We start from the raw sequence: 70206 nt of genomic DNA, 5'->3' as shown, positions 1-70206 counted from the left end.
TTTGAGCCCAGGCAAGACGGGAACCAAGGGGGGTTTTGCACAGAGCTTCTTCAGCTCCGACAGGATTGGGGGGAACGGGAGGATTTCGATGCCTTGCGGACAGCTGGGCATTTGCACCCCCCCCTTCCTCCCTCCTCACCGTTGCAGCCCTTGTTGGTCCAAGACGGTTTCCCTCCCCTGGGATGGGGGCTCCTCTCGTCCACCCAACTCCCAGCCGCCCCCTTCCTGGTCTTTGCCCGCTTCCCTCTTGTTGCCTCCTTCGCAGGGCTGCTCGGTCCTCCGGAGCACAGAGTTCTCTCCTCTGCTCCGCCCCAAGGCTCCCCTGGAAGGCGTCTCACAAAAGCCACTGGGCGGCGCGCACCTTACAGGGAACAGTGGTGGGGGGTGATCCCCTCCTGGGATCCGCTTCTTTCCCCCTGGTTCCCGATCCCCCCTTGGGATCCCTGGCATTCCAGTGGATTCCCCCGTCCCTCCTTGTCTCCCTTGTCTCCCAATGGCCTCCCGGGATCCCCTCGGGCTGAGCTCCATCCCTTCCCGGGATCCCTTCGGCTGCTTGGCTCCTGGCCCGGCGGTTCTCCTCCTGGGGGTGGAAGGGCCTTTTCCCCGGGGTCGCCTGGCAGGAGAAGCCGGGGAAGGGAGGACGCGGGCCTTCCCTTCGGAGCCTCCCCTTCAGCTCCCCGGGCGAAGCTCCGCCGCCCCCGCCAGGAGCCTCCCGCGCCCAAAGGAGCCGCCCGAAGGGAAGGGGCGGCGGGAGGGGCGGGGCCACCGCGGCTCCTCCCACCGAATCCCCGCCCTCCCTCCGCCTGTCCGTGTGGCTGGCTGGGGGCGGGGCGAAAGGAGGGGCCGGAGTGGGGACAGACGCGCAAGCGCAGAGGACGCTGGGAAAGCAGCTCCCTCCCAGCGAAGGAGGTTGGTGGGCGGAGCTACGGAGGCCAAGAGGGACCGTTGCTGAGGCGGAGAACCAGGCGCGGAGAATGAAGTAAAAGAAGGGAACGTGGCGGCGAAGGGAAGGCTGGAGCCCAATTTGGCGCTTGGGGGTCACCGCCGCAGGAGGAACGGTGTCGAACGACATCAGGAAGGCTGAGAACCGAACTGTTCTAGCGGGTCCCTTTCTCTCCTTTGGGGGAACATCAAGGAGGCGGTGCCTGGAGAGGAGAAGGCGGGGCTTCGCAGGAAGGAGGGGCTGGTATATGGAGCGCCTTCCCTTTCGGAACCAGAGAGCTGACGGAGGGAGCGGTTCGCTTCGGAGGCGGAGAAACCGGAAGTAAGTAGAGTCTGCTGGGACGGAGTGGCAGCCTGGGAGGGTCTCCTTCGGGTCCTCGGGAGGGGAGGCCTCGGCCTGGGCCTCTCCTGCGGTGAGGGGGACGCCGCCGTGACCCGCCTCTCTTTCTCCCCTGCAGGAGGACGGAGGAGCCCCGGGAGACGGCGGGGAAAGGCCGGGGGCGGGGGCTCCGGAGCTGCAGGAGGGATGAGCCCAGCGGGAGTCCGGGAAAGGCGGCTGCCTGGAGGGCGATGCGGGGAGGAGGAAACGGGCGGAGACGCCGAGACGGGCCTGGAGGGCGGAGGGTCCTTCGGAAGACCCCGGAATCCCCAAAGGATCCAGGAGGAAGAAGAGAGACATCAGTGCCCGGAATGTGAAAAATTCTTCAAGAGAAATCAGTATCTTCGAAAGCATCTAAAGGTCCATTCAGGAAAAAATCCTCATAAATGTCTGGAGTGTGGCAAGAGCTTCAGTGAGAGGAGCAGCCTTTATAGACATCAAAGGATCCACACAGGAGAAAAACCTCATAAATGTCTGGAGTGTGGAAAGAGCTTCAGTCGGAGGAGCAGCCTTTATACACATCAAAGGATCCACACAGGAGAAAAACCTCATAAATGTCTGGAGTGTGGCAAGAGCTTCAGTGAGAGGAGCAACCTTTATAGACATCAAAGGATCCACACAGAAAAAAAACCTCATAAATGTCTGGAGTGTGGAAAGAGCTTCAGTGAGAGGAGCAACCTTTATGCACATCAAAGGATCCACACAGGAGAAAAACCTCATAAATGTCTGGAGTGTGGCAAGAGCTTCAGTGAGAGGAGCAACCTTTATAGACATCAAAGGATCCACACAGAAAAAAAACCTCATAAATGTCTGGAGTGTGGCAAGAGCTTCAGTCAGAGGAGCAGCCTTTATGCACATCAAAGGATCCACACAGGAGAAAAGCCTCATAAATGTCTGGAGTGTGGCAAGAGCTTCAGTGAGAGGAGCAGCCTTTATGCACATCAAAGGATCCACACAGGAAAAAAACCTCATAAATGTCTGGAGTGTGGCAAGAGCTTCAGTGAGAGGAGCAGCCTTTATGCACATCAAAGGATCCACACAGGAGAAAAGCCTCATAAATGTCTGGAGTGTGGCAAGAGCTTCAGTCAGAGGAGCCACCTTTATAGACATCAAAGGATCCACACAGGAAAAAAACCTCATAAATGTCTGGAGTGTGGCAAGAGCTTCAGTGAGAGGAGCAACCTTTATAGACATCAAAGGATCCACACAGGAAAAAAACCTCATAAATGTCTGGAGTGTGGCAAGAGCTTCAGTGAGAGGAGCAGTCTTTATGCACATCAAAGGATCCACACAGGAGAAAAACCTCATAAATGTCTGGAGTGTGGCAAGAGCTTCAGTGAGAGGAGCAGCCTTTATACACATCAAAGGATCCACACAGGAGAAAAACCTCATAAATGTCTGGAGTGTGGCAAGAGCTTCAGTGAGAGGAGCAGCCTTTATGCACATCAAAGGATCCACACAGGAGAAAAACCTCATAAATGTCTGGAGTGTGGAAAGAGCTTCAGTCAGAGGAGCCACCTTTATAGACATCAAAGGATTCACACAGGAAAAAAACCTCATAAATGTCTGGAGTGTGGAAAGAGCTTCACTGAGAGGAGCACCCTTTATAGACATCAAAGGATGCACACAGGGGAGAAACCTCATAAATGTCTGGGGTGTGGAAAGAGCTTCAGTCAGAGGAGCCACCTTTATAGACATCAAAGGATTCACACAGGAAAAAAACCTCATAAATGTCTGGGGTGTGGAAAGAGCTTCAGTCAGAGGAGCAGCCTTTATGAACATAAAAGGATCCATTCAGGAGAAAAGCCTCATAAATGTCTGGAGTGTGGCAAGAGCTTCAGTCAGAGGAGCAGCCTTTATGCACATCAAAGGATCCACACAGGAGAAAAACCTCACAAATGTCTGGAGTGTGGAAAGAGCTTCAGTCAGAGGAGCAACCTTTATAGACATCAAAGGATGCACACAGGGGAGAAACCTCATAAATGTCTGGAGTGTGGAAAGAGCTTCACTGAGAGGAGCACCCTTTATAGACATCAAAGGATGCACACAGGGGAGAAACCTCATAAATGTCTGGAGTGTGGGAAGAGCTTCATTCAGAGGAGCAGCCTTTATGCACATCAAAGGATCCATTCAGGAGAAAAGCCTCATAAATGTCTGGAGTGTGGCAAGAGCTTCAGTGAGAGGAGCAGCCTTTATGCACATCAAAAGATCCACACAGGAGAAAAGCCTCATAAATGTCTGGAGTGTGGAAAGAGCTTCAGTCAGAGGAGCAACCTTTATAGACATCAAAGGATGCATTGTGGAGAGAAAGGGATGAAATGCCTGGAGAGTGGAGAGCACTGTTCCCTCTAAGGTGCGGCTGCGCCGCCGTGCACATTACAAGAAAACACCACGCGGCCGTTTTTAACTGCGCGCAGTGATTTCTGCCACAGGTTCCGGAAGATGAGGGGAATAGCTGCTGCCGCCTCTTCCTCCAACAGCGCTGCCAGATTTGCCGCCAACGCTGCAGCCGAGGTGAAGCCTCCAAAGCTCCCGCAGGCGCCCCCACCCATGGCAGCGGCGGCGGTGCCTCCCCCTCCGCTCGGAGCACCTCAGCTGGGCTCTGGGTTACCCCTGCCGCTGCCTCCACCTCCGCGGTTTTTCAGAAGCCATGAGGCCTTTTTCCCTGCTCCCCCCCCCCTCCGCTGCCTTCCTACTATCTCCCGCTGCCAAATGGCTCCTCAAAAGTGTGGCGGAAGGGAGAGGGATAACACGGGGGCCAGCTCAGGTGCTCTGCGTGGAGCCTCCACACACAACCGGTGTGCTCCACAAACGTTCTTGCTCACTAGCTCAAAAGGGCCCTCGCTGTTTCTCCAGGCAGCCCTCGCCCCTCCGTCCAGCCGAAGGTCGCTCCTGGCAAGGCAGGCTCCCCGCAGCTGCTCGGAGGCTCTCCTCCTCCTTGTAGCGCCGTGAAATCCTTGGGTGGCTCCCAGCTCCTCTGCAATACAGCCAGTCCTTGACTTAGCCTCCACGCAGAGCACCTGAGCTGGCCCCCGCGTTGTCCCTCTCCCTTCCTCCTCCGCCGTGCTTTTGAGGAGCCATTTGGCAGCGGGAGATAGTAGGAAGGCGGCGGGGGGGGGGGTCAGGGAAAAAGGCCTCATGGCTTCTGAAAAACCGCGGAGGTGGAGGCTGCGGCAGGGGTAACCCAGAGCCCAGCTGAGGTGCTCCGAGCGGAGGGGGAGGCACCGCCGCCGCTGCCATGGGCGGGGGCGCCTGCGGGAGCTTTGGAGGCTTCACCTCGGCTGCAGCGCTGGGCAGCAAATAGGTTGGTGCTTTTGGAGGAGGAGGAGGAGGAGGAGGCGGTAGCAGCAGCTATTTAGTGGCAGCGGGGGGTTCGTTGGCATCTTCAGTGGCAGCCCTGCCTCCTGTAAAAAAAACCGAAGATGGAGCAGATCCACGCAGATGACGTTGCTGCAACATGACTGGAGGAGGAATTCTGGGAGTTGAAGTCCACAAGGCTTAAAGCTGTCAGGTTTGAAGACCCCTGGGGGTTTTTTCCCTAAAGGGCTAGGGGTGCAAAGGTCTTGTAACTTGACAGCTTTAAGACTTGCGTGCTTCAATGCCAGAGTTTCTGAGCCAACATTTTGGTTGCTAAGCAGGACCGTTGTTAAGTGATACTGATATTATATAACACTTTTAATTAAGCGGGTACCTTGAATAAACATAATTTGAGTTTCAAATAATACTGATTTCATTGTAGTCTTAGGTGACACCTGTGAAAAAAATTCAGGTGCTCAGGCATGAAAATATGCCGCTCAATCACAATACTTTTCTGCTCACACTGAAAAAAAATTAGAGGGAATATTGCCTTGGGGAGGGGGTGGCAGCCCCCCTTGGCCAAGTTGTTATTCCAGCAGAAGGCTTTAAGGATTTATGAGCCAGGAAAACTCCCTGGTTTGGTTCCTTTATCTATGGGGCCTGATATTCCCCTGTAACAATTCCTTCTATGTTTTCAAGAATGTGCCTAGCTTTGAAGCCCAGAGATAGAAGCGAAATGCAGCAGTGAGAGAACATTTGCAGTAATGTCATCCAGTATATTAAGGTTACAATTTGCTGGGCTGGAAAACAAGTAATTTCTGACCGTATGCAATAATATAAGCAGAAGCCAACAGCAAAGCTCAATTCTTAATAAATGATTTCTAGCAGTATCTCATATCAAGCAAACGGCAAATATTGGTTTAATCAGTAACAATTGTATTGTAACATAAGCAATTCATAATAAAAGCAAATAGCCAATATCGATTCATATACTTCTTCATTACTATTCAGGAAACACAAAGTTTATTGCTATAGAAATGTCCAGTAAGCATCATTGTGCAAAAGGAAACAATCAGGTCTGTATGTTATTACCTTATTCTACTGTATTCATACCGTTTTTTCATCTTTACCCTATCCTTCTTCCTCTTTCCTTTCCCCTTCCTAACTTTCCCATTATTTGCATTTTTCTTTATCTTTTACACTTCGATAAAGTAACAAAAAGAAAAACCAGTTATCTAGTTATTAAGAAAATAACTGAAGAAGAGGGTGGGAGGAGACCTTGGAAGACTTCTAGTCCAACCACCTGATTTAATTTGTCAATAAAAAAAAAAGATAGGAATATAGGGAAATATCCATGAAATCACCCAGAATGCAGGTCAACTTAATGGAGCGTCTTTTTCGTTTGTTTTAGAACGGAGGTTGGGGACTATGGGCCTTTAATAGAGCCAAGGTGGCGCAGTGGTTAAATGCAGCACTGCAGGCTACTGCTAGATCAGCAGTTCAGCGGTTCAGGGTTGACTCAGCTTTCCATCCTTCCGAGGTGGGTAAAATGAGGACCCGGATTGTTGTTGGGGGCGATATGCTGACTCTCTGTAAACCGCTTAGAGAGGGCTGAAAGCCCTATGAAGCGGTATATAAGTCTAACTGCTATTGCTTTAATGACTTGGGCACTTCAAAGCCAGCATGGTTGGCTCAGGAATTTCTGTGTCACGGCTGCCTCCGATCAACCCCCAGGGAAGAAAAACCTTGGCTCCATAGATTCAAAGAAAAGGGACTTTTACTGTGAAAGAACAAAGGAAAAAGACAAATTGAAACTAACCCCAGTAGCCAGGCAACCACAGTCCAATCATTGGCCAGGAATATGTTTTGGGAATGTCTCTGGTTCAGGTGCTCCGTGCCGCCCTCCTGCATGGCATTTCCAGGACGGTTGGCCTTGAAGCTGTTAAACAACCCAAGCTGCCCTCCCTGATTCCAAGCCTCCCTATGGCTTCAGTTCAGTTCAGTTTCAGTTTATTGTATTTATATGCCGCCCTTTTCCCCCGAAGGGGACTCAGGGCGGCTCACAACTCGAACCGGGGAAGGGGGGTACAGACAAAAAATTAAAAAATGAAACATAACAATGCATAGTTTAAAAACACACAACAGTCATACCAATTCGAGACGGGGGCAACAGCTCTTTAGCCCCAGGCCTGTCGGAACAGCCATGTTTTGAGGGCTTTGCAGAAGGCCTGGAGGGTGGTGAGGGTTCGAATCTCCACGGGGAGCTCGTTCCAGAGGGTCGGAGCAGCCACAGAGAAGGCTCTCCTCCGGGTAGTCGCCAGTCGGCATTTGCCAGCGGATGGAATTAGGAGGAGGCCTAATCTGTGGGATCTAATCGGTCTGGTGGAGGTAATTGGCAGCAGGCGGTCTCTCAAGTACCCAGGTCCAATACCATGAAGGGCTTTATAAGTGACGACTAGCGCCTTGAAGCGTATCCAAAGACCAATAGGCAGCCAGTGCAGCTCGCGGAGGATAGGTGTGACGTGGGTGAACCGAGGTGCACCCACGATCGCTCGCGCGGCTGCATTCTGGACAAGCTGAAGTCTCCGAATGCTCTTCAAGGGCTTCTCAGCAATTCCACTCTCACACCACCTGCACAATTCCCTTCCCAAATGCCCATCGCTCCCTCCCTCCCTGTTTCCAAGGCAGCCGGCAGCAAGCTTGAAGGAAAGCAATGTTGCTGACTAGGCTGACATTCTGGGAGTTGAAGTCCACAAGTCATACAAGGGCAACCGTTTCCCTGTTGCCCCCTGTTTTAGGGGGCAACGCAACCTATGTCAGCACAACTGGCTGATTATGGTGGATCCCGAAGAAGCTAAGAAGGGTTAGGTTCAGTTGGCAATGAGATGGGAGACCACTATGGAGCCCCCAGGCCGCAGGCTGGACTGGGACCCAGAAACCCTTCCCTTTTAAGGGGAGGGGTCTCTGCCATCTGCTTTGGAGCAGACCCTGCCCATACCAGCCAGGGCTTCCTTTGCTGCATTTCCCAGCAGCTGCTCTCGGAGAGGCAGAAGGAAGCTTGGCGAGAGAAAAGCAACAGCTTCAAGAGGCCCTTCAGCAGGTGGTCCTCCATCTCTCAGGGGGGTCTCCCTGGGCACTTTAGCCCGTCGTCTGCTCTCCAGCGTCAAGGCGGAGAGAAGCTCCGAGAGGCACATTCGGAGCCCTGGGCTGTTCAGTCTGCTGATGCATGGCTTGAACGAGAGGTAGGGAAGTAGGACAGGCTCCAGTGGAGACGAAGAGGAGGTCACTAAACAATCTGTTGTAAGTCGAGGACTGAATATTCCACACCATCTTAAGTTGTGAGTGAAGGGGGGGGAGCAGAGATGTGGCCTGGAGTGGCAGAAAGAGTGGTGGGGGGCAACTTGGGTGAAGCCGGCTGGTGGCCTGAAAAACTTTGGACGTCTCCATCTGACCTCCCTGCCAAGTGCGGAAACTCTCCTGAAATGGGAGGGTGGAGTTTGGGAGGTGGAGGCGGAGCCAGTGATGACATTTCTGTGTTGATGTCCTCCTCCCAGGAGTCCCGAAGGGCTCAGATACGATCAGGGGCCAAGGGAGGCGGGAAGCAGATCGCTGGAAAGCCTGTTGATCTTGGACGGGTCCATGCCTGTCCCTTCATCCTTTGGGTCAGCAGGGTTGGGCTCCGCTTGGAGACCCCAGCTTTTGCCTCAGGTCTCTGGCCTTCTGGGCCTCCAGCCACAGCCTGTCAGGCTTCCAAGTAGCACCCAAAAGTAAATCGGAGTCCGAGGCAAAGGATTCCTCAAAGCTCCAATTGATGAAGAGAGCCATGTTGGCCCATCTGGGAAAACCCGAATCTGAAAGCTTCCCGGTTTCCCCCACCCAGTTGAAAGTTCAAGATCTTGCCCCCCCCCCACACCCACAAGTCCATCCCATGGTCCCATCTCCCACTGTCATGCTGCCATTCCACCCATCCAGTTCCGGTCAGGTGCGGAGGTGCAGAGACAAAGGATGACCTTGGCTTTCTAGAAAGGATTTTGTTATGGCTACATAGCATCTAACTCCGTACAATCCCCAACTCCCATTTTCCCACCATAGAAAAAGGCATAGTAGAATAATAGAAAGTGTGGCAGGCCAAAGATCCAAAGGAAAAGAGGGCTGCGGGCCTGACATGGCCTTTGCCTTGCATAAATATAAATAATAATACAAAAATAATATAAATAATATAAATAATATAAATAATATAAATAATATAAATAATATAAATAATATAAATAATATAAATAATATAAATAATATAAATAATATAAATAATATAAATAATATAAATAATATAAATATAAATAATATAAATAATATAAATAATATAAATAATATAAATAATATAAATAATATAAATAATATAAATTAATATAAATAATATAAATAATATAAATAATATAAATAATATAAATAATATAAATAATATAAATATAAATAATATAAATATAAATATAAATAAATATAAATATAAATATAAATAATATAAATAATATAAATAATATAAATAATATAAATAATATAAATAATATAAATAATATAAATAATATAAATATAAATAAATATAAATATAAATATAAATAATATAAATAATATAAATAATATAAATAATATAAATAATATAAATAATATAAATAATATAAATAATATAAATAATATAAATATAAATATAAATAATATAAATATAAATATAAATAATATAAATAATATAAATAATATAAATAATATAAATAATATAAATATAAATAATATAAATATAAATATAAATATAAATAATATAAATAATATAAATAATATAAATAATATAAATAATATAAATAATATAAATAATATAAATAATATAAATAATATAAATAATATAAATATAAATAATATAAACATAAACATAATAATAAAAAATAAAATAATAAAAAAATGGTATGGAATGGAATGGAACAATACACAGCCTTTCTCTGCACCCTGTTCAAGCAGCAACTCAGGTGGTGGAAGCCGTGAGAATTCAGCACTTTTGACAGTGGCAGATAAATCACCATCCACCTCTTGCCAATTAATTAGCCGCCGGTCAGCCGAGCCAGCCAAGCTGCAGCTCCTCATCACAGTGGCCTGGAGGGCTGCTGAGGGCAGCCTAGAGATCAGGGCACTTGGGGTCCATCCAAGGCAGGGAAGACACCCCCCCCCAGCTGTTCAGCAGAGGCTCTGGAGCAGCGGTTCTCAACCTCTGGGTCGGGACCCCTTTGGGGGGTCGAAGGACCCTTTCACAGGGGTCGCCTAAGACCATCGGAAAAGACATGTTTTCAAAGTAATACGGAAAACATAACATAATTTTATGGTTGGGGGTCACCACAACACGAGGAACTGTATTAAAGGGTCGCGGCATTAGGAAGGATGAGACCCTCTGCTCTGGAGCTTCATCCCCAGCACATCTGGGGGCAAATCTGGTGACCTGGAGGTTGGCAGGGCCATCCTCGGGGGGGGGGGATTGTGTCTTTGGCCTGACTTTACTCAGAGAGTCACCTGGCTGGGTGGCCTTTAGCAGCTGAGGAGTTACAATCAGCAGGAGAGATTTAACCCACCCTGGACCAGGCGGGAGGCTCTGGATGAGGACCTCAGAGCCACGAGAGACTCCCTTCCTTTTCCCTTGGGCTTCATCGGTCTTTCCGTGTCCCTCCACGGCCCTTTGAAGACGGCTGGGCTGCCACTCTCAGAAGGTGGCGCAGTGGTTAGGGTGCAGCACTGCAGGCCACTTCAGCAAGCCCTATGAAGCGGTATATAAGTCTAACTGCTGTTGCTATTGCTATAATAGCAACTGCTGTTGCTATTGATCTATCTATCTATCTATCTATCTATCTATCTATCTATCTATCTATCTATCTATCTATCTATCTATCTATCTATCTATCTATCTATCTATCTATCTATCTATCTATCTATCTGAGGTGGCACAGTGGTTAGGGTGCAGTACTGCAGGCCACTTCAGCTGACAGTTATCTGCAGTTTGGCTGTTCAAATCTCACCGGCTCAAGGTCGACTCAGCCTTCCATCCTTCCGAGGTGGGTAAAATGAGGACCCGGATTGTTGTTGGGGGCAATATGCTGACTCTGTAAACCGCTTAGAGAGGGCTGAAAGCCCTATGAAGTGGTATATGTCTGCTATTGCTATTGCTATAATTCCTCAGCAGGCTGAGCCCATGGAGTTGAATCTCCCCCCCCAAATCTTAAAAGGACGAAGGTTTCAGAGCCTTGTTTCAAGGCATCGCAATAGTGGCTACAGGTAATCCTCGAGTTACGACCACAATTGAGCCCAAAATGTATGTTGCTAAGTGAGAAATTTGTTAAGTGAGTTTTGTCCCGTTTTACGACTTTCCTTGCTGCGGTTGTTAAGTGAATGTGGCTTCCCCAGGGCCTTTTCTGGTCAGAAGATTTCAAAAAGTGACCACATGTCCCTGGGATACGGCAACCATCATAGATATGAGTGGGTTGCCAAACATTTCAATTTTGGTCACTTGACCATGGGGTTGCTGCAATGGTCATAAGTGTGGAAAATGGCCATAAGTCACTTTTTTCAGGGCTGTTGTAAATTTGAAGTCACTAAATGGAGTATTGTAAGTTAAGGACTACCTGTATTTCATATTCAGATCCTTCCTTCCTTCCTTCCTTCCTTCCTTCCTTCCTTCCTTCCTTCCTTCCTTCCTTCCTTCCTTCCTTCCTTCCTTCCTTCCTTCCTTCCCTCCCTCCCTCCCTTCCTCCCTCCCTCCCTCCCTCCCTTCTCCCTTCCTTCCCTCCCTCCCTTCTCCCTTTTTCCTTCATTCCTTCAATCTTTCCTTCCCAGAGTCACAGACTTGGAAGGGACCTTGGAGGTCTTCTAGTCCAACCTGTTGCTCAAGCAGAAAACTCTATATTATTTCAGGTTGTCCAATCTCTTCTTAAAGAACATTGGACAATTTCTTCTTAAACAGATCTCCAGATCTCTCCTCCCTCCCTCCCTCCCTCCCTCCCTCCCTCTCCCCAATGTTAAAGCTGAGTTCCCATTGCTGGAAAGGCCCGTTAATAGATCTCAGCTGGAGCTGGCATGAACCCCACTTGTCCGGCCTCTCCCTCGTCCTCTCTGTCTGGCCCTGGAGTGAGTCTGCTCTGCGCCACTGACCATCTCCCTCCAGCAAGCGTGAGAGCGGAAGCCACGGCTGCTGGTTGCCTTCTGATCTTGGCTGATGCCCAGCCTCTTGGGTGAGGCCCTCGCCAACCAGCAAGCCGGCAGATTTCTCAATCTCGAGGTGATTCATTTGGACAAGCTCTCTCTGCGGAGTTGACCGGCTAAGCTGTCAATACTTGGAAAGGAAGTATGGCTAAGCAAATTAAATACCCAAACAACATGATGTTTATTAAGCATTAAGAAATGCAATTAATAGAAAAATTAATAGAAATACTTGGAAAGGAAGCAATGGCAGGGCTGGAGGCAGAGGAGGACAGCAGGGTGCTTCTGTGGGTGTGGGCGCATGGGCTGGGGGATTGATGCCTCTGGAAGGGAAGTTGGTGGTGTGGGAAGTTATCACCCAGCCCTCTCCCAGAAAAATGAAATATCCTAGGAAATATTGAAAAGGTAGAATATTTCTCTGGATGTGAAAAGAAACATGTCTTAAAAGACAGAATAGTTGCCTGTAGCTTCCTGCCCATCCCCAGCTAATGGGCCATTAAGATGGCCAGGCCAGCCCACTTTACATAATAAAGACTTCTCCTCACTGCAGCTGTAGGGGGGAAGGGATATTACTCAACTGACCACAAGGCAACTGAGGACTCATCACAGCCTAGAGAGTAGCCCCCTGCATGGCACCATGGGAGTCTGACAACCAATCAAAATACATTTCTTACACAGGAAGAGGAAACAGAGAGGTGGGACTAAACAGGGTATAAAAAGCCTAGCAAGCCCCTCCCTCAGCCCTTCTCTTCTTCTCCACCAACATTGAAGCATGTGATCCACCTTTTCTGTTCAGGACTCAAGCCATGTGGTCCCGTCCACCATTAAAACCATCTTTCCAAGCAGCCTCCATGTCTCCAGTGTCTTTTTCCCCACTTGGAGCTGAACCCAGAAGGACATTTCTTTCAACAGTGGAATGCCGGGCGGGGGCAGAGCAGAGCCCCAAAGGAGGACTTCTGGGGAGAAGTGAGAAGATGGAGGCAGCTCAGGACGGCTTTGGCTTTTTTCTCAGCACAGGGGCCCCCACATAAGGGGTGGGACCCCAAGAACCAGGCGAGGAAGAAGAGAGCTAAATGAATAAGAGTAACAATACTTTATTGTCATTGTACTTATATACACAGTGTGCCCATACAACAACATTCACATAACACCAGAGACCAGGCCCAACACACACAACAATCCCCACGCACACCCCCACCCACCCGAAACCCCCTGCCCCTAAACCACCCAAGCACCCACGCAACGGACCACAAAGGAAGGAGCACCAGCACTCCTTCTGGGCCACGCTCAGAGGGAGCTGCCCACCAAGGCATGAGGGGGGGCCAGGCTGACCCGGATTCTGTCTCCCCCGCCCCGGCAATTTTTCCTGCAGATTGACCACAGAAAGAGAAGGGAGGGGGAGGAATTCTCGGGGTGGGAGTTGGGAAGGACGGGGGAGCTGAATGACTGAGCCTGAGAAAATTCCCTGCAATTCAAGGTCATATGAGAACTTTCCCTACGTCCCGGGCTGTTTCTCAAAACACAAAGGATGCCTTGGAATGGTGGGCAATGGACTGGAGAGGAGGGGCCAATGGGGAAAAGGGGAATCCACCTAGCTGCTTCCCGGGGGGATCTTTAGAATTGTCTTTGCTGCTTCTGTGCCTCTATCAGTGAAGTGATACGCTTGGTAAAATTCTGCCCCAGGAGTGCTTTTTCAAGAGGCAATTGGATATTTTGGGTTTTTTTTTAAAAGACATTTTGCTTCTCATTCAAGAAGCTTCTTCAGTTCTGAGACCTGAGAGACCGAAGAAGCTTCTTGGATGAGAAGCGAAACCCCTTCAGAGAAAATCCAAAATGTCTTCCAGTTGCCTCTTGAAAAAGCACCTTGGGGGACAACGGTGGCCTGGATGATGGCTGAGACATCTCCACAGACGTCTGTCCCGGGAGTTTCTTTTTCTGCCCTCTGCTAGGAGTGTCCAAACTTGGGGACTTTAAGACTTGTGGACTTCAACTCCCAGAATTCCCCAGCCAGGCATCCCTGGCCTATGCCAATGGGATGGTTGTCAGCCTCCCTCCCTCTGTCTTGAGGCTCTCAAGGAAGGTGGGAGTGGAGTCTTTGGGGATGAAGGGTCTGGCTTATTTGCTTCCAGTTTTGTTTTTAAAGAGTCCTAAATTGGGGCTTCTTCCACCACCATCCAACACGAGCCTCTGGGCGGGGCCCGGCTTATGCTACGGCTTCTGTAAGCCCCCTTCTGGCTGGTTGGCTTATTGATTTAGGCACAACGTGTTATGGGAACCCTGCTTCACTCAACGGGATTTAATCTTTTGTGTGTCGTGCAATCTCTCCCAACTGTGAGACAACAGGAGGACAAATTCCCATCTAAAGCGATCAGCGAAGCAGCAAAACCCTGGAGGGGAGCAGCGAGAAACGGATTCTCCTGCAGAAGGTTGCGCTGAAAGGGAGGACCTGGGATTTGTGAGCGTTCGCTGAGAAAGGAAGGAGGAAGGTCACATCCACTACGGGCACTGAGCACCAAGACAAACAGAACAACAGAGTCGGAAGGGACCTTGCAGGTCATCTAGTCCAACCCCCTGCCAAAGCAGGAGACCCTACACCATTTCTGACAGAGGGCAGTCCAGTCTCTCCTTGAAAGCCTCCAGTGATGAAGCTCCCACAACATCCGAAGGCAACTTCTGTTCCATCAATTGATTGTTCTAACTGCCAGGAGATTCCTCCTTAATTCCAGGTTGAATCTCTCTCTCCTTGGTCAGTTTCCATCCATTATTCCCTGTCTGGCACACCATAAGAAAAAGGTTTTCCACCACTGGTATAGGGTCTCCTGCTTGAGCGTGGGGCTGGACTAGAAGACCTCCAAGCTCCCTTCCAGCTCTATTCTGATTGACTGATGTTCTAAGGTTCTAAACTCCGGATGATAAAAACCTAAAGACGTGTGTGGAGCACCGTGAATTCTAGCAAGGGGATAATGCCATGTTCTAGGTGCAAATGATAGAAAAGCCCTGGCAATGTCCAGGAAGAGGGTCATCAGAGACCTTTGTGAGATGGGTTTGGCATGGTGCTCCAGGAGGCCTTTATGATGCGCTCAGAAGACATCATATTAAAGCCCTGTTCATGTTTGAAACCAGCCTGAGCTATTCGGGTTTTCTCCCAAGATGGAGCTGTCAGCTCCTTGTCTTGGGTTTTTGGCTCTTGAGAAGTATTTTCTACTTCTCAGCAAAAATTCCCCCTTGATCTTAGTCTTCTTTATTATCTGGAAGATCCTGAAAACATTCACAGTATTGCAGGTGACTTTCGGATGGCTACAAAGAAGCTTGAGTTACCTCTTCAACCCCTTTAAATGGTTCTCCAAGACAGAACCGGTAAGTTTTTGAGACTCCTATCCCAGAGGGAACAAATCATAGGGAGGAAAAATGTGGCTTTTCTTTCTTTCTTTTTTTTAAAAAAAAGGTTTTTATTAGGTAGACATTAAAAACGTTGGACATAGTGCAACATTTCTGGCATAGTTCGTTTCCATAGAGTTTTTTGATCTTACAACAATAACAAGATATATCCGATACATAGGTCTGTGTAATCAGTCAAATTACCTACCCATTAATCCCTTTCATGATATAGTTACTACCAGTACATATAGATATCCAATTCCTACCTATCCTACAATATTAATACCGTATTTTCCAGTTCTTAACTTATCCGTGTTTTTCTGTCCCAAACTTCTTCCCTCCTCTTTACCCATCGGTATCATTTTGTCATGGCATTCCGATGTGACTTTTCTTAATAATGTGAATTATTAATAATGTGTATTCAAGAGCTGAGCTTTGGGACATTAATTCAGTCTGATGAAGAAACTTGGTGTTTAGCAGAAGAATAGAGTTGGAAGGGGCCTTGGAGGTCTTCTAGTCTGAAGAAAAACCATTCTACTAGTTACTTAGCAGAGAAATGGAATGACAGAGTTAGAAAGGGCCTTGGAAGTCTTCTAGGCTCAGGAGACCCTATACCAATTCAGACAAATGGTTATCCAATGTCTTCTTTAAAACTTCCAATGTTGGAGCATTCACGGTTTCTGGAGGCAATTTCTGTTCCACTGATTAATGGTTCTCACTGTCAGGAAATTCCTCCTCCGTTGTAAGTTGCTTCTCTCCTTGATTAGTTTCCACCCATTGCTTCTTGTTCTACCCTCAGGTGTTTTGGAGAATAGCTTGACTCCCTCTTCTCTGGGGCAACCCCTGAGATATTGGAAGACTGCTATCCTGTCTCCCCTGGTCCTTCTTTCCATTCAACTAGCCATGCCTAATTCCTGCAACTGTTCTTTTTGTCTCACTTAGCAAAAGAAATTTTGGGCTCATTTGTGGCTGGAAGTGGAGGACTCCCTCTATTTGACATAGATGCCTGGCAAGAAAGATCTTAGAAAATGATTGTGGAGTTTGGAGGCCAGATTGTCCATGAATGACATTGGTGGCCATAGGCATCTATTTAAGTCATTCAAAATAAAAAGGGAGTTTGCTCAGAAGCTGAAATACACCAAGGGAATTAGAGGAAGAGTGGGAAGCAGAGGAGAGAAGAAAGATAGGAAGAGAGGGACAGGAGAGAGGGTGAGGGGGGAAGAGGAGGTGTATAAGGAGGAGTGGTAAGGGGAGAGAGGAGAAGGAGAAAGGAAGGGGAAGTAGAGTAGAAAAGGATGATGGAGGGAAGAAAGGAGGTAGAAGAGTGGGAAGCAGAGGAGAGAAGAAAGATAGGAAGAGAGGGACAGGAGAGAGGGTGAGGGGGGGGAAGAGGAGGTGTATAAGGAGGAGTGGTAAGGGGAGAGAGGAGAAGGAGAAAGGAAGGGGAAGTAGAGTAGAAAAGGATGATGGAGGGAAGAAAGGAGGTAGAAGAGTGGGAAGCAGAGGAGAGAAGAAAGATAGGAAGAGAGGGACAGGAGAGAGGGTGAGGGGGGGAAGAGGAGGTGTATAAGGAGGAGTGGAAAGGGGAGAGAGGAGAAGGAGAAAGGAAGGGGAGGTAGAAAAGTAGAAAAGGATGATGGAGGGAAGAAAGGAGGTAGAAAGGGGGAGGATAGAGGGGGAAGAAAGGGTTGGATAAATATGGTGTAGGGAGAGCAGAAGAGCCAATAACTGGTTTTTCTTTTCCTTTGGTAGTTGATGGTAAGATGAATTGATGTAATTACTTAATAATACAACATGATATTGACTATGTAATAGGATACATGTGATTATATGCTATGAAAATGGAAAATAAAAAAAAATTATATGGGGGGGGGGAAATAAATAAATAAAAGATATAATACCATCTGATCAGAACAATACTGGACAGCTGGACTGTATTGATGTAGAGGGCAGAAACTTGGCCAATCTTGTGGAATGGTGGAAATGGTGGAAACTTGGGACATTCCCTTAGCTTTGTGGTCCAGTCTATTGTCTGTATGAGCTTGGTAACCTTCTCCGGGATGGAGGCAACCACAGAGGCCTTTGGTGTGTGGCTGTTGTGAGAGGCAAGTCAAAGAGTATCAAATCATCATCACCTCTTGGACAAAAAAACTCCCTTTTCTTTTTCCTGTCTCTGCAGGTCCAGCAGAAAAGTCAGATCGGCTCACAGGAAAGGAAAACCTTTGGGAAAGGGGAAAAGTCTTTGCAAACATGTAATCCACCAATTTGTACATTTTCTGTCATCTACCTACCTATCTAATCTACCTATCTACCTACCTACCTACCTTGCTTATCTACCGTATCTACCGTATATCTATCTATCTATCTATCTATCTATCTATCTATCTATCTATCTATCTATCTATCTATCTATCTATCATCTATCTATCTTTCTATCAATCATCTGTCTGTCTGTCTATCTATCTATCTATCTATCTATCTATCTATCTATCTATCTATCATCTATCTATCTTTCTATCAATCATCTGTCTGTCTGTCTGTCTGTCTGTCTATCTATCTATCTATCTATCTATCTATCTATCTATCTATATCTATCTTTCTATCTCTAATATATCTATCTACCTAATCTATCTAATCTATCTGTCTGGCTACCTCTTTAATCTACCTACCTACACCCACCCACCCACCCACCTAATCTATATCATTCTAATCTAACATCTATTTCTATCTATCTATCTATCTATCTATCTATCTATCTATCTATCTATCTATCTATCTATCTATCTATCATCTATCTATCTATCTATCTATCTATCTATCTATCTATCATCTATCTATCTATCTATCTATCTATCTATCTATCTATCTATCTATCATCTATCTATCTATCTATCTATCTATCTATCTATCTATCTATCATCTATCTATCTATCTATCTATCTATCTATCTATATCTATCTTTCTATCTCTAATATATCTATCTACCTAATCTATCTAATCTATCTGTCTGTCTACCTCTCTAATCTACCTACCTACACCCACCCACCCACCCACCTAATCTATATCATTCTAATCTAACATCTATTTCTATCTATCTATCTATCTATCTATCTATCTATCTATCTATCTATCTATCTATCTATCTATCTATCATCTATTGTATCTGTCATTTATCGCTATCTATCAACAGTATATCACAGAAGTGAGTACACCCCCTCACATTTTGTAAATATTTAAGGATATCTTTTCATGTGACAACACTGAAGAAATGATCCTTGGTTACACTGTAAAGTAGTGAGTATACAGCTTGTATAACAGTGTAAAAGTGCTCTCCCCTCAAAATAATGCAACCCACAGCCATTAATGCCAAAACTACTGGCAACAAAAGTGAGTACACCCCTAAATGATAATGTTATGTTTCACCCTACAGAGCTTCCCTGACAAATAAGCTAGATGATATGAAATGACAGACAGACCAAGAAAGGCAATAATTCAATTGTGTTTTCCCAATGCAGATCATGGTGATTTCCATGGTTCAGATTTGCTGCTCTCCATTCATTCATTCATTCATTCATTCATTCATTCATTCATTCATTCATTCATTCATTCATTCATTCATTCATTCAACTTCTATAGTCAATGACTCTGGGCAGCTTACAATTTTTGATGATCTCTGAGGTGTTTTTTTTCTTACAGAGATTTCATGACCCAACTAGCTAATGTCATCAGTGCTAGAAGGGAGTGGGCTGGGTGGTGAGGAGGAGGACTGTGGGGCTCTTGGTCCTCTTTGAGCTTAGATGTTTTCTTTTTTTTAAATAGATTTTTATTGTTTATTTTCCATCTATAACAACTTTCAATCATCATATTAACATTGTTGCATCATCATCATACATACATACATACATACATACATACATACATACATACATATATATATATATATATATATATATATATATAGAGAGAGAGAGAGAGAGAGATCTTATATCGCTTCTATATTTATATACATTCATTTACAGTTCTATAAATTTCACTATTGCTTCTTGGCTAAATTAACTTCATTTCTGTTACACAACCATTTATACCAATTATCCCAAATTTCATAGTATTCGGACTCTTTTTTTGTCCTTTAATCTTTATTTAATAAATAAATTTATTTATTTTACTTAATAAATTTATAGGCTGCCCAATCCCGAAGGACTCCCAAGTGCGCCAAATCTTAATGTTAATTTATCAATTTCTGTGCAATCTAGAATTTTCCGAATCACTAATTCATCGGGGGGAATATTACCCTGTTTCCAACATTGGGCAAACGTTATTCTGGCTGTAGTCAACAAGTGTATTAATATATATTTAGTTTTCTTTCTATGTTTCCCCTTGGTTATGCCCAGCAGAAAAAGTTCCCGTTTATATTCTATTTGTTCTTCTATAATTGGTTGAATCCATTTCCAAATTTTAATCCAATACTTTGGCTTGGTTGTTTTCTCGCACACATTTCGTGACCCATCTAGGTAACATCACCAATGCTAGGAGGAGGAGGAGGAGGAGGAGGTCTAATGTTAGAACGATTCTTCTCCTCTGCAGGGACCACAGAAGTCGCTGCCCGCCGGACGCACTACCAGCGCCTTCGTCAAGTGCTCTGCAGAGGGCAGTCCTGCCAGGCGTGCAGGCGGGTCGCTCAGGAAGCCCGGCAGCTGGCTTATTGGCAGTGCGCAGACGGCGTTCGCTACGCCAAGCCCGGGTCCCTGCTTTCCTCACGGTCCTGCCAGGAAACCAAAGTCTCCACCATCACATCAATCGAAGAAGAAGAGGAGTCCTCCCTCTGGAGCTCCAGTGTGACTTCGGCCAGCGTGGGATCCCTTTGCTTCAGCCCAGAGGGCACCGCGTCCACCTTTACCAGCCAGTATGGGGCGAGTGTCTCTGTGGGGCAGAAGGCATCGAAACGCACCCCCCAGGACCGAAAGACACGGGACAGTTTCTCTGGGGATCTGGATGATTATATGGAGGACATCTCAAGTTGGTCATCCAGCATGTACGAGACCTCTTTCATCAGTTCCTGGACGGACTCTTCTGGCCACTCCACCTTCACCTTCAGGAGCTTGAAGAGCCACCGGTCCAGGACATACCACAAAAGTGTCCATCAGGAGCAGAAGAGCAGCAGAGGCTCATCCGAGCGAGCTTCTCCTCGGCCTGCCAAGGTAGAGGAGAAGCGCTTTCTGCCTGTGCCCGTCCCCTTCATGGAAGAAGCCATGATTCAGGGTTTAGAGTCTCACTGGGTAGCCAAGAGGCTCCAGCATCTTCTGGGGATGTCCAGTGTTCTTCTCAGGTCCCTCAGGAGCTTCATGCCCTCTGCTCCCGCTTCCTCCTCGGAGAAGCCCCAGGAGGTCACGGTTGTGGTGAGGAGGCCTCGGGTCCTTGCCTTTGTGGACGCCGAGACCAAAAAGAAGCTGGAGCTTCACCTGAAGAAGAGAGTCCATCTGAAGCATTGGCAGCTGCCTGGGAAGGTCCAAGAAGCTCTCAGACAGATGAAGCCTCCCCCTCCTCCTCCCCCTCCTCCTCCTCCTCCTCCTCCTCTGCCCAAGATTGAAACTTCTCTAGTGCAGAAACCGGGAAAGGAGGCCAAAAGTTCAGTGGTCACAGGTCCACCGTTGCTCCAGAGGTGGATGGATGTCATCCGGATGAAGCTGAAGCTTCACCTGGCAAAGAAGTGTCTCGAAATACAAGCAGGGGCGTTTCCAGAGGTGGTCCTCCGCTCCTGGAGGTGCTCGGTCTGGTTGGCCAAGCAGCCTCTGCCCAAGCTGGCATCTTGTGTGGACAAACTTTCCCAAATTCGCCTGGCCTTCCTCCCCTTCGTGCTCCCCCAGGACACTAAGAAGATGGAGCTGGCGGTGCAGAGACGGCGCCTGAGTTCCTGTTGGGACCTGGGAAAGCGGTACGTAGAGTCCCTGGCTGGAATGGCCCCTCCTCCAGTTTCCACCAAGGCCCTCCCGGACAGGAAGGCAGATTCCGAATTCTCAGGGGCGCAGACCCCGTTTCTCCAGCAAGGGGGGCGAGAAACCTTGGAAGCCCACATGAGAAGAAAGAGGATGGAGCATGAGTGGGGCCTCCCCAGTGTGGTCAGGAGATCTCTGAAGGCTTTCCTGCCGAGTGTGGCCCCACGGGGTTCCGTAATCCGGCAGACTAAGAGCCGCATCGAAACTCTGCCGCGGAAACTTGGCTTTCTCCCTGAGGACACCTGCCTTCTCCTGGAATTCCACCTTCAGAGGATGAAGCTCCAGCAGAGGTGGGGCTTGCCCAGGAGAGTCCTCGAGACCTACCGACGGCTGTTTCCAGAACTTCCTTATAAGGGGAAGAGAGGGGCAGTGAAGGGGATGAGACCACTGTTGGGGCGGCCAAAGCAGGAAGAGGAGAAGGCTAGAGAAATCCAGGGCCTTCCGTTATGTCCAGCTCAACCACCCCTGGTGTTAAAAACGAAGGTCCTGAAGACGGTGCAGACCCACCTGACTAAGAAACATCTGGAGGTGTCCTTGCAAAGCTTTCCTGCTGCTGCCCCAGAAACTTCCTGGAGATCTTCTCGGTGGTCTCAGAGGAGACCTCTCCCCAAGCTCATCCTCGCGGGCCTGAAGACCCCCCAAATCCGCGTCTCCTGCTCCATGTGCGGCTCGGCAGCCATGGGCCGGATCGAATTGTCATTGCAACGGGGCCACCTGTCCTCCCTCTGGGGGCTCGGTCTCAAGTACATGGAAACTGTTACTGGGATGACAGCCGCCATCGTCCAGCAGGATGTGGAAAAGCCACGTTCACCTGACGGGACCAAAGAATTGGGCTTCCGATTTGCAGAGGGGAAGACCCTGTTCTTGCAGCCATCGGCCAGGGAGGTCCTGGAGGTGCATCTCAGGAAGAAAAGGGTACAGCACCAGTGGGGTCTTCCTTCTCTGGTGCAGAGTTCCTTACGGAGCTTCCTTGGCCACACATCCCCATTGCGTCCTTCGAAGGCCGTCACTCAAGCCTCCGTCCTCCCTCAAGAGCTACCTTTCCTTCCTTGGAAAGTCACCAACTTCCTGGAGTTCCACCTTCAGAGGATGAAGCTCCAGCAGAGGTGGGGTTTGCCTCGGAGGGTCCTTGAATCCTGCAGACGCCTGTTCCCGGGGATTTTCTACAAGGAGAAGACCATGCTGTTGGGGAAACACAACTCTTGGAAGCCCAGTCTGGGGATAAAAACACAGGCGGGGGGTCTTGTAAGACCTCAACTGGGTGCTCAGACGTGCCAAGGCGTCGGATTACATCCCGCTCAGTCACTTCGCAGGTTAAGCGTTCAGGCCTTGAAGAAGTTGGAGGTCCACCTGACCAAGAAGCACCTGGAGGTCTGCTTGGAAACCTTTCCTGCGGCCCCCCGTTTCTCTTGGCGATCTGTATGGTTGTCTACTAGGAAGCCTCTTCCGAAGATGATCCTTCCTGGCCTCACGGCCCCGCAGATGCGTAGGTCCTGCCTCTCCCTTGACTTGGCAGCCATGGGACGGATCGAAGTCGCTTTGCAGCGAGGTCGCTTGGTGTCCCTCTGGGGCCTGGGGCTGAAGTATGTGGAGACGTTGGCAGCTATGAGTCCTGGAGGACCTTCAGCCAGGTCCAAAGCCGCCCCCTTTGAGTTCTCAGAAGCAGAGTCCCCGTTTTTCAAAAGCGGGGTCAAAGAAAACTTAGAAATGCACATTAGGAAGAAGAGGCTACAGCACGAGTGGGGCTCTTCTGCCCTGGTCCAGAGGTCCCTTAGAAGCTTAATGGGAGAAGCACCCCAAAGGCACGGTGATCTCCTCAAGGCCGTGACTCAGCCTTCCTTGCTTCACCTAGAGTTGCAGTTCCTTTCTGAACCAGTCATACAAAACCTAGAGCTCCACATTCAACGGATGAAGCTGCAGAAAAGGTGGGGCATCCCTCAGAAAGTCCACCGGTCTGCAACGCTTTTTCGCTCGCTACTTCCGGAGGAGAAACCTCGAGCCAGGTTTGGCCTTGGAGAAACTCTGGCGGGCAGCGCGAGGCAGGAAGAAACCAGTGCTCTCCTGCTAAAGAACGTGGGATGTCTGGAAGATCTCCTTGGATCTACTCTGGAGACCCATCTCAAGAAAAAATCCCTGGAGATTAGATTCCAATTATTAGGAGATGAGATGTTTTCTGGGCCCACCAAATGTGTTTTTCTTCCTAAATTTCCTTCTGTCTCCTCGGAAATCAAACCCAGAACATCTTGTTTGTATTTTATGGAACAGGACATTGTGGAAAAGATTAACCTGAACATTAAACGAAAGCATTTAATGCATCTTTGGGGCCTTCCAAGTATCTACACTAAATCCTTGAACAAGATGCTTGGCAAGGTTGTTGCAGGAGGACTGCCACTAGAGATGGCCAGGCTCAAGAGGCGGACTCTGGAGAAGGACATTGGCCGGGAGAGTCAAACTGCCGATGCAATGGGTTCCAGAGAACAGAGATTCTCAAGGAAAGCTCCATGTTTTGTCCGTATGGAGATTCTGGATCTTCTGGAGATGCATGTCCAGCGCAAGAAGCTACAGCACGAATGGGGCTTACCATCCATGGTTCAAAGATCTCTTCGGGCCTTTGCCCCACTCTCTTTAGAACCAGAACAGCTCTTGGAGGGGATTGGCATGGCCACCCCCAGCTCGTGGGGTGCGTTCGAGGTGGCAATTAAAATAACCAAGCGCTTGTTCTTCTTGGACCTTGACACCCAGAAGCTTCTGGAGGCTCACGTGATGAGCCGAACTGCAGCCCATCGATGGGGTCTCCCCAAGCGTGTCCAGATATCATTGGAAATGTTTCTGCCCCCTGGAACTTCCCAAGTTGAGGGCGACCAGGGTGAAGCCGAAACCCCGTGGAACGCCTACAACCGACTCTTCCACACTGCCTCAAAGCAACGGCACGAAGCAGAAAACGTACGTCGTGTAACCACAGCCAAGGGGGCTCTGCCCAAAGCTGGCCTTCTAGGACCAGTGTCCCAAGGAAAAATCTCGAGGTCTGGAAGAGAGACTCAGAAGATGCCACCTGGCCAAGAGACCACCCTGGTGTCCCTTAAACAAGAAGAGTTGGAATTTGTGGGATTCCATGTACGGCACAAGAGGATCCAGCATGAGTGGGGATTGCCAACTCTTGTGCAGAAATCTTTGCAGGCTTTTGCGCCAGTCCCTCCTGAGCTTCTGAGAAGGTCCTTGACAGGTCTGGCTCTGGAGACGTCGGGAGAGGGAAGGAAAGCAAGTAGGGTGGTAAATATGCCACAGCCTATGGTGAGAGTGGTGGTCCATTACCCGTACTTTCTAAGTCAAGAGGCAAAGGACCGCCTGGAGTATCATGTGAGCCGTCAAATCCGGGATCACACATGGGGCCTTCCTCTACTGATCCAAGATTCGTTGAGAGCAATGGCCCCTCCACATCAGGTCCCTGTCGAAAAGGCCCACCGTGAACGTCATGTGGGATTCTACCTGCAAGAGGGAGTTCATGCTTCCCGTTCCAGAAGAGAAGGGCCACCCTGGTGGACCTCATCCTGGAAAGAAGCCACTGTCAAGCCAGTGAAGAACATCCACCAGAGGAAACCAGAGGCAGGATCTAGTTCCAGTTTCCTGGCGGCTGCCATCAGATCCCCCGAGGTCAGGCTCCTTTCCTACATCGATGAGTCCTGGGACCTTCTGGAGTTTCATGTCATCCACAAGAAGATCCAGCATACCTGGGGCCTGCCATCTGCCATCTTGAAATCTCTGGGCATTTTTGCTCCCTTTCCACTCAACCTAGAGAAGCAGACTGGAAGGAGGCCCCAGAAGCATCCAAGAGACAAGGCAGATGTGGAAATGAAGTCCCAGCAGCTTTGGTTCCTCGACACAAACACACGGCAACATCTGGAGACCAGTGTGAGGACCATGGTCACAAAGCATAGATGGGAGATTCCAAAACGGATTCAACCCCTGCTTCATCCATTCCCCCCTCCTCAGCCCTCTTCCCAGGTTCCAGAACGACTTCTCTGGTCTCGCAGGTATACATGGCCTCAAGACACATCATCAGCCCCAAAGAAGAGCTCCTTGGCCTTACTAGAATGGCCAGAGGAGAAGAAGAAGAAGAAGAAGATGAAGGAAGTCCGATGGAAACCAGAGGAAGATCTGGCAGATGATTCCTCTCTGCTAGCAGAAGACAATGAAGCCCAGGATTCTTCTTGGTCCTCAGGAGATGACACGGAAGGAGGGTCAGAAGGGTCCTCAGGAGATGTCACGAGCTGTTCTTCTCTCCAAGAGCCAGAAGCTGCCAAGATGTCTTGCAGGCCTTGGGAGGGCCAACCATGTTACGCTTCCATCCCTCAACAAACCTCCTGTTTCTTCCCACACCGTCTTCATGTTCCCAATTCCTCCTACGAGGATGTTGTAACCAGGCATTACGGGCAAGTCAAGAGGGAGCATCATGCAACATGGAGCAGCAGGCTACAAAGGAGAGGAAGGAGGCTTATGTGGAGAGAGTTCCTTGGCCACCCTCCGGGAGAAGCAACCAGGTGCCAAGCCTTTTGTAGAACCCAATGGCTGGAACCGTGGTCTTCTGAAAGCGAGAGGTTCCTCTGCCTGCCACGTCCTTCATCCGCTAGACGAAGCAGGTCCCCTACGGGAGGCCACGATCTTCAACCTCCCAAGGAGAGTGGAAAGGCCCCCCTTCAAAAGCAAGAGGCCGTAAGGACAGATGTTGGACTTCAGGTCCATCGTGAAAGTTGTACCTTGACCCTGAAGAGGGACAGTGAGGGAGAGGGGAGAAAGGAGACCGTCACCTTCTCCATCGCTAAGGAGCAGAGCCTTTTCTCCCTGGAGACCAAGTCCCAAGGCGGTCCAGAAGGCATGAGGGGAGAGGATTGGGACCAGGGGAGAAGGTCGGAGGTGAAGTGGGGAGACCAGAACAAGGGGGCAGGAGAGTCCCTCAGAGAAGAGATGGGCAGCTGCAGATGGGCTAACTCCTCAGCAACGAGACAACCCCCAAATTTGGCTGAGGGTCCTGGCCTTTCCTTGGTGGCCCCCTTGGAAAAAACAAGTGATCCGGTCTACAGCACAGTGGTGGGATCATTTGGAGGTCATGGCATCCTAAAGCCAAGTGAGATCCCAGACCACAAGGACATGAAAAGACAGACCCCAGTAGACCTCATGCAAGCAGGAGATATGGGGCAGGGCGGTGGGGCCCAACGTCCTCATCCTAGAGGGAGGTGGCCTGTCGACCGTTCCCCAGGAAGGCCCCCAGAAGCTGGGATGAAGGAACAGGTGAAGGTCAGCAGGCCTTCCACGGAGACTCACCAAGAACTCCTCGACCTCCTGAGGCTGGCCTTTGACCCAAAGCTCAGCCAGGGTTTGGAGATTCCTAGGCAGGGGTTCCACAGGACGCCCCAGGAACAGAGGTCTCTAGAGAGCGAGAAGATAGCCATTATAGGTAGCATTCTGGAGAAGAAACTGAACCTGCAACAGGGACTCTTCATTTGGAAGCAGAGACCGAAGGAAAAAGAAGGAAGGGGGCAAAAGAGAGGCCAAAGGGGGGGAGGAGGAGGACAGGCAGGGAGACTACCACAACCCTCGTCCTCACCCATGGACAAGCAGAGCTCCGCCCTCTGCACCATCCTGCAGGGGAAGCTCCATCTCTGCAGGGAGATCCTGAAAGGAAAGCTTTGTTTCTGGAAGAAGAGCCAGGAAAAGCCATCAGGGGGGATTCTCAAAACCAGGAGGAGAACCGGGAAATCCGGTGGGGCGAATGGAATAAAATCAGGGGCGGTGAAGTAGCAGATCTGTATTCTGCAGCACCTTTTCACCAATAAATCTTCGTTTTTGGCAGCGTTGTGTCTAGGGTCTGCCTGAAAGAACATAGAATAGCAGGATTGGAAGTGACCTTGGAGGTCTTCTAGCCCAACCCCCTGCGCGAGGAGGAGGTCTTATACCATTCTGGACAAACAGCTGTCCAGTTTGTTTTTGAAAGACGAGCCATTCACTGATTAATTAACAGAATAGCAGAATTGGAAGGGACCTTAGAGGTCCTCTAGTCCAGCACCCTGCTCAAGCAAGAAACATGGGGTGGAGCATCCATGACTTCCGGAGGCAAGCTTTTCCCCTGATCAATAGCGGAATTGGAAGGGCCCCTAGAGGTCCCCTAGTCCAACCCCCTGCTGGAGCAGGAGACCTTATACCAATGATGGCGAACCTTTTCGGTCAGTGAATGCATGCCTTTTTGGGGGGCATTTTTGAGCCCTTTCCAGGCCATTTCTGGGCTGTTTGGGGGGCATTTTCAGGCAGTTTTTCGGCTTGAAAACAGCCCCCCCAAAGGCCCCCAAACGGCCTGTTTTTTGAAACCAGAAGAGCAGCTGGCGACAGCATCCGTGCCCCCAGAGAGTGCCCTATGTGCCACAGGTTCCCCATCACAGCCTTATGCCACTCTGGAGGAAGGCCCGCCCAGCCTCCTCTTGAAGAACCCCCAGAGATGAGCAACTGGTCTGCTGCTCAAGAAAGGGAGGTCGTTTTTCCCCCGCTGGTTGGGGCTGGTTTAGGTAGTCCTCGACTTACGGCCACAACTGGCTCCAGAGTGTCAGCATTACTTCATTCAGTAATCAGGACAGAAAACCACTGGACTCCATTTGAATTGAAATCAAGTGTACTTTTACTAATCATAAATGAACAGTTGCAAAGCTAAGCTGAGTCTGGTTAATTAGGCGCGAAAGCTAATAATATAATGTATAATTCCTTCCCCTCCCCTTGGCATCCCCGTGCACAGTCCAATCATATTTCCCCCAAATGTCAGGTGTGAGATAACTTCGAAAGGCGTCACCAGGATGGAATGCTGGACCGTTGGCCTTGGCGGGAAACTCCCTTCCTCCACATGCACAGTAAGGTGGTCAATTCAGCATCTAGAAACTTCCTCCAGCACAGCAATGATTCCCCTCCCAATTACCATGCCCCCCCCTTCCCCGTTTCAATGGCAGCCGAAGCAGCAGCAAAGCAGAGGCTGACAGAGTTTAGTTGCTAAGCAAGGTGGTTGTTAAGGGAATCACACCCAATTTTGTAAGCTAGAGGAGTTAAGCATTGTGGTTGTTAAGGGAATCATGAGGTCAAACACAATCCTGATGCAGCCCTCAATGAAATCGAGTTTGAGACTCCTGCAGTAGGTAGATTCGACCGAAACAGACCATCAATTCCAGGAGATCCAGAAAGATCTCTTTATGGAGAGGGACTGAAGTAGCTCAATCATGACCACTGGGCGAAAGTTTATTAAAACTGAGACGTCACCCAAGAAACCTCCATCAAAATGAAAATTTGGGAAGCCGAAAGGCATTGGAAAGACTCAGGCCATACTGACCCCGGGGGGGGGGTGTCTCCCCCCACCCAAATTAAGATCAGCTACTATAACAACATAATCGTGCAAATCTGATTGTGCTGGATCTCTTCCTCCTCCTCCTCCTTACAATCCAGTGAAGTGTTACTCAATCTCAGCAACTATTAAGAAGTGGGGAACTCTCAGAATTCTGCAGCCAGCAAAGCTGGGAGTTGTAGTCCACACACACTTTAAAGTTGCTGAGCTTAACAAGCATTGATTCGAGTGATGATAATGGAGGTGTCTGCATGACCAGCCAGGCGGAATTCCTTGACCGATGGAGTCCCTGCCATGCCACCTTCTGCTAGAAAGAGGGGGGCAGGCCGATGCTGTTGGGGTGAGATGGCTCCCCATAATTTTGCCTAGTCTACCAGCTTCATTCCTATAGGTCCAAAAAACCTTGGCAAGGGTAACTAACGGTTTGAGCGGCCCACAAGCTGGACTACTGCAATGTATTCTACGTAGCAATAGACTTTATCACTTTTCAATGCTTGACAGCCGTCTCTAAGCAGTTTACAGAGTGGTCATATTGCCCCCAACAATTTGGATTCCCATTTCAATGACCTTGGAAGGATGAAAAGCTGAGTCAACTTTGAGCCTGGGGAGATTTGAACTGCCTAATTTCAGGCAGCCAGCAGTACGCAGAAGTAGCTTGCAATACTGCACTCTAACCACTGTGCCGCTGTGGCGCAGAGGACAGACTTTGGCGGTGACCCAGCAACTCTTCAGGAACTACCATATTTTTCAGATTATAAGACGCACCTAAATTTAGAAGAGGAAAACAACAAAAAAAGGTTTTTGGCCTCTGTGAGCTGCATTTTCAGCCCTTGGGGGGGGGGGATTTTTGGCCCTTTTCCAGCCTTTTTTCCTACCCATTTTCAAGACTTTTGGGGGGCATTTTAAAGGCTTTTTGGGCCATTTTTTCCACAAAAAGAAGCAAAAAAAAAAGCCTCAACAATGTGCCGAAAAAAGCCTCAAAAACAGTCCTAAAAACAGGGTGTGCAGAGCCCAAAAATGGCCGGTGGGTGGGTGGGGCTTCAGCAATATTCGATCTATAAGACGCACAGTCATCTTCACCCCCTTTGAGGAGACAAAAAGGTGCGTCTTATAGTCCAAAAATATGGTATATTGCAAAGGGAATATAAGGTTGAAAATACTCATTTCAGTCGATAATTGACAGCCAGGCTGGAATTGATTAAATCATGCAAATAATAGCAAAAAGGGGAATTATAATATGAATTTCCCTGATCGTACAGATGTGGCACGCCAGAATCCGCTTATAGACCCACACCAAAGAAAAGATATTTGCAAATTAAGCTAAGGGCCTTCCTACTGGAGCTACATGTCCACCAAGTTAAATATTGCAAAGGGCACATTTACGCACGTCTCACCATGGACCGTCGTTCTTATAAATATTCCCAACCTCTATACCCAAAATTGTTGCTCCTCCAAGGGCTGTTTCTATGCTCTCGAATAGCAGAAGAGCAGAATTGGAAGGGCCCTTAGAGGTCTTCTAGTCCAACCCCTTGCTCAAGCAGGAGACCCTCTACCAAGAATGGCTAACCTTTCCCAGGCCAAGTGCCCAAAGTGTGCGTGTGTGCAATTGCCTGGGCAAGTGCCCGAACCCCCAAAATGCAGTGTGTGTGCGTCCCCACGCATGCACCCTGGGCCCTGCGCAGGTGTGGCAGAAACCCCAAAGATCTGCTGGCCAGCAGGAGGTGCGTGCGAATGCACAGGAGAACTGAACAGGGGTGATGCCTCGCGTGCCCACAGGGGGCGCTCTGTGCCACCCCTGGCTCGTGTGCCATAGGTTCATCATCACGACCCTGTAGCATTTTCAGACACAAGTAGCTGTCCAATCTCTTCTCAGAAAGCTCCAGTCTTGGAGCTCACAGAACCTCTGGAGGAGGCCGGTTGTTCCACGGATTCATTCTTCTCATTGACAGGAAATCTTTCCTTCGTTCCAGGTTGCTCCTCTCCATGATTTGTTTCCACCCATTGCTTCTTCTTCTCCTCCTTCTTGTGGTTTGGAGAACAGGTGGCTGCAGGTGTTCCTGCAACTGTTCTTCACAAGTTTTAGCCTCCAGTCCTCTCATCATCTTTGTTAGACACGAAGAAAAACGAAATGTACAGGGACAGTACAGGTGGTACCTTGCTCAATAGTCCTAACTGTGAGAGGGATCTTGGAGTCCTAGTGGAGAACCATTTAAATAGGAGCCAGCCGTGTGCAGCAGCTGCCAAAAAAGCCAACACAGTTCTAGGCTGCATCAACAGAGGGAGAGAATCAAGATCACGTGTGAAGTGTTAATACCACTTTATAATGCCCTGGTAAGGCCACACTTGGAATAAGGTATTCAGTTTTGGTATGGAGACTCCAGAAAGAGTGCAGAGAAGACCAACAAAGAGGATGAGGGGACGAGAGACTAAAATATATGAAGAACAGTTGCAGGAACTGGGCATGGCTAGTTTAACAAAAAGAAGGACCAGGGGAGACAGGATAGCAGCCTTCCAATATCTCAGGGGCTGCCCCAAGGAAGAGGGAGTCAAGCTATTCTCCAAGGCAGCTGAGGGCAGGGCAAGAAGCAATGGGTGGGAACTAATTAAGGAGAGAAGCAGCCTAGAACTGAGGAGAAATTTCCTGACAGTTAGAACAATTAATCAGTGGAACAACTTGCCTCTAGAAGTTGTGAATGCTACAACACTGAAAGTTTTTAAGAAGAGATTGGACAACCATTTGTCTGAAGTGGTGTAGGGCTTCCTGCCTAGGCAGGGGGTTGGGCTAGAAGACCTCCAAGGTCCTTTCCAACTCTGTAATTCTATTCTAAATGTTGAATAAACTTCTTCCTCTTCAAGCAGTGACTTTAGTATCATTTTTATGCGAATCCTGGCTCAATCCTGGACCAAAATGTTCTTCTGACAAGCTAGTTGGGGGTTTTGAAAGAGAGAGTTCATGCTCTTGGGGGCTTCCAGTCGAGAAGACCTTCCACATGGCCAGGTTCCACTTGCTCTTAAGTCCAAAGGGCCACCAGAACCTCATAGCCAGGCAGGTGAATCAGCTGTATGGTTGTGATGCAGTAAGTAATGCAAAAGGTGAGCTGAGCTGGCCTTTGGAGATTTCCACACCTACCACCCATCTCACCAAGCTTCCAACCCTTCAGGGGCAGAAGGAAAGCAGGGGGGGGGGGAGGACTCCACCTTTACTCTTCAGTCCCTGGGAAGCGGGGGAAATCTGGAGGATAGTAGGGAGTCAGAATTAAACCAGGATGCCTCGCACAAGCTGCCTGCAATTTCCCCTTCGTATTTCGGTTGAACGATTCCATTGTAATTCTGGAAAGAGGAGAAACAAATCAAAGCATCAGGATTGGGAGACTCTCCAGGACACAAATTGGCTTGCAAATCTCTGCTCATCAGCAGCTCTGCAGGGGTTTGGCAGTTGGCCTCTTCTCCAAATCCCCCCCCCCCCCCGAAGAAGAAGAAGCCGTGGATGGGAACTGATCAAAGAGAGAAGGAACTAAGGAGAAGCAATGAACCAGGGAAAGAGCCTCCGGAAGTTGTGAATTCTCCAACAATGGAGGTTTTTAAGAGGAAATTGGACAACCATTTGTCTGAAATGGTAGAGGATCTCCTGTGTGGGCAGGGGGTTGGACTAGAAGACCTCCAAGGTCCCTTCCAACTCTGGTATTCTGTTACTCTGTTACTCTGTTTTTCTGTTAGTCTGTTACTTTGTTATTCTGTTGCTTTATTCTGTTACAATGTTATTCTATTACTCTGTTACTCTATCCCAGGGATGGCGAACCTATGGCACGCGTGCAACAGGTGACACGCGGAGCCATTTGTCAGGGCACCCTTTTAAAAAGCCATTTTTCGCCCTCCCCAGGCTCCAGAGGCTTTATAGGAACCTGGGGAGGGTGAAAAGAGCCTCCCCTGCCCCCTCCGGAGGCCCTCCGGAGGCTTCGTGAGCTTCCCTGAAGCTTCCGGAGCGCCAAAAACTGGCCCTACGGGCAAACTGGAAGTTCGGGAACAGACTTCCGGTTTGCTCTGAGGGTCATTTTGGCTGCTCCAGAGGCTTCGGGGAAGCCTCCTGAAAGTCCCTGAAGCCTCCGGGGGGCTTCTGGGGGGGCAGGAGAGGCTGCTTTTGCCCTTCCCGGGCTCCTATAAAGCTTCTGGAGCCTGGGGAGGGTGAAAAAAGCATGCAAAAAATGGGGAGAGCGCCTGTAGTGTGCGCATGCACACACTGGGTGGGTCACACATTGCATTATGGGTACAGCACACCCACACGCGACCCCCCCTGCACTCCCCCCACTTATGGCAGGCGAGCCAAAAAAGGTTCGCCATCGCTGCTCTATTCTGTTACTCTGTTATTCTTTTACTCTGTTACTTTGTTATTCTGTTACTCTGTTACTTTTACTCGGTTATTCTGTTACTGTTATTCTGTTACTCTTATCCTGTTCCCCTATTATTCTGTTACTCTGTTATTCTTTTACTCTGTTACTTTGTTATTCTGTTACTCTGTTACTTTTACTCGGTTATTCTGTTACTGTTATTCTGTTACTCTTATTCTGTTCCCCTATTATTCTGTTACTCTGTTACTTTTACTCTGTTATTCTGTTACTGTTATTCTGTTACTCTTATCCTGTTCCCCTATTATTCTGTTACTCTGTTATTCTTTTACTCTGTTTCTTTGTTATTCTGTTACTCTGTTACTTTTACTCTGTTATTCTGTTACTGTTATTCTGTTACTCTTATCCTGTTCCCCTATTATTCTGTTACTCTGTTATTCTTTTACTCTGTTTCTTTGTTATTCTGTTACTCTGTTACTTTTACTCTGTTATTCTGTTACTGTTATTCTGTTACTCTTATCCTGTTCCCCTATTATTCTGTTACTCTGTTATTCTTTTACTCTGTTTCTTTGTTATTCTGTTACTCTGTTACTTTTACTCTGTTATTCTGTTACTGTTATTCTGTTACTCTTATTCTGTTCCCCTATTATTCTGTTACTCTGTTATTCTTTTACTCTGTTATTCTGTTACTGTTATTCTGTTACTCTTATCCTGTTCCCCTATTATTCTGTTACTCTGTTATTCTTTTACTCTATTTCTTTGTTATTCTGTTATTCTCTTACTTTTACTCTGTTATTCTGTTACTCTTATTCTGTTACTCTTATTCTGTTCCCCTATTATTCTGTTACTCTGTTATTCTTTTACTCTATTTCTTTGTTATTCTGTTACTCTGTTACTTTTACTCTGTTATTCTGTTACTGTTATTCTGTTACTCTTATCCTGTTCCCCTATTATTCTGTTACTCTGTTACTTTTACTCTGTTATTCTGTTACTGTTATTCTGTTACTCTTATCCTGTTCCCCTATTATTCTGTTACTCTGTTATTCTTTTACTCTGTTTCTTTGTTATTCTGTTACTCTGTTACTTTTACTCTGTTATTCTGTTACTGTTATTCTGTTACTCTTATTCTGTTCCCCTATTATTCTGTTACTCTGTTATTTTGTTGCTGAGACTCATGTTGGAAGAGGTCAGGCTTTCGGGCAAAGATGCCAGTTTTGACAGCTTGCAGATCATCTGATGCCCATTGCTGGGAGCTGGAGGGTTGATGGCACCAACTGCTGAGCAGGGCAGCACAGATTCATGAGCCACATGGCCTTGTTTTTGGAAGCTGATACGTGTATTACCCCAGGTGGTTGGGTAACACCTCTTAACAAAACATTATACAGAGATTAAATCATCTTTATTCCCATAGCAGCTCTTGGGAGACTAAGAAATGGAACTCATCTGCACTAGAAGAGGAGAATCAGCCTAAGATGGCAAAGATGCCAGCTCTGTTCCCACTCAAAGAGCCAAGGTGGCGCAGTGGTTAAATGCAGCACTGCAGGCTACTGCTAGATCAGCAGTTCAGCGGTTCAAATCTCACCGGCTCAGGGTTGACTCAGCCTTCCATCCTTCCGAGGTGGGTAAAATGAGGACCCAGATTGTTGGGGGCAATATGCTGACTCTCTGTAAACCGCTTAGAGAGGCCTGAAAGGCCTATGAAGCGGTATATAAGTCTACTGCTATTGCTATTGCTATCAAAGCTCAAAGGACTTTATTTCGGTCGTTGACCAAACTCCACTAGAAAAATGGGTTCAGCAGAAGCCACGCTGAATGTTAAAGGCCAGAGCATGGTTCCTGGGGGTAACAGAATAACAGAGTTGCAAGAGACCTTGGAGCACCTTCCAGCTCTTTTGAAATGATTATTCGTTGTTATTTATAATATTGGGAGTGGAGTTGTGTGGTGGCCTAGAGGCGGAGCTCTTGACTCACAATCAGGAGCCTGTGAGTTCGATCCTGGGTGCTGGGGTCTGCCCACAGCCTGCAGAGTTGGGCAGTGAGGAGGCTGGGGAGGAACATGGGTTCTGGAGTCTGAGGAAGGCTTGGATGTGGGCTCTGCATGGAAGGCAGAGAAGGGGCCAAGGTGGTCCGGTGGTTTTGGGCTGCCTCCAGAGTCTGGCATCAGTGAGGCAGAGGACCAGTGGGAACCCGTTCCCACTTGCGCGCATGTGCAGAGCTTCCAGAAGGCAAGAACAATTAAGACAAAAAGGGTGACTCGAGAGTAAGGCTTGGAGGTGATTGGCCCCTCCCATAAGACATAAAGGAGGAGCAAAGGGACGTGAGCCTTTGCAGGAAGCAACTTTGTTGGTTCAAGCTCTGAAAAGCTCCATTTGATTTTGTGCTCCCTTTGGCCTTGCAAAACTGATTGGCAGTCAGGTCTCTGGCAGCGGTTCAAGGGAGAGAAAGGCGGGTCCTTATCAGCCTTATACTGAAAGACTGTGGCAGACTTCTGTAGGACTCTTCACAGACTGTTTGTGACTCATTACGGGCTGTGAATGAACGTAATTTGCAGCCGTCTAAATAAAAAAAGGGGTTTTGGAACCAAGCGTGTGATTTTTATTGTCTCAGGAAGCCTCTACACTAGGTAGAGGCAGATATTTCTCTCTCTCTCTCTGGGCACAATGAGAATGTATCTGCTGAACAAAACTCCTCATTGGCAACAGGAAGAGCATCCGGCCAGTAAACACTCAGCTCCATTCAGTTGCCTAGACTCCACCCTGCAGGGGATTATGGTGTCGTTAAAAAGAAGAAGATGATGATACTTTTATACTTTTTTTTATACTTTTGCCTTTATTTGTATGCTATCATATTGATAGCAGTATTCCGATATTTGGGGGGCTCCTACAAAGACAAGGAGGTCGAACTATTTTCCCGGGTCCCTGGGAGAGCTGCACACTTACATTAACTTTTGAAGCTTGCAGTGTCTTTGCCTCAATCCTTGGCATAGCTGCCTGACCCCTTCATCTCCCAGGCTGTTATCGCCCAGGTTCAGCTCCAAGAGGCTATCGCTGGTTTCCAAGACGGAGGCCAGGTCTCCACAGGCACCGGCGGTCAGGCCGCAGGAGTGTAAGCTGCAATGGAAGGCAAGGACACTCATGAGTATCGAGCCAAGTTTCAGTACAAAACTAGTCATTTATTAGGAGCGCCATTAGGCAAGATCTGTTCGCAGTCAAGTCTATGCTTTGTTTGAGTTACAGATGAACTTTACCCCTGTTCCTCCCCCTCCCCTCAGTCTGTGTCATAAATCACATTCCCCTATGAGGTTGATTGATTGATTGATTATATTTGTATGCTGCCCTTTTCCCCCGAAGGGGACTCAGGGCGGCTCACAATTCAAATCAGGGAAGGGGGGGTAACAGACAAAAAATAAAAAACGAAACATAACAATGCATAATTTAAAAAACACACAACAACCATACCATTCGAGATGGGGGGCAACAGCTCTTTAGCCCCAGGCCTGTCGGAACAGCCAGGTTTTAAGGGCTTTGCGGAAGGCCTGGAGTTTGAGTTTTGAGTTTTATTTCATTTGTATGCCGCCCTTTTCCCTGAAGGGACTCAGGGCGGCTCACAACTCAAGGGAAGGGGGCTACAGACAGTTAACAACAACACAAAAACAATACATAGTTAAAACGCAACAGTCATACCGTTCGAGACGGGGGCAACAGCTCTTTAGCCCCAGGCCTGTCGGAACAGCCAGGTTTTAAGGGCTTTGCGGAAGGCCTGGAGGGTGGTGAGGGTGCGAATCTCCACGGGGAGTTCGTTCCAGAGGGTCGGAGCAGCCACAGAGAAGGCTCTCCTCCGGGTAGTCGCCAGTCGACACTGGCCGGTGGATGGAATTTGGAGGAGGCCTAATCTGTGGGATCTAATCGGACTAGTGGAGGTGATTGGCAGCAGGCGGTCTCTCAAGTACCCAGGTCCAATACCATGAAGGGCTTTATAAGTGACGACTAGCGCCTTGAAGCGTATCCGGAGACCAATAGGCAGCCAGTGCAGTTCGCGGAGGATAGGTGTTACGTGGGTGAATCGAGGCGCACCCACGATTGCTCATGCGGCTGCATTCTGGACAAGCTGAAGTCGCCGAATACTCTTCAAGGGCTGCCTCATGTAGAGCACATTGCAGTAATCCAGCCTGGAGGTCACAAGGGCATGAGTGACTGTTGTGAGAGGTAGGGACGCAACTGGCGCACCAGGCGAACCTGGGCAAATGCCCCCCTGGTCACAGCTGACAAGTGATGTTCAAAAGTCAGCTGTGGGTCCAGGAGGACTCCCAAGTTGCGGACCCTGTCTGAGGGGCGTAGTATTTGACCCCCCAGCCTGAGAGATGGAACACTTGGCCAATTAGTAGGAGGGAAACACACCAGCCACTCGGTCTTATCCGGATTGAGTACAAGCTTGTTAACCCCCATCCAGACCCTAACAGCCTCGAGGCACTAGCACATCACGTCAACCCCATGGCCACATGAACAAAATACGGAAGTATTTTGATAATAATAATAATTGTATACATAGGTATTAGATTGATGATATGAGATTCTACATAAATTGCAAGTGAGGACACTTGTGAGGTAGCGCAAAAGTTTTGTAACCAATCGACATGCTGTATGTAACTGGAGGATGGTTTTTATGGCGGCTAGAATTGCATTTGCTAAAAATTTGGAAAAATGAGAAAATACCAATGCAGGAGGAAGTTATTCATAAAATAGTGGAATGTGAGTAAATTATAGCAATAGCAATAGCAGTAGACTTATATACCGCTTCATAGGGCTTTCAGCCCTCTCTAAGCGGTTTACAGAGAGTCAGCATATTGCCCCCAACAATCCGGGTCCTCATTTTACCCACCTCGGAAGGATGGAAGGCTGAGTCAACCCTGAGCCGGTGAGATTTGAACCGCTGACCTGCTGATCTAGCAGTAGCCTGCAGTGCTGCATTTAACCACTGCGCCACCTTGGCTCAAATTGACATTTGAAATTAGAGAACAGGAAAATAAACAATTTTATAAGATATGGGATCTATTTTATTGATTTATTCAGTTTGTATGCCGCCCTATTCCCGAGAGACTCAGGGCGGCTAACAATCAAAAAGGGAGGGGGATACAGAATAAAAATAAAAAGACAAAGACATTTAAAAAACCACAACAGTCATAACCTCGGATGGGGCTGGAAAATTCAACAGCCTCAGGCCTGCCGGAACAGCCAGGTCTTATCAGTGGTTAGATAAAAAAAAAAACATGGAAATGAAAGATGTTAAGAGAATGTTATAAATACAAGAATAATAGAATGATACAGAATATCATTCTATTCTGTGGGACGATCTCCCCGCAGAGATCCGGACCCTCCCCACTCTCGCGGCCTTCCAAAAAGCCACCAAAACCTGGCTGTTCCGGCAGGCCTGGAGGGCTGTTGACCTCTTGAGTGAGGTCCAGCCCCCCCCAGTTAAGTCGAGTGTATGGTGTGTTCCTTTTAAATTGTTCTCGTCTTTCCCCTATTTTTTATTTTGTTTTATCTTGCATTTGTAAGCCGCCCGGAGTCCTATGGGATTGGGCGGCATATAAGCTTATTAAATTACGAATTAATTAATTACGAATTACGAATATGACATAAAAATATATTAATTATTGGATAGATTTAAGATGATGTAATGAATTGTTCTAATATAAATGAATCCAATATCTACAATATCTCGTTTAAATTGAAGGAATAATAGTGATAGTCAAATAAATGTGGTACAATGGTAATAATGTATACAAATATATTTGACTTGATAATACGGGATTTCCTATAAATTGTAAGTGAGGACCGTGGAAAGGATGCACAAAGACCTTTCGACACCAATCGACACTACACTGTATGCAGCGGAAGATAGCAATAGCAATAGCAGTGGACTTATATACCGCTTCATAGGGCTTTCAGCCCTCTCTAAGCGGTTTACAGAGTCAGCATATCGCCCCCAACAACAATCCGGGTCCTCATTTCACCCACCTCGGAAGGATGGAAGGCTGAGTCAACCCTGAGCCGGTGAGATTTGAACCGCTGAACTGCTGATCTAGCAGTAGCCTGCAGTGCTGCATTTAACCACTGCGACACCTTGGCTCTTGGCTCAGATGGTTTTATGTTGTATGTCTTGTTTGTCTATCTAAAAAAATATTTTTTTTAAAAAAAAATACGGAACTTTGAAAACTGACTCACATTTACGACGGTTGCAGAGCCGCGGGGGGGGTCTTTTGCAACCTCCTGACAAGCAAAGTCAAGGGGGAAGCCCGGTTCACTTAACAACCGGGCGACTCACTTAACGACTGCCGTGATTCCCTTAACCAAGTGGCCAATAAAGAGCCCTCCAATGGGTTGGGGGTGAGGGGGGCAACCCCAACAAATGTCTCACGTAGCAACAGAAAGTTTGGGCTCGATTGTGGTCGTAAGTCGAAGGCTTGTCCTCAACCTGCAACCGATTCATTCAGCAACAGTCCCAAGGTGTGATGGTGCCGAGTGGATGATGCAGAGGCCCGATTCGGCCAAATAGGTGGTGACTCGGCCGGACATGTGACCGTAACCGGTTCTATCCTGGGCGCCTCCATCGTTATTTTCTGTTCTGCACATGTGCAGAACAATCTTCATTGAAAAAATGTAATTCCCTCTCCCCCCGCTTTTTAATGGTCTGCGCATGCCAGTCCCAGAGGTGGGCCACATTTCGCACAAGCGGAGGCATTTTTGCCTTCCCTCAGCCTCCAGAAGCACTCAGCGGGCTTCAGCAGGGCTGGGAGAAGGCAAAAATGCCCCCATTTTCCGCTCCTTTTTCATAAAAATGGAGGCATTTCCCCCTTCCCCCAGCCCTGCTGAAGCCTGCAGAGTGTTCCTGGGGGCCGGGGAGGACAAAATCTATTTGTTTCCTAGGGTAGTTTGCAGGCCCTCCCTTAGCTCTGGGGAGGCTCGAGCCCCCCCCCCCCCCCGGTCAAAACTTTGTGCCATCATTTTGGTGGGCGTGGCTTGGTGAGGGGGTCATGTGACTGAGTGTGTGTGAGTGACGTCAAGTTGGCCACACCTACCTCAGTCACATGCCCCCCCCATCTAGCCACGCCCACCGAATCGGTAGTAAAAAAAATTGGAAAATTTGATGGGTGGAGTTCCAGCCCTCCCAGAATTCCCAGATTGGCACCGGAGTCAACCCCTTGTCCAAGGAATCCGAAGGCAGGACAAGAAGCCACCGATGGGAAGTGATCCAGGACACTTACATGAGTCTCTGCAGCGGGGAAGACGGGGACTTCAGCCCTCGGCACAGCAGCTTTGCTCCCCCGTCGCCCAGGGAGTTCAGCCCCAGGTTTAGTTCTAGGAGGGAAGAGCTGGATTCCAGGACTTGGGAAAGGGGCCAACAGGTGGCAGCTGTGAGGTTGCAGGACGGCAGCCTGTAGGAGACAGAGATTTGGGGAGGGGGGGCGGTGAAGGATTTGCACCGGGATGATAGAATCATAGACTCCCAGGCCTGGAAGGGACCCTGGAAGTCTTATCCTCCATCCCCTTATACAATACAATACAATACAATAGCAGGGTTGGAAGGGACCTTGGAGGTCTTCTAGTCCAACCCCCTGCCTAGGCAGGAAACCCTACATCACTTCAGGCAAATGGCTATCCAACATCTTCTTAAAGACTTCCAGTGTTGGGGCATTCACAACTTCTGGAGGCAACTTCTGTTCCACTGATTAATTGTTCTCCCTGTCAGGAAATTCCTCCTCAGTTCTAAGTTGCTTCTCTCCTTGATTAGTTTCCACCCATTGCTTCTGGTTCTGCCCTCAGGTGCCTTAGAGAATAGTTTGGCTCCCTCTTCTTTGTGGCAGCCCCTGAGATATTGGAAGGCTGCTATCATGTCTCCCCTAGTCCTTCTTTTCATTAAACTAGACATCCCCAGTTTCTGCAACTGCTCTTCATATGTTTTAGTCCCCAGTCCTCTAATCCTCTTTGTCCAAGTCCTTCTACTATCCCAGACAAATGTTGCCCAATCTTTTCCTGACAGCCTTAAGAGGATTGATTGATCGATATATATAGATACATACAGATATAGGTGTGTACACACACAAACAAACACACACAATATAGATATTAGATAGATGGGTGGATGGAGAGATGGAGAGATAGGTAGATGCACACGCACACATACATACATACATAGAGATGGAGGATGGATGAATAGCTGGATTGATGGATAGAGAGAGAGAGATGATAGTGAAGGATAGTTGGATGGATAGGTACACACACACACACAGATGGAGGATGGATGAATAGATGGATCGACAGATGGACTGATGGATAGAGAGAGAGATGATAAGAGATGGATGGTTGGATGGATAGATAGATAGGTAGGTAGATAGATACACACATACACAGAGAGAGAGAGATGGAGGATGGATGAATAGATAGATGGATAGATGGATGGATGGATTGATAGATAATGGATGGATGGATGGGCGGATGGAGAGATAGGTAGGTAGGTGGGTAGATTTAAATTTAAAGGGAATGAGGGAATGAGACCTTCCCCTTTGGTCCCCCACCCCGGGGGGAAGTGAGGCTGCTCACCTGAGGCTCTGAAGTGGGCAGGTGGGCTGAAGCAGCCATTCACACAAGGAGGAGACCCCGGAATCCTCCAGGGGGTTTTCACCCAAGTCCAGACTGATCAGCCTGGCGTTGGTCCGGGCGACGGGGACCAGGGCTTTGCAGGCGGAGGGGGAGAGGCCACAGCGGTTCAGCCTGTGGGAATTGGGAGACACACACAAAATATGATGGAGGAAATCGGCCGACACAAACACAATATCCAGGGAGAACAGGGACAGTGAACCTTTTGGGCACCAAGTGCCCAAACTGCGCGTGTGCATGTCCAAACTGAAAGGTGTGCACAGATGCACAGACATGCATGCACACATATGCCTCAGAGACCCAAAGACCGGCTGGATGGGGGGGGGGTGTATCCCAACACCAGCAGTGGAGCAACAGGTGAGATCCTTTTCTTCCGTGAGCTTCTGTTCGTCATTTGCAGGGAAAGAAAAGCTCACGGAAGAAACGCCCCACGGAGATCTTTTTTTTCCCCCAAAGAAAGTTTTTTTATTTTTTGTTACATATTTCAATTTCTTTTGTGAACAAAGTCTTGTCCTGGTCCCCCCCCCCTTTCCATCTTCTATTATGCATATTACATTTTACATCATATTTTCATTTTATCTTTCAGTCATCTTATTTTTATTCCATATTCTCCCGCTTAATTTAATTTTTTTTTCTTCATATATAAACAATATCCTTTTGCCTCTCAAAGTTAATCAAATTTAACATATCATTTCCATCCATTATTCTATTTTAATGTTAATGATACATATCCTCAAGTTTAATTTTATATAGTAAACATTTCATTTAATTAGTTATCCACAAGTGGTAATTTTAATCTATATCCCACACATTTTACTGAATATCTGCTGTTGACTATATTTACTAAGTTTCATTCTATTCTCCTAGTAAATCCTTTTCTTTCTTTCCTCCATTTTCTCTTAGTTTCCCCAGAACTGCATTTCTCTCATATTCTCTTCTCTCCACCCATTTAATACAATACAATACAATACAATACAATACAATACAATACAATAGCAGAGTTGGAAGGGACCTTGGAGGTCTTCTAGTCCAACCCCCTGCCTAGGCAGGAAACCCTACATCACTTCAGACAAATGGCCATCCAACATCTTCTTAAAGACTTCCAATGTTGGGGCATTCACAACTTCTGGAGGCAACTTCTGTTCTACTGATTAATTATTCTCACTGTCAGGAAATTTCTCCTCAGTTCTAAGTTGCTTCTCTCCTTGATTAGTTTCCACCCATTGCTTCTTGTTTTGCCCTCAGGTGCCTTGGAAAATAGTTCGACTCCCTCTTCTTTGGGGCAGCCCCTGAGATATTGGAAGATGCTATCGTGTCTCCCCTGGTCCTTCTTTTCATTAAACTAGACATCCCCAGTTCCTGCAACCGTCCTTCATATGTTTTAGTCTCCAGTCCCCTAATCTTCTTTCTTGCTCTTCTCTGGACTCTTTCTAGAGTCTCAAACATCTTTTCTACATCATGGCGACCAAAACTGAATGCCGTATTCCAAGTGTGGCCTTCCCAAGGCCTTATAAAGGGGTCTTAACACTTCACATGATCTTGATTCTCTCCCTCTGTTGATGCAGCCTAGAACCGTGTTGGCTTTTTTGGCAGCTGCTGCCCACGGCTGGCTCCTATTTAAATCATATTTGCCTAGTTTCTTTCTTTTTCTTGATCTTAACACCGCAGAGACCTTCCCAGGGGCGATGGTGCCAGCAGAGAGGGCTTTGCGTGCCATAGGCTCCCCATCATGGAGGTAGAAAAAGGAGCAACGGAGGGAAACGAATCAAGGAGAGAGCCAAACTAGAACTGAAGAGGAATTTTTTGACAGGGAGAACAATGAACCAGTGGAACCGCTTCCCACCGGAAGTTGTGGGTGCTCCAACCCTGGAGGGTTTTAAGAACGCATGAGGCAACCATTTGTCTGAAGCGGTAGAGGGCTATGATGGCCAACCTAGGTTCTGTGTGCCAGGGGTGGCATGTGGAGTGCTCTCTTTGGGCGCACACACACCATTGCCAGCTGCTCTTCTGGTTTCCGGCCTGCGGTCGGCCAGATGATCTTTGTTCATGCTGGAGCCCCGGAACCCTGAGGACCAGCTGCACATCGGCCACCTCATCTTCAGATTTCCGGCACTCTGGCGCACGCGAAGAATAGCTGGCTGGCACCCATGTGGGATTCCAGAAACCCGAAGGCCAAGTGTCCAGATGGTTGTCCAGTTTTCAGGGCTCCAGCGTACGCATTTCAGTTTGGGTGCTTGGTGCTGAAAAGGTTCGCCATCATTGGTTTAGGGCAGTGATGGAATTCCTTTTTTGGATGCCGTGCCAAGAACGAGGGGGAGCATAGCGGGGGTCGTGCGCCAGCATGCCACACCCATAATGCTATGCATGCAATCAGCAACTAGCCCCCTGCTTTTGCCACGGTTTTTTCGCCTTCACCAGGCTCCAGAGGCTTTCTAGGAGCCTGGAGCGGGTGAAAACAGCCTCCCTGGATGCCCTCTGGAGGCCTCAGGAGCTTCCCTGAAGCCTCCGGAGGGCAAAAAAACGTATCTAGGGGGAACCTGGAGGTTCAGGAATGGTGACTTCCGGTTTGTCCGTAGGGCTGATTTTCGCCCTCTGGAGCCTTCAGGGGCCTTCAGGAGGCCTCACTGAAGGCCCCATAGGGCGAAAAACCGTTCTATGAGCAAACCGGAAGTCTGTTCTTGAATGCGCGGTCTGCCCATAGGGCCGGTTTTTCGTGCTTTGGAGGCTTCAGGGAAGCCTCCGGAGGGCGAAAAACGGCCTCAAAAGAAGGCCGAAGTCAGCTGGCCAGTGTGCCTGCGTGCCCTGACAAATGGCTGTGTGTGCCGCCTGTAGCACCCATGCCCATAAGTTCACCATCACGGGTGTAAGGTTTCCTGCCTGAGCAGGGAGTTGGACTAGAAGACCTCCAAGGTCCCTTCCAACTCTGTGATTCTGTGATTGCCTCGTTTTCATACTTTGACGATCAGCCATCGGGTGAAGGTTTTTCAACCTTGTCCACTTCGAAGACGGGTGGGTTTCAACTCCCACGGTTGTTAAGCGAACCCAGCTTCCCCATTGCCTGTCAGAAGGTCGCAAAAGGGGATCGTGTGACACCCCCCCCCCCAGGACACTGCAACGATCATAAACATGAGACAGTTGCCAAGCGTGTAAAGTTTGATCACGTGACCCTGGGGATGCTGCAATGGTCGTAAGTGTGAAAAACAGTCCTAAGTCACTTTTTTCAGTGCCCTTGTAACTTCAAACAGTCACTAAATGAACTGTTGTAAATCAGAAAGAGGGATGGGATTCAGCCTGTTCGGGCGAGCTGGAGGCTAATTTCATCTGGTTGGATGAACCGGTAGTTGGAAGGAGTGGCTGGCTAAAGGAAATCCTCCGGACGCAGGGGAGGATGCTTTCACCCTCCCGGAGGCTCAAGGAAATCCTCCGGACGCAGGGGAGGATGCTTTCACCCTCCCGGAGGCTCAAGGAAATCCTCCGGACCCAGGGGAGGATGCTTTCACCCTCCCGGAGGCTCAAGGAAATCCTCCGGACGCAGGGGAGGATGCTTTCACCCTCCCGGAGGCTCAAGGCAAACAACCGGTTGCTAAAATTTTTCAATCCCACTGTCAACTCATAAAGTTGCATGGCGAGGAAAGGGGGGAGCGCATTCCACTCATACCTTCAGCTAGAGTCGGATCTTAGATTACTACAGCAGGCTTTGGAGGGGTGCACCTCATTGGAGAATGTGATTGAGGGGAGGGAAGGAAAGGGGTAAAGTTCAGTTATAATTCAAATGAGGTTAGAGCTGACGGCAATGGGGTATTGCTGAAATGGTGCTCCTAATAAACGACTGTTTTGCTTTTGAAACTTGGCTCGAGGCTCATGAATCAATTAGGGCCTCTTTTGGAAGCCTGACAGCCACCCCTGCTCAGAGACTATCGGTATTGATTGCGATCCAGGACAAACAAATGATATATATTTTGAACCCATGGCCAACTCAACTGTCCCTTGGGCCTCTTTCTACTTACTGGATCTCTGAAGATTTCAGGAATCCTGGCAAAAGTTGTTGGAATCTTTGTGGTCCAAACTCATAGCCAGAGAGACGGACCGAATTCAAAGTTTCAGCAGCTGACAGGCAAAACGAGAAAGCTTCAAAGTCCAGCCTGGTCAAAAGTTGTGTTCTGAGATCCAAATCGTGGACGTCCTTCATTGCTCTCTGGGCAAAGACGGAGTCCTTCATGTCATAAATACAATGACACAATTCCAGCAGAACCTCATCCCCTTTAAAGGGGTGAGTTTTGGCTTCCTGATCCACCCACCTTAGCAATTCTGGCCAAACTTTCGTCCTGGATAGTTTGAGGGACCACGATTCTTGAAGGACACTCATCCTTTCCACGTTGCACAAGCCGTAGAGAAAACGGATCAACAGGAGGTACCTGCTGGTGCGCTCCTTCCGATCTCCAAATACCTCACTCAGGTCTCGGTCAGGTGCCCCAGTGGTCTCCTCCGTGTCCAGCAGGTAGAACAAGGCTGCAAAGAATTCCTGGAAACTCAGGTGGGTGAACCTGTACAAGGTTTCCACCTGAACATCTTGGTGGAAGACTTTCCTATTTGCAGAAGGAGAGTCTGAAGTCAAGTAATAATCCAAGCCACATTCCTTTAGCTTTTCTTCATGGAAGACCAACCTTCCGTGGAGTATTCCATCTTTTGCTAAAGAGCACAGGACTTCCAGGTGACGTGGCCTGGAATTGGTACCCAAAAAACTCAAGAGGAGACGCAGGTGAATTTCGGTGAGTGTTGCAGTTTCGGGGATATCTCGAAGGAGTTCTGCCTGTGGGTTTTGTTGGAAAATGGAACCAATGACCCAACAGGTTGCGGGGAGGAGGCACATCCTGAAAAGAGTTTCATTTCTTTGAACCAGTTCAAAGATCTGGTTGGCTTGTTCCGTATTTTGAAAGACGTGGCGGAAATATTCCTTCCTCTGAAGAGTGTCAAAGCCCAACACATCTACCAGGAGTGGTGATCTCAGACACTTCAACAGCGGGCTCCCACCCCCCATGGGCCTTGTGGTCACCAGGAGATGACACTTGGGGAGGATCTTTTTCTTGAGCAGACCCATCAACAGGTTCACCACCTCTTGCTTTCGATGGGGATCCTTGTCCAGCGTATCCGTTGGGACATCAGAGAGCTTCAAGTCCTCAAGACCATCAATGATGAGGAGGAGGGTGTCTTGGTGGGCCAAAAGGTCCTCCGTGGAAACCATTCCTGGAGGACAGCTGTTGAGGATCATCTCCGTTGCACTCATAAGCTGGGTGCCACATCCGAGGGCGTTGCAAGAGATATAAAAGGCGTAATCAAACTTAGTTGGCCATAGTTTATCAGATGCCCAGTCCAGCATGAATTTCCACGTGGCTGTGGTTTTACCTACTCCAGAAGGTCCAAGCAACAGGACAGTTTTTGAGTTTTCTCCTTCAGGATGGGGATGAAATAAGTTCTCCAGATCAACCTTCGGGCCATCTTCTCGATGGTTCTTAATCTCCTGGTGCTTTCTTTCCACAGCCATCACCTCATGACCTTTCGTGGGCAGATCTGCTCTCCTCTTCAGAAGAAGTTCTACAAAGTCCTCTCGGAGGGACATCCTCCGACTGGGCTGAGGGCCGAGTTGAGGAAGATTTTGAAAAACCTCTTGGATGTGCCTCTTATATTTCCTCCTGCGATCTATAGAAACACACCAAAAGAAAACATTCCTCATTCAGCGGCAGACATCATACATTGACTTACCACAGTTCATTTACTGACCATTCAAAGTTATAAAGGCAATGAAAAAAGTGACCGACGCGCATTTCCCACACTTACAAACATTGCAGCATCCCTGTGATCACTCTGTCGGGTTTCCTAAAAACGCCCTAATTGATTCATGCGTATCGAGCCACGTTTCAATACAAAACTAGTCATTTATTTGGAGCATCATCAGGCAAGGCCTTTTGGCAGTCAGATCTGAGCTTTGTTTGAGTTATAGCTGAACTTTACCCCTGTTCCTCCCCTCCCCTCAGTCTGTGTCATAAATCACATTCCCCAATGAGGTGCGCCCCTCCCAAGCCTGCTGCGGTAATCTGAGATCCGACTTTAGCTGAACGTATGCGTGGAATGCGCTCTTCCCCCCTTCTCTCACTCTGGCAATGTTAGGAGTTGACATACACATGATCAAAATTCAGATACTTGGCAACCGATTCATATTTATGACGGTTGTATTCAGGGGCCGTGTGTTCACTTTTTGCGACAAATAAAGTCAATGGAGAAGCCAGATTCACTTAATAACCATGCCACTCACTTAACAACTGCGGGGCTGTCTCCACAAATGGTGATGAAACGTTGCCAACCAAATTGCCATGCTTGGAACTGGAACCAACAGCCCAGCTACCAAGCCGAGCTACTAATATTCAGACCCATCAAGTTATTCTAAGCTCCCCACTGCCATTTTTTAAATTATTTTTTTTATTGAATAAACATTAAAAACATTGGATATAGAATGACGTTTCTGGCTTCGTCATTTCCATGCATATTTTAACATAACAACAAATGTACTTTCTACTTATCGTACATCGCTACGTTAAGCTTTTTAACACATCCCTTATCCTCCTTTATATATTTATCCATATATTATTCATTTCCAATTTTACAATCCTCAAAATGTTCTGTTACGATTCCTTTTCCTCATTTCCAACCATTGATACATTTTGTTCCAAATTTCATAATATTCTGTCTCGTCTCTATTTTTGATTTCTAGTATCAAGTCTGTCCATTTCTGCACAAATCAAAAATTTTCTTTATTACCTATTCTTCGGTGGGGGGGGGGCATCTCTGTTTTTTTCCCCAATTTTGTGCATAGACCAACCTTGCTGCGGTTATCCCATGCAACATTAAATATGTCACCCCTTATCTATATTTTTCTTTTATTATTCCTAATAGGAATAGTTCTGGTTTTAAATCTATCTTTTGGTCTAACATCTCTTCCAACCACGTCTTTTATCTGACGCCAAAATTCCTTGGCTTTTAGGTTTAGGTTTATTAGATTTATATGCCGCCCTTCTCCCAAGGACTCAGGGCGGCGTACAACATTAAAAGAAACACATAATACAAAAGTTAAAAAAAATTAAATAGAACATCCCAAACCCAATTAAAATTGACAATGACATTTTTTTAAAAAAAATTAAAATTAAAATTAACAGTGATCAATAATTTATTTTGTTTTGTTCAGGCCAGGCTGGCTTGCTGGAAAAGCCAACTTTTTAGGGTGCGCCGGAAGGACCGGAGGTTGGGAATTATGCGAAGCTCCAGGGGAAGCTCATTCCAGAGGGAAGGGGCCCCCACAGAGAAGGCTCTCTCCCTGGGGGTCGCTAGCTGACACTCTCTGGCCGACGGCACCCTGAGGAGGCCAACTCGGTGGGATCGCACTGGACGGTGGGAGGCTATCGGTGGCAGTAGGTGGTCTCGCAGGTACCCTGGGCCTAAGCCATGGAGCGCTTTAAAGGTCATAATTAGTACCTTGAATCGCACCCGGGAGACAACTGGCAACCAGTGCAGGCCGCCTAAAAGGGGTGTAACATGGGAGCAGCACGTTTTGTACGTAACCACCACATACGATAAAAAGATCCTAAAGCCAAGTTATATTTCCAACACTGCAGAGACGGATTCTGATTCGTTTTTGCTAACCTTGCGGGAGGAAGAAGCCACCTATAAAAAAATTTGTACAAGTTTTCTTTATAGGAAGTGGCTAGTGTTAGTTTTCTGTTTCTCTCCCATAGATCTTGCCATTTATCCAGTTCGATGTTATAACCAAAATTCTTGGCTCATGTTACCATAGTTTTCTTCACTTCTTCTTCCGCCATTCCCACTGCCATTTTCTGATGGGCTCCCGATCTCCTTGGCAGTCAAAGCAGCAGCTGGAAGAATGACACAATTCCCGCCCACCGTCTTTCACCTGGGAACAACCTGGCTGCCAGATGTTCTACCTGGCTGCCAGATGTTCTAGAGCCAAGGTGGCGCAGTGGTTAAATGCAGCACTGCAGGCTACTGCTAGATCAGCAGTTCAGCGGTTCAAATCTCACCGGCTCAGGGTTGACTCAGCCTTCCATCCTTCCGAGGTGGGTAAAATGAGGACCCAGATTGTTGGGGGCAATATATGCTGACTCTGTAAACCGCTTAGAGAGGCCTGAAAGGCCTATGAAGCGGTATATAAGTCTACTGCTATTGCTATTGCTATTACTAACTGTAGCTTTTGAATCATTTTTACAGTCCCAGCAGAGCAGTGATCTAATTGAGAGGTGATAAGGATTTGAGGTATGGATTGGCCAAGGCATCCTGGTCCAGATAAGCGTATAAACAACCACAGAGGACGAAGGTTTCCTGGCAATAACTTCTCCTGTGGTTCCATCTGGAGTTGGGCGTTCAGATGTTTCTCCTTTAAGAGGCCAGCAGCTCTATCCAGACCTAGTTCTGGAACCATCTCAAACCAGAATGTTGTCACACAAACAGCAACTCCATCTTGCTAGGGAGGGAGTTGGTTTCTACTACACAGACGTTCCCAACTTCAGAGAGAGTTTGGGAATATACCTACCCAAAGACATACATAACACACATATGGTGAAAAAGTAAGGTTCTACATTTAGACAAGAAAAACGAAATGCACAGGTACAGGATAGGTGGTACCTTGCTCAACAGTAGCAACTGTTAGGGGGATCTTGGAGTCCTAGTGGACAAGCATTTAAATAGGAGCCAGCCGTGGGCAGCAGCTGCCAAAAAAGCCAACACAGTTCTAGGCTGCATCAACAGAGAGAATTGAATTGAATTTATTGCACTTATATGCCGCCCTTTTCCCCGAAGGGGACTCAAGATCACGTGAAGGGTTAATACCACTTTATAAGGCCTTGGTAAGGCCACACTTGGAATACGGCATTCAGTTTTGGTCACCACAATGTAGAAAAGATGTGGAGACTTTAGAAAGAGGGCAGAGAAGAGCAACAAACTGGAGGCTAAAACATATGAAGAACGGTTGCAGGAACTGGATATGTCTAGTTTAATAGAAAGAAGGACCAGGGGAGACATGATAGCATCTTCCAATATCTCTCACAAAGAAGAGGGAGTCAAGCTATTCTCCAATGCACCTGAGGGCAGGAGAAGAAGCAATGGGTGGAAACTAATCAAGGAGAGAAGCAACTTCGAATTAGGGAGAAATTTCCTGACATTTAGAACAATTAATCAGCGGAACAGAATTTGCCTCCAGAAGTTGTGAATGCCCCAACACTGGAAGTCTTTAAGAAGATGCTGGATAGCCATTTGTCTGAAACGATATAGGGTTTCCTGCCTATGCAGGGGGTTGGACTAGAAGACCTCCAAGGTCCCTTCCAACTCTGTTATTCTACATACACAAGCTATAGACATACATATAAAGCAGAGGTGGGTTTCACATAATTTTCACCACCGGCTCACTGCACACCAAAACGTGCGCAGCCTTCCACACATGCCTTTTGTTCATGCGTGCATCACTGAAAAAAGTGACTTAGGACCGGTTTTCATACTTACGACCTTTATAGCATCCCGGGGGTGTGTGTGTGTCACATGATTTACTTTCGGACGCTTGACCACTGATTCTCCTTTATGACGGCCACAGTGTCCTGGGGTCATGTCATCCGTCCCACTTTTGCAACCTTCTGACCAGCAAAGTCGATAAGGAAGCCAGATTCATTGACCGACCACGTAACTAATTTAACAGCTGCAGTGATTCACTTAACAATGGAGGCAAGAATAGTCATAAAATGGGACAGAACCTTCTAAACCAATTTCTCACAACATAAATTTTGGGCTCGATTGTGGTTGTAAGTTGAGGACCACCTCTATATACCATATTTTTCAGAGTATAAGATGCTCCTCCCAGCAATTGGCCTCCTTGCAACGTAGCAAACAGTACAGACGACAGACACCGTCTGTAGTGTTACATTTCAGACAGTACAGATGCTGTTAAAATTGATGTGGCTTTCTGGAAGTATATAAGTTCTTCTCTGCTATTTAAAAGGAGATACAATAGCACTACAATAACTCTTCAGATCAAGCATTTATTTTTTAAAGCTTCTTCATTTGGTTAAGCTGTCCAGAACAATAATAAAGCAGTCTTTAAAAAATAAGTCTAATAATTTGAACATTCTATAGGCGTTTATAGTTATTGACTTCACCTCCTTGCAGCAAACAGCCTGATAAGCACAAGAAGAAGAAAAATCTGCTTCTGCCTCCCAGCAATTTGCCTCCTCCAGCAAACAGCAAGTTTCACTTTCACTTTCAGTCAGGGGCCTCCCGATCATCAGCTGTTTCAGGCTGCAGGGATTTCCATGGCCTATTGTAGCTTCCACAAGCCCCGTTTTCCCCCTTTGCTGCAAGGAGGTCAATTGATGGGAGGCAGAGGCCAGTGGGCGGGTGGGGCTACATTCAGTGTATAAGACGCACCCAAATCTTCACCCTCTTTTAGGGGGGAAAAGGTGCATCTTATACTCCCCAAAACACGGTACCGCTACCATACAGATATATGCATATGGTACACACACACACACACACACACACCCCACTGTTCATTTTGAAAGAGGAAACTTGAGAGTTGACAAGGTTGAAAGTTCCATTGAACCAAACTGTGGCTGAATCTGAACGTTCTGCTTCGGATACCGTTAAAGTAGGACGTAAAGTGAGATTTGGACATTAAGTGTAAAACCTACTGGGTCAGGCTGGACAGCCTCTCGGGGGCCCTTTGCTCCTATATTAGAAAGCCACATAGGCAGAGATGCAGCTTGCAAAAGAACAGGAAGCAAGTGCCTAACCGCAGAGTTCAATAGTCTCACAAGACCACAAGGGTCAGCTAAAGTTCGCTTAGAGACACGTACTCGGTATCTATGACCCAAGACAAAGGGAGAAGTAAGACCCTCATCTCCTTATAAGGCTTCTCTCCTCAAGGAAGAACCACTAAGAACCACTAAGAAGTGAGTTAAGTGTTTCCGTCTTACGCTGCCTTTCAGAATGTATAAGAACGCCTGCTTCGATGATGAAGGCGGTTCAGAACTTGCAATGCTAAGCCATTTCGCTAACTTTCTGAACCTGGCTGCCAAAAAATCTTTTCCTGTATCCGGAGAAGTCTAACGCCTGTCATTTTCTGCAACACCGTGAAGCCTCATCGTAGAAGGTAGCAAGGAAAGCAGGCCGTGAAGAGGACGAGTAGCATCCCAGACAATCCTACGGACTCTATTCAAGGACCACTTGTATGCTACGTCCAGTGGTGGGATTCAGCCAGGTCTCACCTATTCGGGAGAACCGGTTGGTAACTTTCTAAGCAGTTGGGAGAACCGGTGGTTGGAAGAAATCTCATTTTGCTTTTTCCCACTTTGCAAGGCTAATCCTGTAAGGAAGGCAGGAAGGAAACATTCTGGTGTTGTTTCTACCCTGATCTTTATTGCCCTGATTACAGAAACTGCCTCTCCGCTTAACCCTTATTACCATTGTAACAACTAAGGCGAAGTGCCCATCGACTTGAGTGACATTGACTTGGCCACGCCCACATGATCACATGACCACCGAGCCCCGCCTCCTACCCAGCTGGTCATTAGGGCAGAGAACTGGTTGGTAAGTTATTTGAATCCCACCACTGGCTACGTCCTTGATGCTACGGATGGCCTTGAATGCGGAGGAGAAAACTGAATGGACGTTGTGACCCTTGCAAAAGAATTCGCTCCATGTCTTTGTGGGAAACACGGAAGAAAGGAAGATTCGGGGCCCACCTTCTTTCAGACCTCTTGTAGCACAGGGCTAGAGCAGGGGCGCCGAACCTTCTCCATTTTAAGACTTGTGGACTTCCAACTCCCAGGATTCCACAAGTAGTAAAGTGGCCACCTCTGTGCTAGAGGATGGAGGGCTTTGAATGGGGAGGAGATAATGGATGGGACGTTGTGAAAAAAATTCATTCAATGTCCAGAATATTAAGATGTTCCTGAGGCTGTGCCAGCAAATCCACAGTCACAGTCAAGACAGGTGTGCAGGAGATTTCGTCTGAGGGCCTGAAAAAGAGGAAGAAATGGAGACTTGAATGGCATCTACTGTGGAGATGTGGGACATCTTAGCAAAAATGTGAAGAATGTCAAGTCCCCACATTGCCATGGGAGACAAGGAGGGGGAGTGCATTCCACGCATACTGTCAGCTGGGGTCGGATCTCAGATTACTGCAGCCGGCTTGGGAGGGGTGCATCTTATAGGTCAGCAATCCACGGCTCCGGAGCCGCATGTGGCTCTTTCATCCCTCTGCTGCAGCTCCCTGTCACCAGTTGACTACACAATTGATAGGGCTTTCAGTTAGGATAGGTAGAGGAAAAAGGATGCCGCATTAGGAGGAAACTCTATGGTGGGGGAACCGGACTTCCAGTCGACAGAGGAAAAAGGATGCTGCACTAGGAGGAGACTCTATGGTGGGAGAACCAGACTTCCGGTCGACAGAGGAAAAAGGATGCTGCACTAGGAGGAAACTCTATGGTGGGAGAACAGGACTTCCGGTCGACAGAGGAAAAAGGATGCTGCACTAGGAGGAAACTCTATGGTGGGAGAACAGGACTTCCGGTCGACAGAGGAAAAAGGATGCTGCACTAGGAGGAGACTCTATGGTGGGAGAACAGGACTTCCAGTCGACAGAGGAAAAAGGATGCTGCACTAGGAGGAAACTCTATGGTGGGAGAACAGGACTTCCAGTCGACAGAGGAAAAAGGATGCTGCACTAGGAGGAGACTCTATGGTGGGAGAACCAGACTTCCGGTTGACAGAGGAAAAAGGATGCTGCACTAGGAGGAGACTCTATGGTGGGGGAACCGGACTTCCAGGTGACAGAGGAAAAAGGATGCTGCACTAGGAGGAGACTCTATGGTGGGGGAACCAGACTTCCGGTCGACAGAGGAAAAAGGATGCTGCACTAGGAGGAGACTCTATGGTGGGGGAACCGGACTTCCAGGTGACAGAGGAAAAAGGATGCTGCACTAGGAGGAGACTCTATGGTGGGAGAACCGGACTTCCGGTCATCTCCATAATTGAATGGGGGGGGGGAGTTTCTGGTTAGGACCTTTGTGGCTCTTTGGGTGTTTCAGGTTGCTGACCCCTGTTATAGGGGAATGTAATCGTGACACAGACTGAGGGGAGGGAAGGAACAGGGGCAAAGGTCAGAAGTAAATCAAACAAAGCATAGGCTTGACTGCGAACAGATCTTGCCTAATGATGCTCCTAAGAAATGACTTGTTTTCGTATTGAACCTTGACTCGATGCTTATGAATCCATTCAGGCATTTTTAGGAAATCTGACAAAGAACGGTTCGAGGAACCGGGTAGGACAGGGGGTGACATGATAGCAGTCCTCCAATATCTGTGGGGCTTCCACAAAGAACAGGGGGTCAAGCTATTCTCCAAAGCTCCAAAGAACAAGAAGCAATGGGTGGGAACTAATCAAGGAGACAAGCAACTCAGAAGTGAGGAGGAATTTTCTGACAGTGAGAACAATTAATCAGTGGGACAACTTTTCTCCATAATTTGTAGGTGCTCCATCACTGGAGGCTTTTAAGAAAAGGTTGGACAATAACTTCTCTGATATGGTACAGGGCTCTGATGGTGAACCTTTTCAGCACCGAGTGCCCAAACCAGAATGAGCATGCATGCGTGTGCATCAGTGGTAGGTTCCTACCGGTTCAGACCAGTTCGGCTGAGCTGGCAGTGGTTTGGCGGCCTGGATCGCTGAAACTGGCAGTGATTCAAGCCTGCCACATTCCTGAACCAGTTCTCCAGGCAGCGCCATCTGTTGCATGCACAGAACAATTTTTATTGCACTGCGCATGCACGCACAGCATGCACAGTGCACCCACGAGCGAACCGGCAGTACTGCCTGCTGGAACCCACGCCTGATGTGCACGTGTGCATATGTGCACCGGAGCTCCAGAAACCGGAAGACCAGCTGCCCTGGGCACACATGCCTGTTTTTGGGCTGTTTTTCATGCCATTTTTGGGGCCATTTTCAGGCTGTTTTCTGGGCCATTCTTAAAGGCAATTTGTGGCCCCCAAATGGCCTGGAAACCGGCCAGAAACAGCCTGGAAAATGCCCTGTTTCTTGGCCATTTTGGGGGGCCATTTTCAGGCTGTTTTCTGGTACTCCAGCGCCCACGAAGACCAGCCGGCCGGAAACCAGAAGAGCAGCTGGCGACAACGCACGTGCCCACAGAGAGGGCTCTGCGTGCCACCTGGGGCAGGCATACCATAGGTTCGCCATCACTGGTATAGGGTCTCTTGCTTGAACAGGGGATTGGACTAAGGGGAACATGACAGCAGTATTCCAGTATTTGAGAGGCTGCCACAAAGAGTATGGGGGAGGGTCAGCTTATTCTCCAAAGCACCAGAAAACAGGGCAAGGAGCAATGGATGGAAACCAACCAAGGAGAGAAGCAACCCAGACACATGGAGAAATGTTCTGACAGTGAGAACAATCTATCAGTAGAACAGAAGTTGCCTCCAGAAGTTGTGGATCCTTCATCACTAGAGGTTTTCAAGAAGAGACTAGTCATTTGTCTGAAATGGGGGTCTCCTGCATGAGCAGGGGGTTGGACTAGAAGACCTCCGAGGTCCCTTCCAACAGTGTTATTCTGTTATTTAATGGATGGAAGCTCCTCAGAGGCAGATCCAACTAGAACTAAAGAGGAACTTCCTGACAGTGAGAACAATCAACCAGTGGAACAGAAGTTGCCTTCGGAGGTTGTGGGAGCTCCATCACTGGACGTTTTTAAGAAGACAATTGACAGCTCTTTGTTTAGAATGGTCTAAGTCCCCTACTTGGAAACACGATTGCAGTAGAAAACCTCCAAGGTCTCTTCCAACTCTGCTATTCTGTTAAAAAAAAAACCCCAAAGCTACACCAACCATGCTTTGCTCCCATCCCACATGGACATTAACAACTGGAACCTCCTGTGTCGCAGAATGCATGATGCATCCACCATGGGCCTTCTACGTCCTCACAATTATGACCTGTGTGGCATCCTCACATTCTCATGTTCAGCATGCACTTACATTTTTTTTAGTTATGCGCATGCGCAGAACAATTCCCATTGAACTGCGCATGCGTGCACAGCAGCCATCCAGTGTGCGCACACAAGGAAACTGGCAGTAACACCGGCTGAAACGCACCCCTGGTTTGAACCTAAAATGCCCTTGTAAGAAAACATTCACAGAACACTTCTGGTGCAACAGTCAGACAAATCAACAGGTAACATGTCCTCACCGGCAAAAGGCAAGCCCCGTTGGATTTCTGCCTGCCCAGAAAAGAATCCAAAACAGAACGATGGCTTGTTCCAAAAGAAGCCAGCTTACCATTATACTTCCATTTTTGGAGTCGGGAGGCGGAATCTCGCATGTTGATGGCACGGAGGACTTTGACCGTTGCGTCTTGCGCGCCCTGATCCCCGTAGGCCTCCAGGAGAAGCTGCAACACATCCAGTGTGTGGGCATCCTTTAACTTGGCCCAGGGGATGGGCTCCTTCTCCTCCAGGCAGGGAAAGCTGAGTTTATGCTTGAACCTCTTGAAATCTTCCCCGGAGAGGTCATCCAGGGCGAACAACAAAGCATCTTCCAGAGATTCGTGCGGTTCCTCCATTCCAGCTCAGGAAACCAGACAGGAGAAGAGGTTACAAGTTCCTTGAGGAGAGAGAGAGAGAGAGAGAGAGCAGGAAAAAGCTACTTGTAAATCATTCTCCTATTGATCACTGATTAACCACCAAGCGGCTAATTACCAACTGAGACCACACGAATCGACAGAGGAGCACAACGCGAAGAGGAAACGCGACAGCAGAGCTCTGGGAAGTGAATGCTTGCAATTGGTGGGGTTGAATTCACACAACCAGGCTGGGTGGGTTTGGCTAGGTTTTAACCTCGGGTGCCACTGAGGAGAGTAAGGTTGTGGGAATCCAGTGTGTTTCATTTGTGGACCAGCATATTCTACAGACAGAGAAGAAAGGTTTTTAAATTGCTTGTTTGAGTAGTAGGTTGTGTATGGTAGACACCCGGACAGATTTAACCACAGTTAAAGACCAGGCCAAGTCCTAAGGTGCCAGAGAATTCCTGCCAGCCTGGCATTCAGACAGATCGGCCATCAGGAGGCACATAGAGATTTATTTACTGATAGATTTGTTTTGTTTTGTCAAGCGTGTATAAGATAATAGAGATCAGCACATACCAGATTATAACCACATGAAATGAATAAATGGGGTTGTGAGGACAGGGACGGAAGGCACTCTGGTGCGCTTATGCAGGCCCCTTCCAGACCTCTGAGGAATGGGGTTAGGAGGTCAACAGTAGGCAGTCTAAGGCTAAAGTTTTGGGGGTTTGGGGGTGAAACCACAGAGTCAGGTAGAGCATTCCAGGCATTGACCATTCTGTTGCTGAAGTCCTATTTTCTGCAATCAAGTTTGGAGCGGTTTATCTTAAGCTTTGTATCTATCGTGTTCTCATATATTTGTTGTGGTTGAAGCTGAAGGAGTCATTGACAGGTAGGACTGTAGCAGATAATTTTGTGTACTACACTTAGGTCCGATCGAAGACGGTGAAGTTCTAAGTTGTCTAAGCCCAAAATTTTGAGCCTGGTGGCAAAAGGGATTCTGTTGTGATCAGAGGAGCGGAGGACTCTTCTCGTGAAATATCTCTGGACTCGCTCGATTGTATTAATGTCCGATATGCAGTGTGGGTCCCAGACATATGATCTGTATTCGAAAACTGGTCTGGCAAAGGTTTTGAATGCTCTGGTTAGCAGCACAGTGTTACCAGAGAAGAAACTGCGCAAAATTAGGTTAGCAACTCTTAATGCCTTTTTGGCAATGTTGTTACAGTGGGCCCTGGCACTTAAATCATTTGAGTTAAGGTCCAACGTCTACTTGCCATTCCAAAGAGACAGTCAGCAAGCCAAAAGGAACCAAAACACCACAAAACGTATCCTCATGAGCAATCAATGAGCAGAGATTAACAGCAAGATCAACTTTAGACCAAGAAGCAAACAATACCCCAATCCGGGAACTGCCAATCACACAAACATAAACAACAGGCTAACCAAGGGATGATCAAGAACACCCCCATGTGACAGGGGAAACCGTTGGTATATATAGAGAAAACCCCACTCCCTTTCAACACTGATGATATTCCCTAGTGGGTAGTGAAATGATGCAAGAAAAAAAGCTCAGAGGGCACTAGAGACCAACAGACGACATCCTCCTCCTCCTCCTCCTCCTCCTCCTCCTCCTCCTCCTCCTCCTCCTCCTCCTCCTCCTCCTCCTCCTCCTCCTCCTCCTCCTCCTCCTCCTGTCCATAAACCCCACTCCCTTCTAGTACTGATATTACCTAGTTGGGTAATGAAACATTTGCAAGAAGACAACCAAGGTCAGAAAGCATCAAGGACCCTACAGCCTTCCTCCTCCTCCTCCTCCTCCTCCTCCTCCTCCTCCTCCTCCTCCTCCTCCTCCTCCTCCTCCTCCTCCTCCTCCTCCTCCTCCTGCTGTCCATAAACCCCACTCCCTTCTAGTACTGATATTACCTAGTTGGGTAATGAAACATTTGCAAGAAGACAACCAAGGTCAGAAAGCATCAAGGACCCTACAGCCTTCCTCCTCTTCCACCTCCTCCTCCTCCTCCTCTCCCCATAAAAATTAGAAAACACGTTTTTAAGACCCAAGGGGGCTCACCCTTCTTTTTGAATGACGTATGGTGGCCTCTTGTGGTTTTCCCCTTCTTAATCCTTCACACCTTGGTCCTAACACTTTGGTGCCCCTCCCCAACCTAACCACCGGGGAAGGCCTCCCGTGTGAAATCCAGCCACACGGAGAGAGAGCCGTTGCAGAACGTCCTCAGCGACGATGCTTCAGAGCGGACTCTGCTGAATATTCCCCTCCAGAACTAAAGCACCAAAGCCTTCATTAGTTCCCGCCCCTGGACCAACATTGCCAACATCCGTCCCTGCCCTGCAGTTTCTAAGATCAGAAGTTCTCCGTTTCCTGAGAAAGGGCAACCGAGACGCACACGTACCTTGGAAGGGTGGCGGTGACGGAACAACGGACTGCCGAACTTCTGCCTTTCTTTGTTTGAGTCCCAGGCCAGCATCTGACAGATTTCAAAAGTAGAAGTGAAAGCAGTGCGCTCTCCTTTCCTGCCTCCCCTTCTCGGCCTCCCTCTCATCGGAGAGTGTGTGTGTGTGGGGGGGGGAGGAGGTCTCAGGATGAGATAATGGCTCAGAACTTTCCACCACGATCCCTCCCACTGGGAAAGGACCAGAGACTCACCCCTCCCACTTCCTAACCTTCAGAGCCAGAGGCAAATGGGAAAGGACATCCCACCACCCTTGTGGCTGTCCGAGAATTTCAAAAGGAGGAGGAATGTGCTGTTTTGGGAATTCGAATGCTCCCATGGGCTTCCTGGCTGCCCATCCATGCGCAGCTGATTGTTTTGGTCTTCACGTTCTTAACGTTGACTTAGAGGAGGAAGCAAAGTTGGGCATTATGAGGCTTGGAATATTATGGAATATACTTGGAATATTATGTCCAGATTTGGTCACCACTGTACATAAAAGATCCCGAGGGAAGGGGAATAGTAATAAGGATACAAACTTGTTGATTAGTAGAAATATTTGTTTTCTGTAACACACGGTATATTATGCCTTGTATTTGTAAAGGATAAGCTTGCATGCTGTAAGTGTCTTTTGTTCCCTGCAACTGACTCCCTGTGGCCCTGTTATTAGGGTCTGTAGAATATCTGGCAAATGTCAAAATGTGTGATTCTTGCCATTGGAACTCTTATCAATCTGCAATCTATGGGCATAGAATTTATCCCGGAATGGAGCTATAAAGAGTTGTAAAACTGACACCTTTGATATGTCTCCCTTCTCACTTTTGATCTGTGCCCTTCACAACAGGGGGCCATATGGCCAATCCTGGGAACAGAGGAAAGAGAGAAGGCTGATGAGGCTAGTGAGGAGTATTACAATACAATACAATACAATACAATACAATACAATACAATACAATACAATACAATACAATACAATACAATAGCAGAGTTGGAAGGGACCTTGGAGGTCTTCTAGTCCAACCCCCTGCCTAGGCAGGAAATGTCTATCCAACATCTTCTTAAAGACTTCCAGTATTGGGGCATTCACAACTTCTGGAGGCAACTTCTGTTCCACTGATTAATTGTTCTCACTGTCAGGAAATTTATCCTCTGTTCTAGGTTGCTTCTCCCCTTGATTAGTTTCCACCCATTGCTTCTTGTTCTACCCTCAGGTGCCTTGGAGAATAGTTTGACTCCCTCTTCTTTTGGGGCAACCCCTGAGATACTGGAAGGCTGCTATCCTGTCCCCCTGGTCCTTCTTTTCATTAAACGAGACATATTGTAAAGCCAGGATGTGATTCTATGAGGTCTCTAACTGTATAAAAAGGAGCCACACCTTCTCTGAAGGGGAGTTCTTGCCTGCATATCCTTGGGGACAACTGACCATCATGTCTTTAAACTTTGATCAAAGATTAAATGCTGATTGTTATTCAAGCATCCGTTTAAGTCTCACATTTGGCTCATTGTGACTTGAATGTGTTGCCAAACGTCGGAAAGAGGGCAAAGAAGAGCCACCAAGAGGATTAGGGGGCTGGAGGCTAAAACCTACTGTATGTTTGCAGGCTCGGGTGAAATGCTACCGGTTACAGTTACACGGTTGCATAAGTGCGCGCAGCATCTTATCAATAGGGATGTGACTGTGTTCAGGTATCAAACTGATATCACCTTAAATTCCATTTGTCTTGTTTTTATTTTGCATTTTTGGCTGATCCTTGCTTTTATTAAGTTGCGTTCCTTTAAAGGCGATGGTGGATGCTTTAGGATTTGAAGGAGAATATTTGCTGCAACGAAGGGTCCTTGGTGCTGTTTGAGCTTGGTTGATTTCTTGCAGACCTTTTATTACCCAGCTAGGTAACATAATCAGTTCTAGCAAGGAGCAAACCCCACTCCTTACTAGCACTGATGAAGTTAACTAGTTGGGTAATAAAACATCTGCAGGAAAACAACCAAGCTTAAACAGAGCCAAGGACCCCTCATGTTTTACATAGATGTGCGAATTTAAGGAATATTATTCTTACTAGCTGGGTACTCATGCTTCATAACAAAACTATGTGATTGGGCTAGGCAGGAGAAATTTGGTTCACAATCTGTTGGCTCAGTGGTGGTCGGTGATTGAAACACGTAAGGGAATATCACCCCCACCGCCTTGAGTCCGGAAGCAGTTCCATAGGTGGAAGGCGTAGACATTTTGGTGAGGTACCGACGTTTAGTACTGTAAGGAGCCCCAGACCGCTCCTGAGGGAAGGAGTGGAACATCTGCCAGTTTGAACTGAGGTAATGGAATGTGAGGCAACTGGCAGTTGGAACAGAGTTCTTTTCAGATGGGGAGGGGGAGTAGAACTCCTTAGCATCAGAGCGTGAATTACTGTATAAGAAATACTAATGATCTGATGGTCCGTATGTATGTATGTATGTATATATATGGAATAAGTTCTATTATTTTGAACACACTTAAGAGAAAGCTCTTTCGTATTCGTTGCGTTGTATCCTAACTGTAGCTTCTTCTGGTGGCGGCATTCCTGTTTTAGGCAGTCTATACTGTTCTCTGCATTCAAGGATGATGAATGAATTCAATATTTTGCATTTTGCCACATGGAAAGTAAAGTATCTTCCCTTGGTTGGGAACTGACGCTTGTTTTGAATAGCGTACTTGGTCAGGCTGAAAAGAGGGTGCGTAGTTTGTGGTTCAGTACATTTTGGGGTCCTTCATTTTCATCTGAGCAATGAAACCCAAGTAAGATATTAAGCCACCTTGTGGCTTGGCTTGGGCAGAACATGCTGTAGGAACAGAGAAACTGGGCTTGTTAATTCTGGGGTAGGATTTGAAGGCAGGCAATTCTTAGTAGGATCGGATATGACGAAGAGAATAAGCCTCAATTCACAAAGATTTGCAGAAGGCTAGACATTCCAGGAATCTGCTCTAAAATATATGGAAATTCATAGAGACAAGAACTAAAAGGGGATATTCTTAAGAGGGGTTCCATGGCATCACACACAGTTGTCTACATTGGGCGAGGGGAAACAAAGGGAAAAGAGGAAGAGGAAAGGAGGAGAAGTTAGGACTATAGGAAGGAGGAGGAAGAGAGAAGAGAATGAGGATAGGACAACGATGGGAAGGAGGAAGAAGAGGAAGGAACAAGAAGAGAAGGAAGAGGAGGAGGGAAGGGAGGGAGAGGAAGAAGAGACAAGATGAAGAGGGAGGGGGGAATGAGGAAAGGACAACGATGGAAGGAAGAAGAGGGAGGAGGAGGAAGAGAAGGACAATGAGGGGGATGGGAGGGAGGGAGAGGAAGAAGGAAGAGGAGGAGGAGAAGAGGAAGTTAGTACTAGAGGAAGAGAGAAGAGGAAGGAGAATGAGGATGACAATGGGAGGGAGTAAGAAGAGGGAGAAGGAAGAGGGGGATGGAAGGGAGAGAAGAGGGAGAATGAGGATAGGAAGACGATGGGAGGAGAGATGAGGAGGGGGATGGGAGGGAGGGAGAGGAAGAAGGAAGAGAAGGATGAGGAGGATGGGAGAAGAGGAGGAAGGGGAAGGGCGGAGGAAGATGAGAGAGTAAGAGAAGAGGGAGGAGGAAAAGACGGAAGAGGCGATGGAGGGAGGGAGAGGAGGAGGCATCACCCAGAACAAGCGTAGCATAGAGCAGAATCTTCTAGCCCTGGGACCTCTCATAGCAACAGCCCTTAAACTTCTACGCTGCTTCATAGGGCTTTTACCTCCCTCTCGAAGCAGTTTACAGAGTCAGCCTCTCGCCCCCCCCCAACCCTAACAATCTGGCTCCTCATTGTAACATTTACTCATGATACTCATTTACCGACCTCGGAAGGATGGAAGGCAGAGTCTGGCGAGAGTTGAACTGCCAAATCGCAGGCAGCTGGCAGCCCTCAGCAGCAGCCTGCAGACAGGCACTCCAACCACTGCGTCATCAGAGCTCCTGGTGAATCCAAATTGCAGGGTTTGGACACAACCGATTTCAGGCCGCTTCCCCATCATTTCTAGGTCTCTCTTGACCACGTTCTTGGAAGCTTCAAGGCGCTGTAGGAATTCTCCGACGTCTTGAAGTCGACCGTATCTCTCTCTTACTTACCTCTTACTGATTCTAAGAGGCCATCTTCTGGAAGAAAACTGTAGGTTTTATGAGAGTGAAATGGGCAGCATCTAACTTCAATACATAAATACATTTTTGCTACCAAACAACAATGTATTTTCAGATGGAAACGTCATTTATTGAGGCTTATTCTGAAGCGGCTACAACAAAACGTACATCCATCTCTTAAGTTGCCCTTAAAAGCAGGACGACTTCAAAAGGAAGGAAGGAGGGTCTGCACCGTCTTAAATAACCGAATGCCAGCCAGAGGATTCGTGAGGATTTTATTATGGCCCACAGTAAGAGGTATTTTGACAAGTCATGCGTTCTTTCCCCATGAATTGGCTGAATGAAGACTGAAAATAAATTAAACTTGAATCCTAAAGATGATATAATTTAGCCCCATCAGGTTAGGACGTAGCTTCCAGATTGATGCAATCAGGGGTGTCCAATCTTGGCAACTTTTAAGACTTGTGGACTTCAACTCCCAGAATTCCCCAGCCACCACAGGGGGTTGAAGTCTGCAAGTCCTAAAGATTGGATATCCCTGGGCGCCACAGATACTGGATGAAGCTCGGGAGAGCAAGAGCTGTTAACGTGGAGATCTGGCATCTGAAGCAGGAGATCCACCTGGAGCTCAACGGAAGGCCTCCGAAGCCTGGCCTTCACTCAGGTGTGGGCTTCACCTGCTTTGCGGCTTCCAGCTGGCTCAGCATCTCATCCCACTGGATAAACTGTTTGGAAAGGAGGAGAGTCTGCAGGAAATCTTTAAGGAAAAGAGGAGCTGAGAAAAAAATGAAAAAGAAAAAAAAACTGGCCGGATAAATGAGTTTTATTTCATTTGTATGCCGCCCTTTTCCCTGAAGGGACTCAAGAAATGTTCAGCCTAATGAAGGAAAGGATTAGGGGAGGCCTGATAGCATCTTCCAATACTTGAAGGGCTGCCAGAGAGAAAAGGGGGGGGGGGGTGTTCAATCTATTCCCCAAACCACCTGCAGGCTGAACAAAAAGTAATGGGTGAAAATTAATCAAGGAGACAACCAAGTAGAATTAAGGAGAAATTTCCTGACAGTGAGAATAATTAATCTGAAACAGTTTGTCTCCAGAAGTTGTGGGTTCTCTGGAGGCTTTCAAGAAGAGATTGGATAATTATATAGGATCTCCTGCTTGAGCAGGGGTTTGGACTAGAAGACCTCCAAGGTCCCTTCCATTATTCTATTAATTAATCAGCCTCCAGAAGTTGTGGGTGCTCCATCACTGGAGGTTTTCCAAGAAGAAATTGGACAACCATTTGTGCGACACAGTATGAGGTCTCCTCCCTTGGGCAAGGGTTGGACTAGAAGACCTCCAAGGTCCCTCCCAGCCCTAGGATTCCATGATTCTGTGAAATCAGAAAGCAAGCAAATGGAACTCTAATGGACAGCCCAGAAAACCCTCAAGGTAGGTGAGAGATTCCAGGGCAGCCAGAGGAAATTGTGATGCTTCTGACAGGAATAAATGAATAATCCAGAGGAAAGCTGAGCTAGTGAAACGGGGGCAGCTCCATGTGAGTAGCACAGTATTACACGCTCCAAACCTAGTGAGAAAAAGGATATCATTTTGTTGTAATCTTCCAGAAGTAACCGGATGTTCTCGGTCACGGCTTCGCACTGATCCTGCAATAGGAGAAGAGTTCAGTCAATCCATATTTCCTTGTCTGGGATTTGGTATTTTAAGGACTAAATGATGCATTCCACCCACACAGGGAGGGTTATTTGCTTCTTAATCTGTTAAGATTTGGGATTACTGGCTAAAACAAAATGTGGAAAATTCAGCACCATCAGTTTAAAGGAAGGACTTTGTTGGCAGCATATAGATCAGAGGTCTTCAAACTTGGCAACTTTTAAGACTTGTGGACTTCAACTCCCAGAATTCCCCAGCCAGCATAATTTACTCTCTTGTAATCCCTTCCTCTGCAATCTCTCCACTTAGGTCTTCAAACTTGACAACTTTTAAGACTTGTAGACTTCAACTCCCAGCACAGCTGGCTGGAGAATTCTGGGAGTTGAAGTCTACAAGTCTTAAAGTTGTCAAGTTTGAGGACCCCTGGTGTGGATAAATGGTAGAATTTCTCTGCTCTCAAGATGTCGGGAGAAAAGCTGCCAATTGAGAGAGATTTTAAATTCCACAGGGAAATGTGCTACTAGCAACTTCTGAATCGCAGGAAGTAACCTCTTAATGCCACCTCTTCCTGTCCTAGGAGTTTCCTGATCCAGGCACGCGTTCTTTACTGTAATTTACTCTGTTTACCCAGTTTTAATGACCAGACTTGATCAACACTTAGTGGCTGCATTCATCTACCACGTGAAGAAATTTTGAGACTTTTAAGTTTGGTTTTTTATTAATTTATGGCCCTCTGTAAAGTGCCAGGACCCCCCAAAATTTGGAAATTTGCATAAATGCATCCTGTCTGACCCTAACTGTGTTTGTCCCCAAAAGCAAGAGGACAAATGTCTACAGATATTCTCCGTCCTCCAGGTCCTGGTTGTCCCGAAGGGGCTTTTTTACAAGAGGCCGTTGGACTTCCTGGTTTTTCTTTTGAAGATTTTTCGCTTCTCCTCCAAGAAGCTTCATCAGCTCTTCTTCGTCCAAGAGCTGAAGAAGCTTCTTGGATGAGAAGTGAAACCTCTTCAAAGAAAAACCAGGAAGTCCAATTGCATCTTGGGGGGAAAAAGCAGTGATTGAAGACGCAACTGCCATGCTTGATTTCTCCCTTTGACTCCCGATTGCGCAGGTGTGGCACAAAACCCAGCACTATCCTTTCAATTATCAGCTGCACAGCGTTAAATGGGAGGGGTGCCAAGGTACTGAGGATTTAATAGCTGCCAGCTGATGTAAGGTTGTAAGCTGCAATTTGTAAGCTGAAGGCAAGGCTGATGAAATAAGGCTGATTCATTGCAGCTATGGTCTAACCCTTTTAAGATTCTGATGGGGGAGGGGGCGCACAAGTCTATACCTGGGTGGCTATTAGAGGGCGTCTGTTTCTGTCTCTCCCTCCCTCCCCCCCCACCTCTCTCAGCGTGTATTCAGTTCTCTCCTAGTGTCTGTAGTGAGTGGGAAGGGATTTAATCTCTGCATGTATATTTCTGTATATAAGAACCACTGTTAATTGTCCTAAGGCTCTGTGTGCTGTGTTTATGCTCCTGGGTTCATGACATAATGCTAGTCACGCTGCCAACACTCTGACGGTTCTCACATAATGAAGGTGAGGCCTCAGGTGGGACACAGGCTTCTTAAACCGGAGGTGAATTCTCAGCATTTTCCAGCCCAGGGCTTACCTGCTGCTGAAGGTGTATTTGTGAAAGCCGCTGGAGCTTGGTGGCGTGGTCAGAAGAAGCTGCAAGAGACCACAAAGAGGAAGCCAGCTTCTTGTTACGACTGTTCAAAATGGAAACGGGGTCCCACCTCCCCCAAATGGCCCTTGGGGGCTGTCTGGGGAACCTTCTGGCTCCTAAAAATCCCCCATTACGATCCACTCCCTTCCAACTACAAACGGAAGGTTTTGTAAAGCCAGGAAGCTGAATCAGTGCCCAGGAAGCCTTCGACTATCACTAAGCGAGTGCTGAACAAATGGTTGCAAATGGAGAACTACCTAATATGTATAATATTATCTAATAATAATAATACCTAATAATACTAATATTTATGAAGCAGAATCAAATGAGCAACTGATACTTGATCGGAAAAGCACGATAACTACAGGCCCTGGCACAAGTAACAGAATAGCAGATGGAAGGAAACCTTGGAGGTCTTCTAGTCCAACCCCCTGGTCAAGCAGGAGGGCTTGATACCATTTCAGACAAGTAGCTGTCCAATCTCTTCTTCAAAACCTCCAGTGATGGTGCACACAGAACTTCTGGTGGCAAGCTGTTCCACTGATCAACGGTTTTCATTGTTAGGACATTTCTTCTTGGTTCTAGGTTGCCTCTCTCCTTGATTAGTTTCCACCCATTGCTTCTTTTTCTGTCTTCAGCTGCTTTGGAGAATAGTTTGACTCCCTCTTCTTTGTGGCAACCCCTGAGATATTGGAAGACTGCTATCCTGTCACCCCTAGTCCTTCTTTTCATTAGACTAGACATACCCAATTCCTGCAACCGTTCTTCATATGTTTTGGGTTCCAGTCCTTTAATTATCTTGGTTGCTCTTCTCTGCACCCTTTCCAGAGTCTCCACATCTTTTTTTACATTATGGAGATCAAAACTGGATGCAGTGTTTCAAGTGTGCCTTATTAGAGTAGTACAATCACTTCACGTGATCTTGATTCTCTGTTGGATAAAGGAGAGGGATTGACTCACCTTTGATGTGTGCACTGTCCAAGTAAGGCTGTAGGCTCTTCACCTGCTCCAGAAGTGCTCCCTGCGCCATGATGGACTGTTTCTCTGGCGGTGGGAAAAGCATGAGATACGTCAGGGAAAAGCTATATTACTGGTCCAGTAGCAACAGATCACGTGACCTGTGCCCCAAGGCAGCAGATTAACAAGCACTGATGATGACCCCTAGCTGGGTGATGAAAGATCTGCAAGAAAACCACTAAGCTCAGAGAGCATTTGTATTTGTATTTTTGTATTTGAAATTTATTTATAGGCCGCCCTTTTCCCTGGGGGGACTCAGGGCGGCTCACAACTAATGGGGAGGGGGATACAAACAATAGCACATAAAAGCAATACATAATTAAAAATAAAGCACAACATTCATACCATTCGGGTGGGGGTGAGTTACATTCTTTAACCCCAGGCCTGACGGGATAGCCAGGTTTTAAGGGCTGTGCGGAAGGTCTGGAGGGTGGAGAGGGTACGAATCTCCACGGGGAGATCGTTCCATAGGGTCGGAGCTACTACTGAGAAGGCTCTCCTCCGCGTAGTTGCCAGTCGACACTGACTGGCAGATGGGGTTCGGAGGAGGCCTAATCTATGAGATCTAATGGGTCGCGAGGAGGTGATTGGCAGGAGGCGGTCTCTCAAGTACCCAGATCCAATACCATGAAGAGCTTTATGGGTGGTAAGTAGCACCTTGAGGCGCACCCGGAGACCGACAGGTAGCCAGCGCAGCTCGCGGAGGATAGGTGTTATGTGGGTGTACCGAGGTGCACCCACGATTGCTCGCACGGCCGCATTCTGGACTAGCTGAAGTCGCCGGATGCTCCTCAAGGGTAGCCCCATGTAGAGCACATTGCAGTATTCCAGCCTAGAGGTCACAAGGGCACGAGTGACTGTTGTGAGGGCCTCCGGTTCAGGTAGGGTCGCAACTGGTGCACCAGGCGAACCTGTGCAAATGCCCCCCTGGTCACAGCTGACAAATGGTGGTCAAAGGTCAGCTGTGGGTCCAGGAGGACTCCCAAGTTGCGAACCCTGTCTGAGGGGTGTAATGTTTGACCCCCCAGCCTGAGAGATGAAACACTAACCAAGTTAGTGGGAGGGAAACACAAGGAGCATCAAGGACTCCTCCTCCTCTCTACAAACCCCATTCTCTTCCAACACTGATGATGTTACCTAATAATAATGATTATGATGATAGTAACAACAGTTGGAAGGGACCTTGGAGGTCTTCTAGTCCAACCCCCTGCCTAGGCAGGAAACCCTATATTACTTCAGACAAATGGCCATCCAACATCTTCTTAAAAACTTCCCATGTTGGGAGCATTCACAACTTCTGGAGGCAACTTCTGTTCCACTGATTAATTGTTCTCCCTGTCAGGAAATTCCTCCTCAGTTCTAGGTTGCTTCTCTCCTTGGTTAGTTTCCACCCATTGCTTCTTGTTCTGCCCCCAGGTGCCCTGGAGAATAGCTTGACTCCCTCTTCTTTCTGGCAACCCCTGAGATATTGGAAGACTGCTATCATGTCTCCCCTGGTCCTTCTTTTCATTCAACTAGACATCCCCAGTTCCTGCAACCGTTCTTCATATGTTTTAGTCTCCAGTCCCCTAATCCTCTTTGTTGCTCTTCTCTGCACTTTTTCTAGAGTCTCAACATCTTTTCTACATCGTGGTGACCAAAACTGAATGCCGTATTCCAAGTGTGGCCTTCCCAAGGCCTTATAAAGTGGTATTAACCCGTCACGTGATCTTGATTCTCTCCCTCTGTTTATGTAGCCTAGAACTCTGTTGGCTTTTTTGGCAGCTGCTGCACACGGCTGGCTCCTATTTAAATGGTTGTCCACTAGGACTCCAAGATCCCTCTCACAGTTACTACGATTGAGCACTTATACTGTACCTGTGCATTTGGTTTTTCTTGCCTAAATGTAGAACCTTACTCTTTCCACCACTGAATTTCATTTTGTTAGATACCTAGTTGGGTGATTAAATGTCTGCAAGGAAACCACCAAACTCAG

The 70206-nt window shown here is 47.6% G+C and overlaps 3 protein-coding genes across 4 annotated transcripts in view; 1 reads left to right on the top strand and 2 right to left on the bottom strand.

The window, feature by feature from the left end:
- Window positions 1-923: 923 nt before the first annotated feature.
- On the top strand, window positions 924-3832 carry LOC148045239 (uncharacterized). Its single transcript, XM_087715185.1, has 2 exons — window positions 924-1264; window positions 1401-3832. The coding sequence occupies exon 2, from the start codon at window positions 1469-1471 to the stop codon at window positions 3671-3673; it is 2205 nt and encodes a 734-aa protein (XP_087571311.1). The 5' UTR covers window positions 924-1264; window positions 1401-1468; the 3' UTR covers window positions 3674-3832.
- Window positions 3833-31400: 27568 nt separating this feature from the next.
- LOC106549437 (NACHT, LRR and PYD domains-containing protein 3) lies at window positions 31401-59977 on the bottom strand. 2 transcript variants are annotated; one of them, XM_087715184.1, is made up of 7 exons: window positions 59678-59977; window positions 56981-57304; window positions 45593-47282; window positions 41529-41699; window positions 40193-40363; window positions 35868-36038; window positions 31401-31915 (listed from the first exon to the last, which is right to left on the bottom strand). In XM_087715184.1, the coding sequence occupies exons 2-7, from the start codon at window positions 57261-57263 to the stop codon at window positions 31786-31788; spliced, it is 2616 nt and encodes an 871-aa protein (XP_087571310.1). In that variant the 5' UTR covers window positions 57264-57304; window positions 59678-59977; the 3' UTR covers window positions 31401-31785. The 2 variants fall into 2 exon arrangements, 1 of the variants encoding a protein (XP_087571310.1); XR_015696622.1 differs by lacking the exons at window positions 31401-31915; window positions 35868-36038; window positions 40193-40363; ... (1 more) ...; window positions 45593-47282; window positions 59678-59977 and adding an exon at window positions 53321-53653 and having other exon boundaries at window positions 56981-57104.
- A 4130-nt stretch (window positions 59978-64107) lies between these two features.
- The window catches only part of DCTN3 (dynactin subunit 3), a 10924-nt gene continuing 4825 nt past the window's right edge, over window positions 64108-70206 (bottom strand). The window contains exons 4-7 of the mRNA XM_087715183.1: window positions 68175-68258; window positions 67158-67216; window positions 65437-65495; window positions 64108-64596 (exon numbers count right to left, since the gene is read on the bottom strand). Of these exons, the coding sequence (XP_087571309.1) occupies window positions 64506-64596; window positions 65437-65495; window positions 67158-67216; window positions 68175-68258 (293 nt within the window). The 3' untranslated portion in view covers window positions 64108-64505. The remainder of the gene's footprint in view (window positions 64597-65436; window positions 65496-67157; window positions 67217-68174; window positions 68259-70206) is intronic.

Source organism: Thamnophis sirtalis, unplaced genomic scaffold (genome assembly GCF_051295495.1).
Source record: "Thamnophis sirtalis isolate CommonGarterSnake01/CBP01778 unplaced genomic scaffold, rThaSir2_p1.2 scaffold_5, whole genome shotgun sequence".
Classification (NCBI taxonomy): Eukaryota; Metazoa; Chordata; class Lepidosauria; order Squamata; family Natricidae; genus Thamnophis; species Thamnophis sirtalis.
The sequence above is the reverse complement of the archived record's forward strand: the minus strand, read 5'-3'. Positions and strand labels throughout refer to the sequence as shown.

Bases quoted from the DNA above. Each gene is read 5' to 3' on its own strand.
- LOC148045239 (XM_087715185.1), top strand. From the start codon at position 1,469: ATGAGCCCAGCGGGAGTCCGGGAAAGGCGGCTGCCTGGAGGGCGATGC.
- LOC106549437 (XM_087715184.1), bottom strand. From the start codon at position 57,263: ATGGAGGAACCGCACGAATCTCTGGAAGATGCTTTGTTGTTCGCCCTG. The intron at 41,700-45,592 runs GTAAGTAGAAAG...CAATTCCCACAG, and splicing joins CTGAAATCTTCAGAGATCCA to GCTGAACCGCTGTGGCCTCT. The intron at 36,039-40,192 runs GTAAGTGTCCTG...CTTCCATTGCAG, and splicing joins TCCCCGCTGCAGAGACTCAT to CTTACACTCCTGCGGCCTGA.